General features: G+C 39.9%; 3 protein-coding genes across 3 annotated transcripts; 2 read left to right on the forward strand and 1 right to left on the reverse strand.

The window, feature by feature from the left end:
• Window positions 1-2153: 2153 nt before the first annotated feature.
• On the reverse strand, window positions 2154-12465 carry LOC102787285 (carotenoid-cleaving dioxygenase, mitochondrial-like). The gene is made up of 12 exons (XM_087847219.1): window positions 12164-12465; window positions 10448-10631; window positions 10150-10361; window positions 9680-9795; window positions 9480-9582; window positions 8819-8947; window positions 8557-8717; window positions 6208-6375; window positions 5819-5956; window positions 4973-5155; window positions 4218-4328; window positions 2154-3464 (listed from the first exon to the last, which is right to left on the reverse strand). Exons 1-12 carry the CDS (start codon window positions 12285-12287, stop codon window positions 3348-3350), a joined length of 1746 nt encoding a protein of 581 aa, XP_087703345.1. The 5' UTR covers window positions 12288-12465; the 3' UTR covers window positions 2154-3347.
• Window positions 12466-22700: 10235 nt separating this feature from the next.
• Window positions 22701-36322, forward strand: snx19a (sorting nexin 19a). The gene is made up of 12 exons (XM_087846816.1): window positions 22701-22819; window positions 24176-25669; window positions 25762-25897; window positions 25985-26085; window positions 26184-26303; window positions 26604-26722; window positions 26884-26980; window positions 27087-27228; window positions 27687-27810; window positions 33952-34136; window positions 34232-34319; window positions 34530-36322. Exons 2-12 carry the CDS (start codon window positions 24200-24202, stop codon window positions 34639-34641), a joined length of 2694 nt encoding a protein of 897 aa, XP_087702942.1. The 5' UTR covers window positions 22701-22819; window positions 24176-24199; the 3' UTR covers window positions 34642-36322.
• Window positions 28215-31311, forward strand: LOC148100866 (uncharacterized). Its single transcript, XM_087846815.1, has one exon. The coding sequence runs from the start codon at window positions 28344-28346 to the stop codon at window positions 30663-30665; it is 2322 nt and encodes a 773-aa protein (XP_087702941.1). The 5' UTR covers window positions 28215-28343; the 3' UTR covers window positions 30666-31311.
• Window positions 36323-72089: the final 35767 nt, after the last annotated feature.

The raw sequence follows: 72089 nt of genomic DNA on the forward strand, positions 1-72089 counted from the left end.
TTTGATCAGCCACAGCATTGTTGTTAAAGATTTTTTTGAATCACCATTTCTGTAACAAAGTGCCATCTGCAGCCCTCCTGTAGATATTAAAAATGCATGTTCTGTCCTACAAAAGCATCCAAAACTTTAAAAACTAGTTAGAGAACACCCCCCCCCCTCCCCCCCCCCCCCCAACCTTCTACATTTGGAGGTGTAGTTTTGGGTCCTGTTGCTTTAACCGGCTGTTGGGAACAGTTTTTTTTTTTTTTTCCTTTTCTCCTTTTCCCCTTTGTACGATCTTCTATGAAAATGCGCATCTGTTCTCTGGCCACACACGCAGACTGAAAAGTGCAGCTTGAGTTACTCTGCTTTAATCCACAGTTTCGATAATAGTCTGTTTGAAATCCCTTTTTTCCACTCTTTAAAAAAAAGTTCTACCCATTTTTTTTATCTTATCTTTTTTTTCCCCCTCAAAGAGGCACTCTTTTCCAAGTGTCCTATAAATACAGTTGTTAAGGTCACAGATTTGGAAATAACCCCTGTGAAGTTCAATGCCGGGCTCCTCCACTGTTTGCAGTGTGTTTTTGAAGTGGCAGGGTGGGCTGGCAGTTACAGATTGTCCCACTGTCACAGGGTCACAGGTTTGATCCCTCTTATAGCCCGTGTGGCCATGTTGAGCCCACCTCCTTCAGAGACGTTGCCCCTGCCTCACCCCTTTGTTCAGACTGTTGTATGAGACAGAAAATGGGTCCGTTACGATTCACAATCGCGAAGCTGAAAACAGCCTTGCAGTTCACGAGGTTCACAATACAGAGAGCGAACATGGTTACAAAACACACACGACACAAAGTAGTATACAACTTTTTTCTTAATTTATAAATTAATTTAAATTAATCCTGGTCAGGTACTGAGTCGTTGTTCCAACTCTGCAGATCCAGAACGTGACTGAAGGGAGGTAAATGTCATCACATGCTGACCTCTAGTGGATGATGTGTGGATCTCTTATAAACAGCAAAGAAACCAAAAAAAAAAAACCTCCAAAAAGCCACACCTCAGTTACAACCGTGTAGAGCTTTTTCATTCATGGGTTTTCAAATTCATCTTCTAGTGTAAGTGCAGAGAGTTTAATCGGTTTTTGGAAAATAGCCTCTATCGAGTCATAGTTTAGAGAGGGCCTCTAATAAATTCTCTACACAGTAAAACCTATTACATTTACCCCAGAAATACGTCTGTGAATGATATTCTGTATACTTCTGAAATCTGGGTGAAGCGCACCCAGACTTTAATAAAGCATGCGTTTCAAATTTAGACCACTATAAATGTGTATTATGCATTAGAATAGTGGAGGAAGTACAAATGGCACACACAGTTATCACTTACATGTAAAATACATGTGCTTACATAAGATGTACATAATCAGAGTTGGCACTTAATGCAGAAACCTGTTTTTTAACTGTGACAAAATTATTTTATTAGCACCAATTTTTTTTTTTAGCCTTCTAGTTGAGCCCTTGTAAATAATTTTTAGGTTTATACCATCACTAATGGAATTTAAATTTGTGTTTTATTCATTTATTTAAAGACAATTCTTACTTTTGAGGAGCTGGAGACCTCGATGTGTCTTTTAAATGTTTAAACATGTAGCATGTTTTATTGTAACACAAAAGAGTAATTTGGAAATTAAAAGCAGTCAAATTGTGGATTAAGAGTTATATTTTTCCCTACAGTGGAGCAGAAGTTAACAGAATTAAAAACTGTATGGTAAAGAAATGCCACTTAGTTTTAATACAATTTTCAATTCTCAATTAAAAAGACCCCATTGTTATGTAAAATGGGGTCTGTTTAGTTTAAGTGATTTGTGTGCCACTTAGTCTATTTCTGGGCTTAATGTATACTGTGAAACAAGTAATCTGAACAAAGGTAGTAACAAATTAATGATTAATATCTATATTAATGTCAAGGATGCAAATTTGATTGCTATACAAATTGTTATAAATAGCAACACGTGTTGACTTTATAAAACCTGGGACCTTACATGTACCACTTGCCAGTAAAAGACTGTAAAAGAATATTTGATGTGAGAAATCGTAATTATGTACATTATTCTCAACCATGTGTTTTGACTGATTCAGTGTGTGAAAAGAATCCAGACACTTCACCTCTGAAAAGTGTTAATGTTGAAACTTTAATTAAAAAATTATATTTTAAAAAATAACAGTACAAAAGTCAGATTTGTAAAAAATTTTGGAATATTAAAATTTATTTTAAAAAACATTTTGGCACTTGGGTGACCACAGATTTACTCTCAGCTGTACCCTACAAGTCGTACCAGTCGAAAATCCATCCAACACTGATCACACTTCACTTGACAAAGCTACCTACCTCCTAATTCAGAACAAGCTAACAGCTCAGTCATTAGAGTAAAAAAATGGGACAGCAACCTCTAACGTTTATTTGCAGCAAACTACTAAAGAGAGATAATATAATCTTACTGGATATGATAAATCCGGTTATTGTAATACAATAATATGCTTGTATTGTCAGTGAAATATGGTGATAACATAATGTCTGGTGATCCCCACCTGTAGTGAATATCTGTAGACAGGAGGGGTGGGGGAAAAAATCGATACTGTGTAGTATCGTGATATTTTGTTTGCTAATAATGTATCGATACAGGGACAGCAGAAATCGATATTTTGTTACAAAAAAAGTTTTTGTGGACTGGAACATGCTCTGACGTCAGAGCATGTTGATGAATCCTGACATTCCTTCACTGTCCAAATGTGTTTAACTTTTTTTTGGCAGCAATAAACATGACAGTTTACTTATTTTAATTTAAGACATGTTATATTTTAATTAAGTTTAAAACTTTTTTATTTAATGTAAAATTATATGTTGTTTTAATTTACTTTCAAATTCTTCAGTTGCTGAAGGGGCTGCATAGTTTTCATAAATTGCATAGTTCAGAATAGCTACAATTGTACCAGATGGTTGCATTCAGTTAAGTTGGACTAGACTGTAATACAAACCGTTCAGTTTGTCAACAATACTGACTGAAATGAGAGAAAGACTGAGTGTGAGACTTTGATATTAGATAAAATTAATATTGATAAAGTTTACCTTTATGTACAAAATTTGAATATTGCAAAACATTTTTAAAAATTGCAATAATATCGTATCGTGCGTTAAGTATTGTGATAATATCGTATCGTGAGTTGTATGGTGATTCCCACCTCTAGTAGACAGTATATATGTTAAGCATAAAAAGCAGCAGCAACTCAGTACCATCTGATATATAACTGGCTAATGCTTATTGATGTGTTGTATTCATGGCCCATGAATCATGGGGAGTCTAAAAAACAAGAAGTTTATGCAGAGGCACTGAAGGTACCGTGGAAGCCATAAGCCATGTTAACAGGCACATAGGCTCTTCCTAGCTCTTCAAATGTCTTGGCATCCAAAATCAGGAGGAAGGTCCCTTTATCCTGCAGAGAAATGATTGATGGCGTTAACACACACAAAACAAATCACACTTCTCTACACACCACCACATAGTGAAAGACTTCACTTAGGTTCAATACACCAGGTGGAGGTATGCTTGAGAGGTGCGCATGTCTTTAGAATAGCAAATTTAATTAAATTCAAGGACCAGAATGCATTGTGTGTACAAAAGAATATTAAAAGGGTCCTCATGCAGTGTTTCAGGGGTAATTAAAACTGATTAGAAAATAAACAGACGGGCAATTGAACAATTGATATTTGCTATAGGGGAGATGGACACAATAGTACAATGCTCAGTTCAGATTCAGGCTGCCCAATATGCTGTCAGGAAGACGGACACTGGGATGTAGTAGACCATTTTTGGGAAAGAAAAAAAAAATCTTACATTACTCAGAAAATCTTTTACTGGCACCATTAATGTAGCCAGCAAGTGCACTTTCTGCCATTAATTGTGAAGGCTTTAGAAAGTTCTGTTTTTAATTCCAAAAATTCACTCGCGTAAATTCAGCAATGAATATTTATGACTCTGTTCGTCACCCACATGAATATTTATGATAGATCGTGTCCAGCTGATTAAAGAATTTGAAGCGGAAAGGAATCAAGCTTAGGCGGACTTGCAGACATGCTGGTACCTCAAATTCAGGAAACCATAAACCTCTGATAACGTCATGAGACACAACAATGATCAGCACATTAGGTAGACGTATTTGCTACGTCTGTGCAGCCGAGAGTCTTACCTGTGACGGGGTGAGAACCACCGAGAGGATGACACCACCATCTTCCTCCACAGCATCAGGTGACGGCACAAACACAGGCTCTGAGGGGTAGAAACCCTTCTGGTACCAGACCTGTGGATGATCATTTTCACAAGTGTCAGTGTTTTTCAATTTAACTCCACATTTTAAAGTTGCTCTTGTTCTTATCAAGACATGAGCAGAATGATACTACAAGCAAATAACAGCATCTTAATTTTGCTTCTTCAACTACTGGCTCAGTTCCAGTCTGGTACACACACACACACACACACACACACACACCTGAATGCTCCCAGAGCAGCAAATTGCTCACACTGATAATCACAGTTGCTATGGAAGCAGTCAGGATGTAGTTAATTTTTCCCAGTGCTACTTCTACATTTTTGGCCTAACAAGAGTAATAGTTTAATATTTCACGTGTAGTTCATCTGAGGCATCGTTTTACCTAGTTTTAAATATCTTTAAACTAGGTACATAAAACTTTAACTCTGAAAGATCATGAGCTTTTACTGTGACAGCCCAGATGTGGTTGAATGTATAGATAATTGTCTGCAGCAGTGTAGGAAGACAGTTGATATTAACCAGAAAGAAGCTGCAATAAGCCAATATACCATTTAAATGATGTTAACTAATAATTTACACAGTATAATAGCAGTGAATATGATCCAATTCACTAACGCTCTCTCATCGTCTCTCATGTTTATGAGGTGGAGCCCTTTGCACAGTATCATACACACCTTGATTGTCTTGTCCTTCAGGTCCATCTTGAGCAGAGAGTCTCCCACCAGATGTCTGAAGCCACAGCCGTAGAAATAACGGTACGGATGTGTGTTACATCTGGCGTAGTTGATCTGCGGGAACTCCAGGCCACCGTACTCATGGAGGTCTTCTCCGTGGAGATCCTCGTGCTGGCAGAACACCTATCGAAAAAGAGGATGAACTACCACCTAAGGTCAGTCGAGCGTGCGAGCTCTGTGACCATGAGCTTCACCTTTAACTGGACTCGTGTTTCTGCAACCTAGTTATGTCAACTCTGATTGCAACTGAAATTATGTAAACTTCCATCCACAGAGGTCAAAAACGACACAAACTGCAAAAATGATAAAAATCACTACAGGAACATCTCTTAAGATAACAGAATAGATTTTGTGCTGATGTTACTCATCAGTCTAAATATCCCAAATTCACTAATCACTAGTTTTACAAATGTGGCGGTTACTTTTAAGAAGGCTTTTCTAATTTTATGAAAAGCCTTTTTTATGCGTTCCCCCCCCCCCCCCCTTCGCTCCCCCCCCTCCTCGCTCCCCCCCTAAAAAAAAAAGAAACCTAGTACTCATTTTGTTAACGTAATTTTCTGCATCTGTTCATACCGTAGTGTGGCGTTAGCATTTCTACTCAAGGGAACGCTTTACTTCTGCCACTTAGATTAATTTCAAAATAAGAAGCTTAATATTTTCACTGCCTGCTTGTTGACTTGTACAACATTGTATGAGTTGTCAAGACAACTCATTTCTAGTTACTGCCTCCAGCGTGTGTGCTACAGGTGAACTGTAAATGAAGGCATGAGCAAGAAGTCAACTCACCTTGTCGTCACCGATTTTGACACATGATGCATTGCTGCAGGGTCGAGTGTTCAGGTTCTGGTCTTTTGGGGTTTCACTGGTCACATGCAGTGGCAGAACAAAACGGCGAGGGAAACTCCTGTACAAGGTGTTGTACACCTGAGAGGGACAATATTTGTACATTTTAGATATTTGGTTAATTCAAATCTGAACAGACTGAAATCCATAAAGCTAACACTGAATAGCTTTCTCACTAAATTATTTAATAAATTAGCAAAGCCAATATTGTCTTCCCTGGTTATAAATATTTATTATGCCAAAACTCAAGTACAGTGCAAAAAAATAAAATAAAAATCTGTTTTTCTTGCTACATTTATTTTGTAACCATGTGTTCATGCAATTATACTGACCTCATCCAACGCGTCTCCGGATTCACGCAAGTTCTGGATGAGGTAGTTGTTGATGGCTTGGCCGTCGTCGGAGCAACACATATCGAGCATCAAGAATCCATCCTCCTCAAAGGCGTTGATTTGATGGAAGGTGGAGAAGGCTTTGGTGTGGTACTTCACTGAGCTGACCTGCGGTACAGAATTTCTGTCAAGTACTTCATTTAGCTGTAAACTACAAGGACACTCTCCTTTAAGGACAGTACTCCTCAACATCACCATCACTTATTCAGAAGACAAATTATGTTAAAAACTTAAAAAAATAAAATCAACATAGAGTAATAAAAGCTTAATATATACACACAACATGCTTATTACATCTGTTACATTACATTCTGAATCACCTAGTTTTCTCTGTGTAGCCCTTTAAATGGGGCCACTCTAGGGAGTTTTCCTACTGCAATGTCATTGCAAATTTGTGGCGCTAAGCAGAGATGAACATTTTCAGCCTAGGTGGCCCCCTATTGGCTTGGAGTGGAATTCAACCAATGTTACAAATCCACACCCAATTTAAACGGATTCTGTCTTTGCCCACACTTTGCCTCTTTTTACACTTACATTACATGCAAGCTTGCTAGTTCTTGCATAATCAATCAACAGGAACATCAGTTGTTATTGTATATAAATATAATATTGAAGTGCAGTTTAAAAAAATATAAACAATCGCATCCAGTGGCGGTCCTAGCCTGTTTGGTGCCCTGGGCGAACACTCCCTCTGTAACATAATATATTATTTGGAGCTTAGTCTGTTACTGTTGCTATTTCTACCATTTCTTCTTGGAGCAACTGTAGGGATTAATAAATGGCCTGGTCAAAGGAGCTTGCAAAGAAAAGCGTCTGGACTTCTATAAGACGCTTTTCTTTGCAAGCTCCTTTGACTATAATGACCTAATAACTGAGAACCTTCACAGACATAAATGGCCTGTATTTGTATAGTCCCTAAGGACCCCAAAGCGCTTTACACATCCAGACATTCACACACATTCACACACTGGTGATAGCAAGCTACATTGTAGCCACAGCTGCCCTGGGGCGCACTGACAGAGGTGAGGCTGCCGGACACTGGCGCCACCGGGCCCTCTGACCACCACCAGTAGGCAACAGGTGAAGTGTCTTGCCCAAGGACACAACGACAAGACTGTCCAAGCCGGGGCTCGAACCGGCAACCTTCCGACTACAAGGCGAACTCCAAACTCTTGAGCCATGATTCTCTGTGTAGCCATTCCCACATAATAAAGTATTCTGATTGTTTCAGGATAAATGCCATTATCCAATCACACATCTGCTTACCTGTATCGTTTGCTCATTTCTCTTCCTCTTTTCTCTTTTTTCTAAACTGAGGACCTGATGGCTTTGAACTTTTCTTGTCCATCTTCCATTAGTTTTAATTTTGCACTCCAGTATGAACACCCATCCCTCAACCCGAGGATCACCACAACATGATCTAACACACCTACACCTTAGTTCACAGATTCACTTTGTCTAGGGTGCATTTCTGAGATTTCACACAACCGAGGATTCAAATCATGAATACATAATGGGCTTGGATTTACAACATTATAAATGAAATTTGCTCTACTTGGAAGCAGCCGGCCCCCTCCCCTTTCGACAGGTTGTGTGTGAGACTTTAAATCATCAAACTGTAAATTTTAAATTGTTATTGATCCCTTTACCCCTGGTCCTAAAGTGTATGTTTATTTTCTTACTCTTCTTATATATATTGTTTGTTTACTTGCACTGCTGTAACTGGAGCCTTGTCGTCTCGTCTCTCTATATACTGGACTGTATGTAGCGGAGATGACAATAAAGTTTACTTTGACTTCAGCAGCGAGCAGGCGAGGGCTCTCGCGCTCACTTTTCATGTATAGAATTTCGAAAAAAACATCGGTGCAAATTATAAGTCTGTATTATAATGTCTGGTGTTTTTGTGTTTGTTGGTTTGTTTGAAACGGATAAGGATAAGCGGAAGCGAATGGATGGATGGATGGTTTGTTTTTATTTTGTTTGATTTTGCAAGTTGGTTATTAGATGCTGCTCCAGCTGGTCAGAGAATCCCCCGCCGCCCCGCCCTCTCCACCCTGCACCGCAAGCAGCAGGCGCACCTCGCAAACGAAGGGCGCCCTTACTCCCAGCAAATGGGCGATAGAAAACCGATCGGTGCCTATGCCATTCCTAATATGCGCTGGCTGACGTCGGGGCAGCATGAGTATGAGCATTTTTTTTTTTGCCCGTGATGCCGCCCCCCACCACGATGCCGCCCCGGGCAATCGCCCGTGTCGCCCGTATCTAAAACCGCTACTGATCGCATCTCACCTCGCCTGTGTGCTTGTTCACAAGGTGGAAGACTGTCTCCTGTTTGGGATCCCAGTAGATTCCATCACTCAGAGCCTTCCCTCTTAATTTACATGTGACTATCTTCAGCAGGTCCATCTTGATTGGCTGCTCGATGAACACCACGTAGTTCTCAGACATGGCTGGAAGCAGGAAGAAAAAGATTACCAAGCTTTGCAGATGAGGGCAGCAAATGGAAAAAAAAACCAAGCATAATGAGTGGTACCCTGGTGTGCTGCCTTACCAAAGCTGTGGTAGTAGGAGGGATGGGACTTGTTTGCAGGCACAATAGAACAGAGGATTTTGGCTCCTTGCAGAGTGTCTTCGCTTTCCGTCTTCTCAGGAGGTACTCTGATGATATTGTAGAGGACTCCTGGAAGGAGAAGTGTTTTACAAAACATTGTTCCATCCATTTTCCATCCATCCTCTTCAGCTTATCTAATTCAGAGTTGCTGAGGAAGGGGGAGCTGGAGCCTATCTCAGCTGTCATGTGTGAGAGGCAGGGTACGCCCTGTACCGTTTGCCAGTCTGTTGCAAGGATAACAGAGACAGACAACTAGTGATATCTATGGCCAATTTAGAATCAACCTAATTAACCCAACCCAGTTAATCTAATGTGCATGTCCGTGGACTCTGGGAGGAAGCTGGAATGCCTGGAGAGGCAGAGATGACGCACTTTTCACATAAAGACCTGAGTCGGCCACTGGATTTGAATCCAGACACTTGCTGTGATTTGACACTGCTAACTGCTGCACCTCCTTCCCTCCAACAAAGTACAGTTCATTTCTTTTCTTTTTTTTTTATCAAGATAAAAAAAAATAAAAAAAAATAAATGAATGAATAAATTTTAAAAAGCCATGTAACTGTGTAGACTTTAGTGTGGATACTTGACTCAGGGAACAAACCTCTTCTTCCATAGGAGTTGCCCATGTTGTAGGTGGTACCATCTGGATCATAGTGGGGGTGAGCAGTGGCTCCATTTACTGCAATGAACTTACTCCAGTCCACCTGCAAAACAACAGAATGATAAGGATGTATACTGTGTTTATACCGGACTACACAATGACAAAGAAATGCGTTTACTGCACATAACAAATGACATTACCTTCTCTAAACTTTCTAGGGTCTCTGGGTTCACTCTGTGCATGAAGTTTGTCTCTGTGCTGACATAGTAGTCCCCTTTGTATTTCACAAAGCTCACACTTGCATTGTCTGTGGGTTCTGTAGCAAAGACAAACAAAGGATGACATGTTTTTTTTTAGGACTGAAAACTTTTCTCCTTTTAAAGAAATTGGTCTGCTATACGATTTACAGTTTGTAGTTATACTGGAGGGTCCAGTGGGAATGTAAAACATTTTGTGCTCCCCCTGGTTCCCCACTGTAAAGCCTTGTTATGTAACTTGGGTATATACAGAACACTTAAGAAGCTCCATCCCAGGAGGATTTAGCAAAGCAAAGTTAGTATAAACTTGATTTTATCTCTAGCTGTCGTGGCTTTTTTCTTAACTGCAGCAGAAAACATGCTTTTTGATCCATTATGCACATATACTTCATCCCACTGTCTTATTTACTCACCAAACTTCTCAAAGCGAGAAAGGAATCGCTGGAAGAAGTTTTTGCAGGGGTCGGGCATGGCAAGCGTGCCAAACTCAGACATTACGATCCGGTCCCGCTCGCTGTTCTTTTTGAAGGTATCACTCTGCAGGAACCGACTCATGTACGTCACCTCACCTCTCTCAATCTTGAACTGGTGCAGCATGGCCATCCCATCAAACCAATGGTTGTAGCTGTCATGAAACACAGATGTTAAGGCTTGACTCCATTGTTATAGAAATGTTCATTTTGTGCTTTGCAGCAGGTCTTTATAACTCACTGTGTTTTTCCAAACTCAAACTTCCCAGGGCCATTGCGGAGGAGTTTGCCATTGATCCAGGAGGGAATGGTTCCCTCTAATTTGGTAGCTACTGGCTCAGGGGTCTCTTCAACAGAGCGGACCAGGGCAGCAATTGTCTCCAGCCCCTTCAGTCCCTTGCCATTGTGGGAATTTTTTGCCTGATCTGAACCCAAATGAAAGAATGGACAGAAATTACCTTTCTTTAGTGCAACTTTTGCTTTACACTTCTTACAGTTGGACAATATTTCCCTTTTACTTAGTAACTGCTGTAAACAACAGTTCTGGCAACCCAAGTATAAACTTTACTTTTATGGTGAAACTGTCAGTTCTGCATGCAGCTCAATAAATTAAGAAAAAATAAGGATTGAAAACAAACACTCAGAGTCTGTGCCACATTAGAGCTCTTTAGTTGCCCAAGCTTTGCTTCTGAGCAGAGTTTAATCACATTTGGCCAAGTACGTTTTACGTAACACTGCTGAAATGCAGACAGAAGGACAAACAAACAGCATCTCGGGGATATAAAAAAAATAAATAAAAATGAAATAAACGCCTCCCCAACTATCACCTTGATTAAGAAACATTTAAAACCTGCCATTACTTTTTCAAGTGTTCATTTACTTGTCTTTAAAAGGTCATTCGTTTAAGTGTCACAGCTACTAAAATATAAAGTATAAAATAACCAGTGACACTGAAATCTGCTGTTCTAGTTTAGGGTGGTCCTTTGTTTCAGAAAAGCTACAATAAACAGCTCAGAGCCTGCTGAGATCTTTTAGAGAGAACCCCGTTTAACCACCGCTTCAGATCCTCAGTGAAAAAGTCACCAACTGCTTCTCTGACTCCAGTGTTAAAGAGGCATGACTTAAATTATTCACAACAGTCAGCTGTACTGTTACCATTCACCCCTGCCACCACTGACAGGGAAGGGCTTCATTTTTACAAAAGCAAAAGCACATGATTGTTTAAACAACAGTATATTCTGGAGATCCACTCAGAGAAATTACAACGTACAAAAGTTTAATTTCTGGAGTTTGAGACAATGACAAACATGTCGCTTTAAGCTTGTTTATCCGAATACACCCAGTGCTGTACTACAGGGGGGTGACAAATTAAAGAAAAACCTTGAATAAATCGGCGTTGAAACGATTAGTTTGATGTGGAGGGAAATTTTCTGCTATAAGTTATGGCTAATTATATTTGGCCTACAGCAGACGGGCTGTTACAAAATCCCCATAAACATGGCGGCTGTGCTGTAAACAGCTAAACAGCAGATACCCAAGTCTCTGATTACAGCCTCAGTTCTACTCTGTTTTCTGGTAGTGTAATGCCTGCCGAGTTTTTCATATCCACCGGCCTGTGAAATTAAATCCACTCATACCAACGTGAGGCTGAAAGGGTCCTCTTAATTGTTGTGACACGTGTAAGGAATGCAGAGAGGTGCGCTCGATTTGCCACACGGAGCAGCGCGAGAGTAAAGCACGAGGGAGGGGCTAATAATCGTCTCAGTCATTTTTAATGATCGTTGAAAAAGCCCAGATCGCAATCGTAATTAAAATTCGATTAATTGAGCAGCCCTACTTCAAATGCTCGTGGCTTGTAAAACGTGCAGCTTCCTGTAAGTTATGAAACCAGCAGCGCATCTTCTGTGCAATCTGAACTGTATTACTGTACAGTATTCACAACAAGGAGGAAGCTTACCTGCACGCTCGAGCTTCACAGATGACATGATAGCTGATGGATGCAGTTCCTGATTTCTATATCCGTGTCCTGCTAGACCACAGAAACCCACTAGTGTGCGTGGAGCAATGACTGTATAAAACATGGACGACGCCACAGCTCCCCAAAAATGAAATAGTGATGGGTCGGTCGCGAACGAAATGGCTCTTAGAGCCGACTCTTTGACGTGAACGACGCGAGCCGGCTCCTTATCGCAAGCCTGTTTTTTCCTCTCTCTCTCTTTCTCTCACCCTCTCTCTCACACTTTTTTCTGCTTCACTCCGCACGCGAGCCTTGTGCTTGCGGCTGGGAAGAGGGGGGAGGGGCGGTACAGAGCGAGAGGGAGAGACAGAGAAAGAGAGCCAGGGACAACAACGTCACATTAGAAAGGTAGAATAATCATCCACAACTATTTTCAGTTGCGGATGATAAATGATACAGAAAGTTTATTCATGCAGGCCCATATGACAGAGAATATGCATCTTCTTTTTGTTTTCATATTTTAATTTATATTTAATTGTGTTGTGGTTTGCAGTGTTTTGTGTTGTTTCACTTTAAATTTGTTTAAAAGGAAAAAGCTGAATAGTTAAAAGTTGAAATGTGAATAGTTGGTTTTTTTATTATATGATTTATTTATTACATTTTATGTGGAGTGAATAAATAAAAGTATATTTATGGTGGTGCCTAGAGACGAAGTACATACAAACTTCAAAACACGTAAAAACTCCGAAGCACGTACAAACCCCGAAGCACGTACAAACCCCGAAGCACGCACAAACCCCGAAGCACGTACAAACCCCGAATCACGTACAAACCCCGAAGCACGTACAAACCCCGAAGCATGTACAAACTCCAAAACACGTACAAAAGACAACAGAAGTGCTCCAGGGTGCTAGGCGCAGTGTTGAGCTTTTGTTACCTAGTGGCTACACAAGCCAGCAAGTACCAACGACCGGCTTTGGTGTGTGGTAGTAACAGATAAATGAAATTTTTTTTGAATTATTTGAATATATATGAGTTCTTGTGTATAAATACACATATGCTTTCAATTGTGTAATTTAAGTGATCTAGGTAGCTTTGTTTTGGAAGTTCAGTTAATGCTAGAAATGTGTTTTGGAGTTTGTATGTGCTTTGTCTCTAGGAGCCACCCCACATATTTATATATATATATATATATATATAAAGATATATAAATAAAACCACTTTTTTTACATTAGTAATTCCTTTTGTGCATAATTTTATATTGTTGTTAATAATAAATTAATTAAAGCAAATAGGCAAACCCCGCCTCCTCCATGTTAGCGGATGGGACGGGGGTCAGACTAAAATACATTTATTCTCCTCAGATATTGTTTTCCAAAGATTCTTTCTTTTGTTTTCAATAGTTCTCATCACGCTGATTGATGTCCAAGGGGTCTCCTCTCCCATAAGTTTGATTCTAATTCCTACCGCGGTGATGTTAAATTGGGGTGTAACGTCATCATAGCAGCTTTGACTGGCAGCTGCAGTCACGGAGAAACTTGCGTATCTCTGTTCGGGAATAGCAGATAGAGCGTAGGCTCTGAGAGGAGTTCCAGCGTTTACGCTACGAAAACACGACCGAGTGTTTTAACCTGACTACCCGACTGAAGGACCCGAGGCCCTGCTGCACTTTTTCGGTAAGTTAAACGTGTTTGTAAGCTAATCCGTAACTACCGTCCTTAGCTCGGTCCTGAGAACTAGCTAGCTAAGATGGGGACTCGGCTGTCAGGGTTCGTTTAGCTAACCCGTGCAGGTGAATGAATTTACATCGACTAAAGAAATCAAGAGAAACGCTCCGAATATTAAATATGTGCAAACAACAACATGTTTTCAGTCTCTTGCCACATCTGTAGTAACTTAAAAAAAAGAAGCTTGTACTTTGTAGCTCCTCATTAATCAGGAACTATGGTTTAAAGTACTGTATAGTGAATAGAGATGGCACGATACCACTTTTTAATGTCCGATACCGATATCATAAATTTGGATATCTGCCGATACCGATATGAATCCGATATAGTGTGCTTTTTAATCAATAAAACGTTTTAATATCTTGCTGCATTTTGTATAAGTTTATACCAGGGGCGATTTTAGCCCAGTTTTGGAGGTGCTTCAGCACCCCCAAAATGAATCAAAGCAGGGGCGATTTTAGCCCAGTTTTGGAGGTGCTTCAGCACCCCCAAAATGAATCAAAGCACCCCCAAAGATGTCTTACTTTTTTTGAAAATATTTGCTGTTTGTGGGACACACTACTAAAAGTATAAAAAAACATACAGTACTTAATTGAGATGGAACATTTTAACAACAAAAGTATAGATAACCCCTCCCCCCTCCCAAAATGGTTTGTTCCAGCTCGGCTCTCTCCTACTTGCTTTAGCGCAGTGTTGCCAACTTTGTCCCTATATTTAGCGAGTTTTCAGACCCCTATCTAAAAAAATAGGGGTCTGATATGTGCTTTCACGTCTACTCTCAACAAGCAGCGGGTGCTGTAACGCAGTCAGTTCTTCTTTTACTCGTTTACTCTTATGCTGTTTTGTGGATCACAAGGTTTAAAACTACTTATAAACACACACACACACACAAAGTAACTCCACCAGAGTGCCTATTTCGGGTCACTTTTGCCGGTCCAAGCCCGGGTAAAGGAGCAGGGTTCGAATTGTGACATTAAAAAAACAATAATTGCTAAAATAAATTTAATTTGTAGTTCTAAATAAACTCTAAATGCATTTAGGACGTTTTTTCTCACTTTATGTCTCTTCCACGATGTTATCTCTCTCTCTCAACATAGATTACAATTACATTAGCATGACCAATTATGCAAATTAGGTGATGACGTCATTTAGCGACTTCTAGCGACTTTTAGGACAGCCAATAGCGATTTTCCTTACTGAGGAGTTGGCAACACTGCTTTAGCGCCGTTGCTGCCAGAGCGATGGTGGCTGAGACGCAGCGGAGCAGAGGTGGAAGTGCCTGGCTTAAAACAGGACATGTTAGCTGCATTTAACTTTCAGTTACTCTTTATATAGTTAGGTAGGAGTCAGACCATGTTTCTTTTTAACTGAAAAACATTACACCAGGTAACCTGCTGTGTTGAAAATAGGGCTGCCACGATTAGTCGACTAGTCACGATTACGTCGACTATCAAAATCATCGACGACTGATTTAATAGTCGAGGCGTCGTTTGAAGCTTTGTAAGATCACAAAAGACGCAGGAACAAGTAGTAGAATTTAAGAGTGTAATAACGGACTGAAACAGAAGATGGCAGCACTGCATGTACAAGGATGCCAGCTGCCGTTAAACCCCGAAGAAGAAGAAGGAGCTGTGTCCCAGAATTCATAGCGCAGCCCAGCTCAGTTTCCAACAATGGCGGCAGCTATTTAGTTTTAATATTACTCTTATTATTCTTTCTGGGTCACAAAATAAACGTTTAGCATATTTTCAGGCGAGAATGTAGCTGTGTAAACCTCAAATATCCGCTCAGTTTATCAAGACACCACATATTTTCAAAAGCGCTCCGACGTTTTCGGAGACGTCTGTTACCCACTAGCTTGATAGCTAGCCGGGGGCAAGGCTCTCTAGAGCCCGTGAGAACACCGGACTGCGGCAAATTGTTTTCAAACCCACTGCGGTCTTTTGCTACTCAGGTTAAACACATATAAGTCACTTAGATAACTTAAAAATGTTATTGTTTGGCTTTTTTTAGTACTTAATTTGTTCCTGAGTAAATCGGTTAGGCTGAGATTAAAGTTATAGTTTTTACACAGCTGAATAAACGTCAAGCAGACAACTGATTATCAGAAGTGTGAGATGCTCGAGAATATACTCCGGTGTCCCGTTATATTTTAGATAACAAGGAGTTTATTAAACTTCACCGAAACAATCTGCAAATTTCATTCAAATTTAATAAACTATCATCTTGTCTTTATTTTTAGTTAGCACATACCTTAAACACTTAGAGCTGTAAGCTAATGATAGTTATATGAGAGCAGATGCATGCTGGTGCAATAAGCTGTACGCTGTACATCCAATGGATGCATGATCTGATTAGTCGACTAATTGCAAAAATAATCGGTGACTAGTCGACTATCAAAATAATCGTTTGTGGCAGCCCTAGTTGAAAATGTGTTTTCCGACGATGTTTGCTCTGTAGTAAAATTAGCGATATTTGACTGCCCTGTTGATCTCATTGAAATGTATACAGCCTATTTAAAATCTAAAACTTAACATTGTCCGTAGCCTGCTGTTGTTACCACTGTCCTGTTTGAAATGTAATGAGACAAACTGGTTATTTTGCCATATGTGCATGTGCCGATATTGAACCCAAGGTACTTACTAGCTAACTGACTGGATGCCCATTAACCTTATAACGCCTGGTGTGTGTGTGTGTGTGTGTGTGTGTGTGTGTGTGTGTGTGTGTGTGTGTGTGTGTGTGTGTGTGTGTGTGTGTGTGTGTGTGTGTGTGTGTGTGTGTGTGTGTGTGTGTGTGTACGTACACAGATTGTCAGTCCAAAGAGGGGAACATGAGGACAAAGTACAAGATCAGGGAGTACTAACAGGCAAAACAGGAACTGTTTAACTGGCAAAGAAAGACAAACAACTAATACAAACAACATACAATCTGGAAGTTGTGTTCTCCCTATATTAAAGCTGCTATACAGAATCTGCAAAACAAACTGGGTTGTCAGCCCTGGCACTGCATTACCATATTAGGCTTCAGTCAGAGGAAGTCACAGTTGCCAAAGACTTTATAAAGCTCAAGAGTGAGGCTGGTGCCATTCCAGATATGTTAACATTGTACAATCTTCTGGATAATCAGATCTTCCTCAAACTGAAAACTGTTATTCAGGTTGCCCTAACAAACCCAGTTAGCAGCTGTAGCTGTGAAAGGTCTTTTAGTGTCTTGAGTCAGCTCCATACCTGGCTGAGAAGGACCATGGGTCAAAGCAGACTCCAGCACCTGGCTGTGATGTCAGTTGGGAAAGAGATGCGTGAGAGACTTGACCACCAAAATGTGATAGACAGATTTACCAACCTCAAGGTGAGGCGACATAGGTTAAAAGAAAAGAAAAAATCTGCAGAGCCATAGTAGTATCTGCAGTAAAGATCTTTTCATACATTGTATACATTGTACCAAAGGCCAAGTGTCTCCATTTTCTAATAATATTTTGTATATTTCAAGGACTCTTCTATTTTTGGAGTGTATTTTTTATGTATCTGTATTGTATTATACATACACTTCAGAAGTGAATCTCTGTCCAAAAAATGCACACAGTTTACTTTTTACTCACTATGAGCATCATTTATTATTTTTCCCCAGTAATTAAGGTTAGGATATGTATTTTTTTTTTTTTATTCCAATCCATTCTTCTTTGGCAGCATTTTAATAACCTTGATCAGATTTGATGGTTTTGTTACAGACTTTTCAAAAAAGTGTTTTGCTATTCTTTCAAAAATGTGGGGATTAAATTGTGTTAAAATGTACAAAACAGTGATGTCATGTTTTGTGACGAGGACCCAGGCACAGAGAGACTTGATGAATTTAAGAAACTTATGATTTAATAAAGAAATTTGCAGACTTGTACAGAGAGGGTAAAATTATGATGACTGATAATGGAGATGAAGACAACAGACGATGAGGACAGGGAGGAACAGGGGTTTAAATGCACCAAGGAGGCAGTCAGACAGAACTCGGGACAACTGGAGGCATTTAGGGATGCAGGGACTGACAGAGACGGGGAAGAAGTCTCATTGTGATGAGTAAAGTTTACCTTGCCTGGATGGGCAGCTCTCTGGGTGCTCAGCACCCCCAAAGCTCTGATCCTAGAATCGCCCCTGGTTTATACTCAAGTATAAATAAACAACAACACTAAAGCTATTCTGTTATACCTGTATGTAAAAAATACACTACACCCAAAATATTTCATAGTTCAGCAACACTGATCAATCTAATAAACCACCCCCCAACCTCCACCTCATAATGCTTAATCGACGTAATCAACTTTAATTTGATGCAGTGTGAAAAAAAAATTGCACAGCATCAAATTATTTTTCTACAATATTTAAATAGATTCAACATCTTTCTTCAACAGAATTGCAGACTGCACAGATGGAAAAAGTACTATAGCTTACTAGGGTATATTAGACTTAATAGTTACTATATACAGTAATGTACTTCTATACATTTTACATCAGATTAAAACTTTGGGTGTAAGATTCAGATAATTATTTATTAAAAGCTAGACATTTTAAATTTTGTCTTTGTGCCCCCTTTTCCCTGTTCATGCCCTATCGGCCCCCCTGGCTAAACTTTGCTAGATCCGCCCCTGCACAGTTACCAGCCGTCAGCTGCATAGAAAAGGATCCTGGTGTAGAAAGCAATATTAAATAAATTCTAACAACAGCTTATCAAGCTTAAACGTGCTGCTGTTGTTCAGCCGCTGGTTTCGTCTTTCTGGTGAGAAGTGGGCCAAAAACAAAGAAGAGAGACGGACTCGTGACAGAAAAGCCGATCAGCTGATCATCGATCAGTTTCACATTGAAGTAGCAGCGAGAGAGAGAGGCAGTCGCTCCTTATATCGGTTGTTAAGCTTAACGTGGGAATGCTTTACAAACATTCAGAGATGAACTTACACACTTGCTTTACTTCTCTCTGGGAAAACTTCCTCGGAGATGAAATGCTGGTTTGGTAGCGATGCTACAAATACACACAGTCGCTCTATCACGTGACCACACTGCTCCAACGTGCTACAGTTATGAGCCGAGTTACGCCGTGTTGCAAGTTTTGTGAGGTGCTTTTTTGAAATTTAATGGATCGGATTACATTTTTTATTTCTCTCCGATATCCGATCCAGTAATTTACGTCAGTATCGGACCGATACCAATACGTAATATCGGATCGGTCCATCTCTAATAGTGAACTGTAATACTGAAAAAATGTAAGAGAAGAACTTCAGATCCTGAGTGTGTGAGGACAGAAGAATCAGCTTTATTTCAATTTTGAGGGATAAAATTTATATTTGAGTTTGATGGTTCTGTTCTCTTTGTGACTACAGGAGCTGCCCTCAGATTCAGACCTCAGCACCACCCAGTGACAGCAGACAGATCATCCAACATGTTCACATGTTAACTGCAAAATGAACTGATGGAAACAGTGCAAAGGTTAAAGTACCACATGTGCTGTAGTGAAAGCTGCAGCTGTTTTATTGATAAAGTTAAAGACAAAAAAACAAAAGGATTAATCACCCATGTAACTGTGTCACTATATATCAGCATTACCAGGACCTCAGTTTGGCGTTTCAGAGAGCTGCTGATCTCAGACCTGCACAGCTTCCATTTTAAACACTTGATGTATTCAGCTGCATGAAGAGCACGTTTGAGTTTCTCTAACACAATTAAATAAAACCCAATGAAGGTCAAAGGTCGTCACTTGTATGCTGAACTACAAACTTGTCATCTGGAATTCTTTCACAGTTTTTTGCAGATGGTGTGTTATTTACCATAAAGTGATTCAGAGTTATTCATACCAGAGTAACCAGAGAGGATCATATATTTTTAAATATATAACTTTCTACAGGACTGAATATATTATGTTTATGTAAAAGTCCAGAGCCTCTGGGGAGTATCTGAGTATTTATAACATTACACAAACCAAAGGTCTCCATCACAGTGTTCATGAAATGCTGGGTTTATCCATCTTCTTTGGCGGGCCTACAGAGGAGCTCTGAAGATTTCCCTGTGAGGGAGCTGCTGGTGAAGATCATGAGTCCTGATCTTGATCAATGCCATGAGCTTCAGTGTTCCTGGTGTTTCTTAAATTATGCCTCTTTCAGTGGGTCAACAGAACTTCTGGCACAGGACAGCTGTGATGAAAGAAAGGGAAGAAGTTTCTCCAAACCTCTGGACCCAGGAAATCCAGCTTGGTCCTGATGGTCTCCCTCACTAGTTTCTCTCCAGGGTGAATGTAGCTGTTGATATAATATGGATTGTTATTAAATGAAAAGAACAAATTAGACTACACTACTGAAACCTTCTGCTGCTGTTTTTAAAGTCTCCATGTTACCAGGCTGTAGAGATTTAAACAGTTTTAGATCCATTACACTCACAGTCTTAAATGTTAAAATCTCAAGCAGCATTATATTTTTGATATTAACAGTAACTCTGGGCTTCTGTAGAGTGTGTAGCTGATCTCATCGCTGTCTAAAAATGGATAAAAAAAACATAAGAAGTGCTGAATCCTTCAGAGTAACAGGTGTGTAGCATCGCTAACTAGCTAGCAACAAGCCTCCAACACAGTGTGTATGCTAGCGGCTAATCTAGCAAACGAATTAACAACAGAGTGATTTTAGAACTATAAGAGGATAAACTGTGTGTCTTTTTTTTTATAACAGTGACATGGTTGAATTTACCTTAATTAAACGAGTCATCAGTCGTGGTAAACCAGCAAAAAAACTCGAGCCGCTGGGCTACGTAAAAAGTGTAGAAGGGCGTGTTTGCGGTCGCGTCCAGCGGGTGTGTGGGCGGGAGTGTTACACAGTCGCTCCACCTCAAGTCACTACTGCGCAGACTCTGGCTCCAAATTTGCAAGATGGCAGCCTCCACAAGCGGGATATTTTGGCTTCATTTTTGCACAATGGGAGGAGGCGGTGTCGCATCTTTTATACAGTCATTGGCGTGGAGCTGCGACTGCCGCCTGCAGCGATAAACTGCGTTATGTAAGCTATAAGAGAGAGAGAGTCACTTGTCCCCGCCTGGGCTTGCAGTCACACACGGTGCCAACAAAACAGAGGTTATGAAATAAGATAGGCAGGAAAAAAAAGAATAAACATTTACAACAGCAGCTACATACAGGCCTATACAATCATAAGCTACACCTGCTTTAAACCACGTGGTGTGCTTATAGCTCGATTTTCCAGGTTTCTATGTTGTATGTCTAACATCTTTGCTTAGGGGCCATGTGACACATCAAACTTATTGGTAATGTCACAAGAAAAACAATGGTGTGCTTGGTTTCAATGTAACTTTATTCTTTCATGAGTTATTTACAAGTTTCTGACCACTTATAAAATGTGTTCAATGTGCTGCCCATTGTGTTGGATTGTCAATGCAACCCTCTTCTCCCACTCTTCACACACTGATAGCAACACCGCAGGAGAAATGCCAGCACAGCCATCCAGTAGAACCAGTTTATCAGAAAAGACAAAGGATAAAGTAAAACAGCTATACTGCAGATACTCTGTTTTTGTATAAATGTGTTTCTAAGGCCATAAGGACAGAACCACAGACAGCCCACAAGAAGCAGAACAAAGGCAAGGAAAGTCTGAGAATCAAATACACAGGAAGGTGATTAGGAAAGTGAAGACAGCTGAGGACACAGCGGGGACAAATCAAGAGTAAGAGAGGGGGGAAGCAAAACTGAACATAGTGCACAAAAGACAGGAGCTACTAAAATAAAACAAGAGGCAGAGACAAAGACAAAGCTGACATAAAGAAAAGTAAACAAACAGACATGACTGACTTTACAGGGAGACACTAAAGGACGACACATAGGAAAGAGTTAAAGGAAACAGGAAGGGAAATCACTAAATATTGCACAATCAAGATATGAGTAGAAGAGAGATAAACGTCTTAGTACTTTTTAGGAGCACTTTAGGCAACTTTTTTTTACCTCCAAATGTTTTTAGCAGCAAGCAACTGACAAACTATGGCAGTAGCATCTATGCTAATGCAATTTATCTTAACTGTTCTCCAAGTTAAGGTTTGCCTCTCCTCATTCAAAAACATAGTGTAGGTGTAATAGAATATCGTTGGCTATTGAGGATAATAAACATAAAACAAGACCAATCAGAGTAGTAAATGCAAATCTTTTGTGTCATTGTGATGTGACATAATCTCAAATAGAAAAAATAATGTTTTAAGGAGCTCAGACAAAGAAAGTGTTTACTGCATGACCCCCGCAATGTCTCCCATGACTATTATATTGCTTTAATATACACCAATAAGAACAATATAGAATATATGAATCAGGACTTCAAAACTTTACCTTACAGTTATGGGTTGCCGATCACTTTATTCCTACATTTATGTGTATCCGTATCCATATCATTATATATATATATAGTTAGTTAGTTAGTTTTTGGTCAACTTGTAAAACAGATCAAAAGCACTGGTGGTAAAGTCACTCTCATTACTCTGCAGAAAACACTGGTGAAAACACAGAAGTACACAATTAAATCAAGAAGAAATGTAGAGATAATAAATTTTAAATATTTAAATGTGCAGAACTGTAAAAATGGAGTAACAGAATTTAACTTATGCTGATTTAGCTACTAGCGCTTAAATGTGTATCATTTGTATGCCTGTTTTGTGTCTGTTCATTTATTTATGGTCACATAGTTTTATTCTCTAAAACCTGCATACTTATTGCTAGCATTTGTTTTCAGATGCACATAGATGACTGTATTGCTCTTTAACTGTCTCAAGTAGACAACCAGCAGCCAGAGAGCTGTCCATATGGGCTCTGTGTGTCTATCCAGATAATCTTTGTTGGAGGATTAAGACCGGAGCAGGAAGACATTCAACACGACCTGCATTTGTCCAAAGAGGGTCCTTTAACCTTTCAGGTAATGTGTGTTTTTCTGCTTCATAGCCTAAACTAATAGAAATCCACTGTCAGTAGGCTACGGGCTAGCTGCATATAATAGGTGAGCCTCACTGACCTCTGCTCTGACCTCAGTTGCTGCTAGCCCACAGTACTTTTGTAAACACGCTCTGGATTTCTCTCGAGGTTTGACTGTTATGCGAAATATAGAAAGCAGAAAAAAGTCAAACAACAGGCAATACTCGCTGTCCATTAAAGTTTATATCAATTTACTGTTGACATGGAAGAAAGTCCTCTGACATGATACTGTAACAGATGGTGCATTCAAGCGTAATTATATTGTCACGGGGCAGTTAATGGAGTAGAACATTATACTCCATACAAACAACATAATAGGTTTATAGCTGTCATATGGACCTTTTGCTTCCAAATGACTTTGGACATTATCTGATCATTTTTTTATTATTCTCATGAAGGCAGTAAATATAAAACAGTCTCTCAGTAGAAGTGATTTTACTGGAACTGTAATTTTGTTCGGTCAGTGTTTTGAATCCAGTACAGCACTGCAACCCATCTAAATTTTAACATGTATAATGGTCAGTTGAATTAAATCACACATCCTTCAACTTTTGTGGGCCATTTACAGCAAACAACTTCTGCCTATGTCATATCAGGTGTGGTGTTTTATTAATTTTCTATAAAAACACAAAGAAAAACATCACCTTAACAAAATGCTAAATTATTGTTCTAATTCCCTGCATATTCCGGTCTTACTGTTTTAATTATGAGGATTTAGATGCTTATCTCTGTGGAGGCTTCCTAGTTCTTTTCTTTTTTCTCTTTTTAGATTTTAATTTACAAAAAAATCTCAAATGAAAAGGGGAAATTTGTAAAATAAAACTTGAAGGAAATAGATTACATTATAATGCATATATTTGTTAATGGAAGGCCTATAAAGTGATATGGAAAAGCCCCATCATAGACACAAACACTGTGTAAACATAGATCTGAGTGAGAGTTGTAGCTGGCTGGCTTTATAATGTGAGAATTGAAGCCATTAAACCAGGGATGGGGAACTCCAGGCCTTAAATGCTGGTGTCCTTCAGGTTTTAGATCTCACCCTGGGTCAACACAGCTGAATCAAATGATTAGTTCATTGGCAAGCCTCTGGAGAATTTAAAGACATGTTGAGGAGGTCATTTAGCCATTTAAATCAGCTGTGTTGGATCGAGGACTCATCTAAAACCTGCAGGACACTGGCCCTTAAGGCCTGGAGTTCCCCCGCCCCTGCATTAAACAGTTATACTGAAATTTAGTCATTACTATAATATTCTTATTGCTTGTTATTTAACAGTATATGCATTTTTTTTTTCAACAGGACAAATCTCCACTGCCGATCATAATGTCTTTATTGGATTTTCTTGGGCAGGGGAAGCTTTTGGGGGTCGGAGCTCTGCTGGTGTGGCTCGTCCTCTTCCACCTTCTTGTTAATGTTTGGCTCCTCTGCGTCTTCACCAGTCTCCTGGTAGTTCTCGGAGGTTGGCTTGGGTCACGGGCTCTGCTGGATGCCAACAGCGTTCTCCACCTGGAGCACTTCTTGCCTCTTGGCAACATTAACCCACCTCAGTATTCACCTGAGCACGAGTGGAGATTGAACCATGAGATCCACAGCGCTGTCCACAAAGCAGTGCGTGACTTTGTGTCCTCGTGGTATCGCACTCTGCTGCCCGAGGTGGAGGGCGAGTTTGAGCGTGCGGTGTGTAATTCGATGCTGGAGTCAGTGATGGAACTGAAGGAGCGTGCCCGGCGAGTGGACAGAAAAGCCATGGTTCAGCGGTTGTTGGAGGTGTACGGGGGTCACCTGCAGAACTACATGACAGTAAGACAGATACAGTCAACACAAAAGAGAAGCATGAGCCTCTGGCAGCTCTACAGTGAAGTAGACACCCCTCATCCAGCTGTGAGCAGCAAAGCTGCTGAGCTCAGCTACTCCAGAGCTCTAGTTCACCTTGTACTACACGTGCTGGTTCCATACCCACAGATGGAAACCAGGACAGGAGGTTACATGGTTACAGAACTTATTACCTGCAACGTGCTGCTACCGCTCATAAGCAGGATATCCGATCCTGACTGGCTCAACCAGACCATTGTAGACATACTTACCAGATGCAGAGAACCACACCAGGAAATCAACGTGGATGACCTCCCAGTAGATCCCCTATACAAATGTCAGATCGACCAGGAGTCCTGGGCCACCTGCATGTCACTGTCTTCTTCCGATCAAGCTGGTCTCGCCAGCAAAAGCTCCTCTGACCTTGATGACCTGAATGAGAGCCAGAGCACGATCCATGAGACGGAGTCCTCACTGAGCAGCATGGTTAGCTTGGCGTCAGCTGGGAAATGTCAAAGCTGCCGCCCAGGCCTGCTCACACCATACAAAGTGAACTGCTGTCCGCTCACATCTGTCCACCACTCCAACTCGTCAGAGTCCAAAATAATTTCACTGGACTCGCTAACTCAGTCTGACTCTGATGATGATCTGAAAGGAGGCTTTTGCGAGTGTGGTCCTTCAAACAACTTCTGCAGCATGCTCACTTCAAAAGATGATGAAGCCTATGGATGCTTCGGTCCTCTGAGAAATCTAGGACAGAAGGTGGTGGTGCCAGTGGACTCCCAGTGGCCTGCAGGCATAGCTGAAGAGAAATCTCCAGGTTGCCCTAGAAGAAAGCTTTGTTTACCCTCTTATAGCTTGGATTCCCCCAGCAATGCAGTGGCACCTGTGAACATCCAGAATGTCAGAATTGGTGGCACCGTCACCGCAAAAGAGCAGCGTGGCACCGGCACACATCCCTATATTCTTTACACTGTAAAGGTACAGTCATGCCACAGCCTGGTACAATGAAGCTGTCTTATCAAATTGGATTATTGATGATTGCATACTGCACCCCTCTTTCTGTTTAACAGTTTCAGACAGCGACCAGTGATGGCAGCGCCACTCCACAGCATGCGGCCTGTCACGCTGTCAATCGCAGATACAGCGAGTTCCTCAACTTGCAGACACGATTAGAGGAGAAGCCCGAAATGAAGAAATTAATCAAGAGTAAGACATCGTCCTCTGCTTTAAGACATCACCAAACCCTAGTAGTCCAAGAAGAGATGCCACGTTTATTTATTTATTGCATTTCAGATGTCAAGGGCCCAAAGAGGATTTTCCCTGATCTCTCATTCAGCAGTCCAGACGGTGAGAAGGTTGAAGTGCGTAAAAGCCAGCTGGATGCCTTCCTAAAAGTAAGCATTGGGATTATAACTTTTGCATTTGCAGGATTCTGACGTTTGGGTTTTTTGGTTTTTTTTGTTCTTGTGGTATAATTTTTATTGTTTTCTAGCAATTAAGCAGCATTCCTGAGATAGCCAACAACGAAGACATGCAGGAGTTCCTAGCTCTCAATTCAGGTGTCTGTACGTATTTTGGAAGAAAACCTTTTGCCAAGTCAAGAATTGATAAGGTAGGAACAAGCTAACAGAAAATTAAACTAATAAGTAGTTGCATTTTGTGAAATTTACTCCATTACTCCCCTGCAAGAGTTAAGTAAGTTTTATGCCTTGTTCTTGAGCATGGAGTTGGACCTTTTGTGAAAATGTGTAAAAAAATTCCACATTGTAATACTCAAGAACGCACAAAATAGAGAAGAATAAATACTCAAGAAGCTAATCATGTTCAGAATGAGACAAAAACTGGATGCTTTTTCTTTCTTTTTTCTACAACTTGAATTTAATTATCTCACATATATTTGATTGATTGAAAGATGATGGAAAATGCTTTGGACACTTTGAAGACAGCTTTCCCACATCCAGAACCCCTCAGCCCAACAGAGGACATTGATGGAGATCCTGATGGAAGAACAATGGACAACAGAAAATACAGGTAAGAGCTCTATCTGCCTGATACCAATCTTCACACACATTCAAATCTACTTTGCTTCCTTATTATCAATTCAGTGAGTTAATTCTCAGCTTCTTTTATGTTGGATTTAATTCACTTATTTTTGTAACCTGAGGTTTCCTGTCTTGTGTTCTGTGCTTCAGGAGGCTTTTCCCAAGCAAAATCTCTCCAGCCTTCAATATACCCAACATTCCTGATCTACATCCTAAAGTGACATACTGCTTCAGTGAAGGCAGCACTGTAAGTCATTATTCTTCATGAACTATCAACGCAAACGTGTTTCAGACTAATGTAGGAGAGCGTTGACATTTTCTTCAGAAATCATTTGCTTATTCTGATTTTCTAGGTCCTCAATGGCATGTCACTGTCCCACCTCGAGAATTTTGTTGGTGAGCAGGAAACACTGTTATGTGGACTGAATGGGAAAGAGAACAAGCAGAGGTGTGAGCAAGATGTGAAGAAGACTTCAGGGAAAACTCACGGCACAGGTTGAGTTTGTCTGAAGTAGATTTATCCACATTGGCAAGATGCACTGACACAGTTTTACCACATGGGTGCAGCAAAACCCAATGTCTGTGGTGGCTGTAGCTGAGCAGTAGACGATTTGCAGCAATAGGGCACAAACACATTTTGGAGACTTTTTGAATCCACATTTAGTAAGAATGTTTTTTTTTGACTTGCAGTGAAAAATCTTGACCTCAGCATCTATTAATAGATATTTCTGATTAAAAACATTTTTTGGTTGATTGTTTATTAACAACACAAAGGTAACTCCATGTTTTTGCCCACTACCACTAATGGTGTGTTCTGCCTTTACAAGTAGTCAAATATTTTTTTAATTCATTTGTGAAGATTCCATTCCTTGTGCTCAAATAAATGTATAATTAATGGGGGTTTGTGTGTGTGTGTGTGTGTGTGTGTGTGTGTGTTTGTGTGCGTTCTGCAGACACAGCTGTGGCAGATGTCGCTTTGAACATCTTGTGTCTGCTGATGAAGGATCAGTGGAGTTGGCTGTGCACTGAGAACATCCAGAAGGCCATCAGACTGCTCTTCGGGACTTTCATCGAGAGGTAAGAGTTCCTCCGCATCTGCAGCTGTTTGTGAACTGTTGTTCCTGATTTACTTACAGTGTAAGTAAATCAGGAGTGAAGACAAAATCAACAATGACTTATGCCATAAGTCATTGTTGATTTTGTCTTCACTCTCCATCCCCTGCCAAGCTGCACCTGTGATTCTGCGGCTGCTCGCTGATGAGCTGACAGATAAGATCTTTTCTTATCCTCTGCATCCTTACCCTATCACCTCTGCCTCCCACAGGGCGCCAGCCTGCCCTGTTGAAACACTATTTTTTTTCAGTGTTTCAACTGAAAAAATAGAATGCCATTGATGAAAAATAGAATGCCTTTGATCCAAAGTAGAATGCCTTTGATCCCTTGTGATGTCATCATCTTGCTGACAGAAAAAACCCTTAAATAGGAGCTTTGCTCTGTTAAACTTTGCTGCTCAACGGACCTTGACCTGACAGTAAGCAAACCCTTTTGGAGAGTTTTGAGAGAATTTCGCGTTACTTAGCAATTCACTGACCAAGCCGACACATTTCACCATGTCAGCTAACCCATCCTTCTGCTCAAATGAGCTTGGAATAGTTAAAGGGAGCATTTTGGGAAACCACTACAAGGTAGAGGCTTTCCTTGGAGAAGGGGGCTTTGGTATTGTAGCCAAATGTCGTGATACCATGACCAACCGAGCTGTGGCTATTAAAGTCAACAAGAGCGACCCTGATATTCTGCAACAGGCAAAACTGGAAATTTTCATCTTGGAGCAGCTGAGAAGGTTGGATCCAGATGCCGCCAACATTGTTAAATGGAACGGCTTTTTCCACGACGGAGAGCAGGTTTGCTTAAAGTTCGAACTCCTTGATCAATGCCTGTGGGACTACATACGGGACCGGAAAAACCAGGGTCTCCCCATTAGTGAAGTAAGGCCAATTTTAGGTCAGCTCACAAATGCTCTGTCCCACCTGGGTTCTTTGGAAATAGTGCACGCTGACCTCAAACCTGGAAACATCATGGTTGTAAACCGCCATGAGTCTCCCATCAAAGTCAAACTTATAGACTTTGGCCTTGCATGTCCTGCGTCTGCAGTGATGCCTGGTGACCGTGTGGGGACGGTTGGTTATAGTGCACCTGAAGTTATGCTTGGCCTTCCTTACAATGAAGCAAGTGACATGTGGTCTCTGGGGCTGGTAGCTGTGGAGCTTGGTACAGGGGTGCCACTCTACCCTGGAAATGAAGACTATGATGTCTTGAAATTCATCATAGACACTCAGGGTCAGCCACCAGATCATGTTCTAGACTCTGGCGTGTACACTGAAGACTATTTCAATGAAGACAACAACAACCAACAGCGCTGGACATTTAAGACTGACCAACAATTTCAGTACGAGAAAGGATATGAGTCCCTGGAGACAAGATACATAAAACTGACGCGTCTCGATGACCTCGAACAAGTAATGATGTTTAGAAGAGGACCTGAAAATGGCCAACGTTTGTTTGTAAGCTTAATTAAACAGATGTTGGCCTTGGATGCAACCCAGCGCATAACACCGTCGGAGGTTCTCCGGCATCCCTTTTTCAACCCTAAGAGTTCCCCTTGCATTGACATGAGTGCTGAAAGACCACAAAACCCTGTGGTCTTTCAGCACCCTTCAAACTTGAAATGCAAGAGATCAGAGAAAATCAACTGCAGTTTTCAAAACTCGGTTGAATTTTCTCTGCAAGTATTCGTCCACACGTCAGCCAGCCCATCCTTCAGCTCAGATGAGCTTGAAATAGTTGAAGGGAGCATTTTGGGAAACCACTACAAGGTAGAGGCTTTCCTCGGAGAAGGGGGCTTTGGTATTGTAGCCAAATGCCGTGATACCAAAACCAACCAAGCTGTGGCTATTAAGGTGAACAAGAACCGCACGGATATTCTGCAACAGGCAAAAAAGGAAATTTTCATCCTGGAGCAGCTGCGAAGGTTGGATCCAGATGCCGCCAACATTGTTCAATGGAACGGCTTTTTCCTTGACAGAGAGCGGGTTTGCCTGAAATTTGAACTCCTAGACCAATGCCTGTGGGACTACATACGGGACCCGAATAACCGGCGACTCCCCATAAGCGAAGTCAGGCCAATTTTAGGTCAACTCACAAATGCTCTGTCCCACCTGGGTTCTTTGGGAATAGTGCACGCTGACCTCAAACCTGGAAACATCATGGTTGTAAATCGCTATGAGTCTCCAGTCAAAGTCAGACTTATAGACTTTGGCCTCGCATGTCCTGCGTCTGCAGTGATGCCTGGTGACCGTGTGGGGACAGTTGGTTATAGTGCACCTGAGGTTATGCTTGGCCTTCCTTATAACGAAGCATGTGACATGTGGTCTCTGGGGCTGGTGGCTGTTGAGCTTGTTACAGGGGTGCCACTCTACCCTGGAAAAAAATATTATGATGTTTTGAAATTCATCATAGAGACTCAGGGTCAGCCACCAGATCATGTTCTCGATCCTGGCGTGTACACTGAAGACTATTTCACAAAAGACAACTACAACTACAACCAACAGCGCTGGACATTTAAGACCACCCAACAATTTAAATACGAGACAGGATATGAATCTTTGGAGACAAGATACATAAAACTGACACGTCTGGATGACCTCGAACAAATAATGATGTTTAGACGAGGACCAGAAGATGGCCAACGCTTATTTGTCAGCCTAATTAAAGAGATGTTGGCCTTGGATGCACACGAGCGGATAACACCCTCTCAGGTTCTCCGGCATCCTTTTTTCAACCCTGGCCTCTCCAACAGGTTCCCAAGTATCAACATTGAAAAACCATACAGAGTCAATCTCCAGCATGGCATCTTCCACCCTGGACAAAAGTGATAAAAACACAAACTGGGGTTGGAAAAGGATATTAACAGCAAATTACACTGGAAATATTAATTAAGCTGCTCCAATAATTATCACTTTGCCTTTTTTTTTTTTAAATTTTCACTCCCCCCCACCCCAACCAGTCGCGGCAGATGACTGTCCCTTCCTGAGCCTGGTTCTGTCGAAGGTTTCTTCCTTTTTAAAGGGAGTTTTTCCTTCCCACTGTCGCTAAATGCTTGCTCATAGGGAATCTTCTGATTGCTGGGGTGGCCAAAACTCTAGGGGAAGTAGCAATTCTTGTGAAAATTTAAAAAAAAAGAAGCCTACCAATATTCAAAGCAGAGCAGCGCACACCTTACCATCACATCAGTCCTTTAATCCGACCTAAAACACCATGTTTACAGAAATAAATTCCATACAAATTGGAAATAAATTGTTGTTTTTGATTGTTTATAAATATATAGTGCTACCCTTCAGCCTCCTAGTAGACATACCTGTGTTATAAATGTGAAACTCCTCTGAGTTTTAGAAAAGTTGACCTCTGACCTTGAAGTCAAGGTCACTGAGATTTAAGCTTCACAGAGATTTTCAGTAGATGCAACCATGGTATTGATTTGAAAAATCTACACAATCACAAACTTGGATGTCCACAGCGCCTCGCCATATACCAAAGATTAAGAGGTGTTTTTTTCTAGGTTTCTATAAAGATTACAAAACACAAATAACAAAAATGTCAACACTATTTTGATGTTGTCTAATGTAGTGCAAAAAAACAAAACAAACCCAAAATTTAATAAATAAAGTAAATAAGGTATATACTACATAGTATACAAAATTTTAGTGGTCCACAATGGGCTCAATGAACAGAATGAAGGAAGTAAGTCTTTTATATGACAATGGTGTGAAAAGGTATTTTCCTATTTATTTGTATGTTTGTCACACTTAAACATTTCAGATTATCAAACTTTTTTTTTCTTTTTTATGTAAAAAGAAAAATCCTTTAACTGTCCAGTTTTCTTGATGTTATGATGCTTCTACCACTGGTTTGTCATTAATAAATCAGACTTTGGCTGCTGCAGCAGAAAAAGACAAAGAGAAAATGTAATCACACAAGTCAGAGGTGCAGATTTACACTTTACCTGAAACAGAGCAAAAGTGCTTTTTAAATAGGTTAATGAATATTAAGTAATATAGGCTAGATGTCTGGACATTACTAGTTTCATTTGGGCCTTCTGGGCCATTAGTCCTCTGGCTTATTGCCAGTTACCAGCCAAATAGCTTGTGTATTTTATTATCTTAGTGTGTTAAAGATTCTAGTTCTTATTCTGGTCAAACTGTGCTTCATTATTTGTTTACAGCACAGCTACAGTTCCAGGTGACTTCAAGTCAAAAGGATACTACATGTCAATGGCCAGCAGCCTGTATTCAGTTTGAATATTGCAGTAAATGTACCTGGATCTGTTTCTATTGGGTTGTGAAATTGGTCTCACTGTTACATCCAACTTATAGAGTGGGATAAAGACAAAAAGAAACAAGAGAGAATTGATTTGTAGTTAGAAATCCAAAGTTGCTTCTGTTTTGCCCACACACATTGATGATGATTTCACATCACTAAGCAGGTTATCAAATGTGGACAGAATGTTAGCAGAATCTTATAATTCTCATAAGATTGTGTTTTTGTGTCATTCAATACAATGTGTTTATGTGTGACATACTGATATGAATCATAGTATCTTATGGAATTCCAAAAATGGCTGCCAGGACAGCTGCCACCACACTGATGTGACACACTACAAATCAACTCTTTGATGCTCTGTGCCGAGTCTGCACAATAACCTGCACTTAAACATTCATTTAATATCACGTACATATATACACATACTGTCCCTCAAGAAGACACTGAGAAAAAATAAAGAATAACATTGAGACTGTAACTTTGACATACGTGGGCGAATAACTTCTGCTACCTTTGGACGCCCTGTGATAATAAGCCAGATGACTCATAGCAATTAGTAAAACTACAGGCAAGTCTTAAAGTACCGGATGCCCTGTCATTTTCTACTTCTAAACCCAGACAAAACTGAAACGATTGTGTTATTTCTCTCTAAAATATCAGATACATGGCGTATAATCAAATACTTAACCTTGACTGCATTACCTTGGCCTCAAGTAACACTGTGACGAATCTTGGAGCCATTTCTGAACAGGATATGTCACTCAACTCACACATTAAACAAATCTCTAGGACTGTTTCACTTCATCTGAGCAATATTGTCAAATTTAGAAACATCCTGTGAGAGTGAGACAGAAAAATGACTTTGAGATTGTTACTTCTAGAGTGGGTTACTGTAAACAGGTAAAATCTCCCTGAAAAACCTTCAGTTCAAAGCCCACAGTGAGAGTGCTAACATATCAGCTTCTCTTGATTTGCTGCCTGTTAAAACCACAACTTAATTCAAAATTCTTCTCTTTGAATAGAAAGTCCTGAATGATCATCATATTGTATGGGTAGAGTTTCTTAAAGTAGAATGGGAGGCTGAGCCTTCGACTGTCAGGCTCTTCTCCTGTGGAACCAGCTCCCAGTTAGGGATCAGGAGACTGACACTCTCTCTACCTGGAACACGAAACTTAGACTTGATAAAACTTATACCTCAGGTGACTCTGCTAGAGGACTTTTCTGGTGTTTGTCTACTCTCTGCCATAGTTTGTGTGATGTCCTTTTGGTTGTTCGCAGTCTTTGTACTGTCATTCTGTTATTTACATTGCAGGAAAATTTTTTATTCATTACAATAAATCACAGCAAGGCATCAACAGTTGGCTATGGGGTCTATTTCGTGAGCAGGTGACATATTTACAGTCATTTATTTTTCCTTCATTCAGCCAGATCTAGAGAGCACATTGACAGGTTAGTGGTGGTTAGTTGGATTTTAATGGTGCACGATCTTCTCTCTGATTGTCTTTCAGGAGTTTTTTAACACACACACATAAATGTTATGGGTTTTTGTGCTTTACTTGCTAAACTAAATAACTGCTGGACCCACTTTACCACATGGTGTGTGGAAAATGGGCTTTTCCGACCCCTAATGTTATGCTATCATTAAATAGTCATAAAGGCTTGATATCTGCCTCTGGGACCTCACTTCTGGCTTAAGGTTCATGCTTTGCATTCTCCTTTAATTGGTTAAAGCACGCTTTTTCATGAGCTTGCATTTAATTCCCCTTCTGTCTGTTTGACACACTGGCACATGTCCTGAACATGGACGCACTCACTAAAGTATTGAACTGGTTTCTGTATCAGATGGTTGGATGTAGGTGTCGCCCACCTTACCAGTGCTCCTTGCTGGGTGATTTACCTACAAGTGCTGCAGGAAGCTGTATGGCCCGGTGGCACTCTGCCTGCTCAACCACAGCCTGAGCGAAGTGCTGCACAAAAGGAGAAAACAAAGGAGCAATGTTTGGACTGCCTGATGCAGCTGCTCCCAGGTGAATAACAGCTGTTCAAATCAGATTACTGCTGTTAAATGCTGCCCTGATTCTCAAGCTTCTGACAGTATGTTTCACTGTTTGTGTCTGAGCAGAGCTCATCACTGACATGCTGGGTAATGAGAAGTACAGACTGAGTTTGGAGACTATGCTGGAGTCTTTGCAGGACCACCAGATAAACAAGTGAGTCAGCAACCAAAACCACTAAGCAAACAAGAAACAGAAACTGTATCAGTGCTGGTCTCTGATTATCACTAAACAGTACAACCACAATGTTAATGTTTCAGATAGAACTGCAAACTCCTCTTACCTTTCATATTTATACTATTATATCATCAATCTAAGAATGTCAGTTTCCTGATCTCTTTTTCCTACATCTGTGTTTTTCTGCAGGCATCTGCTTTATTGCATCTGTGACCTGCTGCTGGAATTTTTGATCCCCGAGTCGTGTGATGAGAACTTCCAGCATTCTCTGCTACAGAGCTTGACCAAAGACACATATTGAGACAACAATGATCGTCATTAGTTTACAAAAATCTGCCTGCTGAAGCCCAGAACTGATCACCAGACAGACTCGGGTCTGAATGACAGTCACTACTCTCAGCAGCTTGTCTGATAGATAAATGGAATACACAGGTAAACAAATATCTGTCATTCAGTTGTGGCGAGCACAGTGTACTTTGCTGTGGTCTGTGTGGGAGCAGGATCAGAGCTGGGAACAACAACAGACTGAAGAAACTGATTAGGAAGGCTGGCTCTGTGAGCCAGCTATCACCCTCTACAACACTGATTGTCTGCCAGATAATATTTATATAATTCTTATTATTATTTCACGATCATTTCAACTTCCCATATGTGTGATAGACTTATCACTTATCTGATTATTATAAAACAAGCTTTAGCTTCCATTTCAGCTTATAAAAAGTTTGCATCCACGTAAATAAATAGGATATAAAATATCCCAAACATACCTACTCTTTTGCCCCATTTTTAGTCTTTTGGGGAGTGATAAGATGATTAGGTGATGCATCGTCGGTGGAAGCAGTTCATGGAGATGCAGCTTGCCATATACTTGTGCAGGATGTGACATATTCATAAAAACCTGTAGTCAATGGAGTCCACAGGGTGATGGCACAACAAAGCGGCATCAATCACGCAGATTAATGAGAAAAAGGACTGATCCTGGCTTCATATTTATATCATCACGCAAACTGACGTCTGGTTAACATGTCACCCAGTTAAACTAACTTTTTTTTGGCTCTTGGGCTCCATTGCAGACAACATATGACGTTGTTTAATATGCTTAACACAGTTATTCGCTGTTAGAAAAACACATGCACTGTTACTGTTGTCTTTTATCTTGATGCATTCATTTATTCTGATGTGGTTGTAAATCGTGCACATTCCTACTTTGGAGCCTGGTAAGTTCACAGCTGGCATGAGTGCATATGTTCATGATATCTACCTGAAGTATGATGATTCTTCAGATGTAGAACTCGACAGATCGCCGGGGCACGAAAGGAAATGCAGGAGGCTCTTCCAGGATTTTATGTCAAGTTTTATTCTGTCTTTTGTCGCCCTTTATCTAATGATTGCTAGAGGTCTCACTGTGCTTCTCAGTGCAATTGGCACCTTCAGCTCAGCCCTCTGACATCTGTGAGTGAAATCAGCAGTGTGAAGGATTTGCTCAGATGAAAGCTGGGGCTGAACTTCAGACAGGTGTACTGACTGAGTCAATAAATGTTTGAAGTTGAGAGCACTGTTGGGGAATCCCCCTGTCTTCAACACAAAGGGTGAACTTTAGCCGTCACAAAGATGATTTTGTGCTAGTTTTCTTTGATTACTCCTCTGTGTCAGGTAACTTATTTATATAATCCAGCTCTTCTCACACATTCTTTCACTGTACAAACACTATTTGTGTGAAAGGAGTTAAAAATCGACTGATATTTCATAAATAAGTGTGTATAAGTATTGTGTTTTAGTCTTCCCATGATCTTTTGATCCGGAGAGCAGTTAAAAAAATACCAATTTCTTCACAGCCAAATTCCATGATGAGGGATAAATTAACTGCATGCTTTACAAAACCACTTTGTTTTGCTTGAATGGTAAATTGAAAAAAAGTAAGGAAAAAAAAAGTCACCACTTTTTATAAAGTGCTTCCATATGGCAACATAATTTTATTAAATATGGATGGCTGATATAGTGTGTGTTTGTGAGTATCTTTATTTCATTGAGGGGGGAAAAAAATCTGCATCACTTGATATCTGCATGCACTCTGTACTTGAGCTGAAAGATTTATTATCCGTGTTAAGCACGACAGGGTAACAGGGTCACTGGTGGCTGGTACTCAGACAACTGTCAAGCATCCTTAAATATTCAGTATGGCAGCCTATTGCAAAGAATCTCTGAAACACTGAAATAATTACAATCAGTTCAAAGAGGGTGTTCGTCTGTAAAAAGAAAAAAAAATCTGGCAGTTCTGTCATGGTGATTGACAAGGTCTCAAAAATGCGCGCTCTTCCCTGCTCTGCAATTATCTCTTCCAATGTAAAACACTTTTCTATCAATTTAGTGTGTTTCCAGCAGAATAATCCTGTAACACACACAAGGTTTATAAAGCTTTAAGACCACAGTGTGAGCAAAAGTTGTATATTGGATGCGCACAGATCCAACAACAGGGGAGTTGTTCACATATGCTCACATGTAAACTGTCAGTCGTCAGGGTGTAAATCCACTCCTATTGTTTCCACTTGCTGGTCAGCAAGACTTCATAAAGTTAATGTTAGGAACATTTAGCACATCTCACTTCCTTTCTTATGAGATCATGGTCTGATACTGGTGGGGCCCCACCTCCTGTCTCATGCTTTGGGACTTGTTTGTGACTGGAAACCAGGGGGGATTAAATGCTTAAACTGCACTGCTGGTGGCCACATATGAGTGGGAACAGCTGTATTTTAACCACAAATTGCTTAGTGCAACAAATACACACGGAAGTTCACAACTTAGATCCATTACAGGAATTGCTGAATCATTCCAAATAAGCATTATTATTCATTTAAAGTATATTGTAAAATATTGTGATTTATCTGATAAAAATCATCCCTCCACCCTTAGAGTTTTTTAATTTTTAGTGAAAACAGTGAAATTTGTTGTGCACAGTTGTAGGCTTCCTTGGGGTGACTGGCAAAATCTTCATTAGATGTGTCCAATGCTTTGGTTTATGAAACTGTGAGGAACATGGCGAGTGAAGGCCAGTATGCTCTGATCCAACAGATGAGCTACTGTTACACAAATTTCTGAAAAAGTTCATGCTGGTTGTGGTAGACATTATCAGAATACACATTGCACTTTTCATTGCAGTTTGTTGGGTATGAGGCTGCATAGGGATCTGGACCACAGAGAAATGGAAGTTGTCCTACTGGAAAAGCTTGGGTCCTGCCATTCACGTGGATGTTACTTTAACACATACCATCTACCTAAACGTTGTTAGAGACCATGTGCATCCTTTCATGGAAGCTGAATTCCCTGACAGCTGTGGCCTCTTCCAGCAGGATGAATATGCCCTGTCACAAAGATACAAGAAGCACAACAAATTTGAAGTGTTGACCAAATTCCACAGCTCTCAATCCAATCATATATCTGGGCAATGTGGTGATCAAGCAAGTCCAATTCATGGAGGCCTCACAACTTACAGGACTTACAGGATCTGTTGCTAACTTCTTAGTGCCAGATACCACAGCACAAGTTCAGGGTCTAGTGAAGTCCATGCCTCAATGTTTTAGGCTTGTTTTGATAGCAAAAGAGGGACTGCCACAATATTAGGCACGTGGTCATAATGTTATGATCAGTGTTTGATCGTAAATGTTGTGTAGGATGTCTGTTTTGGCACAATTTAGGCTCATTAGAACCAACTGAGTACAACTTGAATACCACAGCCTACCTGAGTATTGTTGCTGACCATGTCCATCCCTATAAACCACCGTGGTCAATGTCACAAATTTCAAATAATCTCAAAATAGTTTCTTGAACATGACACTGAGTTCACTGTACTCGAGTTGCGTCCACAGTCTCCATGCACGTGCAGCAGTGTGATAGTATCTTATCAATATGGACCAAAAGGAATGTTTCAAGGACCTTGTTGAATCTATGCCATGAAAAATTAACAGTTCTGAAGGCAAAAGGAGGTAGAAGCTGGTACCAGCAAGGTGTACCTAAGACAGAAGCCATGAGTTTTGATATCAGTAACATGATGATAATGACAATAGTATTAAACTAGTTTCATTATAATTCACCATGGTCCCAAACAACAGATGTTCTTTATGAGTTTGCAATAGTTGTGACATGAGGCATGACCAACCACAGCTAAGAAAGTGTCAGAAAAGCCCAGCAGCTGCTGAAGCATCATGAACTGTCTCAGTTTTACAGTGGAATTTCAGTGTTGTAATGATTAATGTACAGTCTCATGGACATTTGTGCAAACATTCCACATGTAGTGATTATTCACAGCAGGTGAATACGACCAGCTAACAAATGTGTTTCCTGACCTTTAAGCTAATTCTTTGTTTTCAAACTCAATCTGTGATTAAAATCAGCATTCTTGTAAAATCTTTGTACACCACTCCTTTTGCCATTTTCCCGTACATCCAATGACGTAAGAATACGTCTTGTATGACACATAATCTTTTGGCGTGAGCAAGCCTAACTGCTGATTGTAGTACGTGACCTTGCAATGAAGCCAATCTGGTTCCTGTTAGTGGTGTGTCCTCTGCTGCACAGTGCAGATGTGCAGTGCAGCCTTTAAGGAACTCTTGCACCCCACACCCTGCCCTACTTCCATCTACTTAGAAAAAAACCCCTGTTTTCTCAAAAAGAATTGCATTTGCTATATGACTCTATCCAGTAGCAATTCTACTGCCTGTACTCCACCCCTTTTCTAGTTTATTTGATTATTTGACCAGTAGAAGGAAAGAGGTTGCATGGAAGTGGGCATAGTGGTAGGCAACAATGCTGTGAATGCATTTCTGAGACTATAAACTTAAAAAAGGCTAAAAAGGAGAAATATGATACAATGGATAAGGGAAAAGTGAAAAGGGTGATGTCGACCTCATAGTGACCCCAACTTGAAACAACTGTGTGAGTCAAAGCATTTATCACTGAGTTCTGGAAACTCTAACAACTGTTGACCTTAACTGTGGTTTATCTGGAAGTTCATCAGGAGCAGGTTTATATTTGCCAAAAAGATTATACACCAACCCCATCCATCCATCCATCCATCCATCCATCCATGGCTAGGTTAAAGCTTTTGAGAGCTGCTTTTATATCCATGATTCCTTCTGTCCAGCCTGTATAGGAATAGTGGTTCAGCCCATTTTAAAATAATTACTACCCCTTATATTCAGTCAGTGTCAGCCTGCCCCCCTGTTAAAGTTAACATTTTCTAATGAGCTGCATGCTTTTCTGCTACTTCCCTTTGCTTCCTATATTGACTTTTTCTTTCTTTGAGTCCTGAATCCAAGCTCTTTTACTCCAAGATCAATCATCTTTATTTGAAAGAGATTTGAAATTATGGGTATGGAGCACATGCCAAACAGGGGTCTTTATGCCATTCTTTGTTTGTGCTAATCAGTTGAATACTGTAGCTCTTCTTAAGAGGTCATTGCTCTCCCCAGTCGAAATGGAAATGCTTATCATTTTTCAAGTCGAAAAGGTAATGATCACTAGAGCCATTTCTCTGAATCTCAGTGAAAGAATGTGCTGTTTTTGGTATTCCAGTATTTTGGTGCATAACATCAGTCGCCCATATAAGGTCGCATCTGCTCTTTTGTGCTTGATACACAGATAGATGTGTAGTTTTCATAGCTAAACATCTATAGCCATAAAATTATACATCTGTACATTATGGTTTTAACTGCCGATAAGAGATTAAAGAGAAAAACTGCAGCTTTCATGTGGAGATTACATTGCAGATTCAAGACTGCAATGGTCTCATGGCGATGAAACGAAACATGTGAGTGTGAATTCTCTTTTTCATCTGTAAATGGTTGACGGGGGGAAAAGGTGCCCCCTGAAAACGGAACATTATGAAACATGCTCGTAAAGTTTTTTTCTTTTTACCATACCACAGTACACTTTCTTTACCTTAGAGTATACAGCCTGTAGCTCAAAGGAAGTGTAAAACCTGTCATTTTAATAAGTAGCTTTTTTAAGCCCTGGGCGAAAACCAGGCTTATAGTTGTGGTCTTCTCTGTTTAAACAGATATAACACAGTGGGAAGGGTGTCACTGAGGTCTGAGTTTGAGTTCTTCATGCCTCATTAGACCATATAAAAGAAAAGATAGAAGTTTAATAAGATAATATTTTCAAATATTACTGAAAATTCTCAGTAGGTGAGCTATGTTAAAATGCTCTATAATTTTATGCATGCTTGCAGTTGCCACTTCAGAAAATACTCTGCACTTTATCAGAATTCACATGTACTGCACAGAGAAGAAATCCTGTTATTTTTCTGCCATGTATGAGGTCAATGAGGAGTGTTGAAACGGCAGACACTATATCAGCCCCAGGAAAGGCAGTCATATTTGACCTGCATCCAGGAATCACAGCAAGTCATTATTCTGATCTCTGTGCAGACAGAGAGCAGACCGAGCTGTGTGGACAGTGTGTAAATCAGTGTATGGGGGATTAGGGCTAACATTATGGGAGATTGGAGTCTTGCACTCAGCTAGTTTAGAAGAACAAAAATGTGGTGCAGAGTAAGATGTCCTGAGAAAGTGTCACAAGGGGCTAGAAGAGGTTTAGATAAGTTGACCACAAAATATTCTCTTGTTCAGCTGCAGCACAGAAACTCCAAAACTTTTGTGCATTACTCTCCTTCTTATGTGGTGAAAATATATCTGCAATAGTACATCTAGGAGTTTCATTTAATGTCATCAGTCAGATAAGACAGCTACAAAACAGACACCCCCCCACCCCCCTCCTTTGGGCTTGGATTTGGCGCTTGACTGCATTGCTCCCCAGGTACTTCCTTGGAGTTGTTACCTGAGCCTTCCCCAGGCAGCTCAGCACGACACTGCACAGCAGAAATGAGGTAATCTTGGTAAATGGTGACAAACAGTCAGTTTCATATCAATCAAGAAAAAAAAGACAAAAGCCTTACAAATTCTGTATGGTTGTCATTAAAACTCATTTACATTTCAAAAATTTCACTGTGATCTGAAAAGTGGCTGTAGATGCCTGTTTAATCTGTTTAAACATTAATTAAAGGACTATTCCTGACGCCCACCCCTTCACCCATCTGCAGCAACCCCAAGAAATGGCCGAGATCATATTGTTATCAACACCTAAGTGGAAGTCAAGCAGTCGGCTCCTGACACTTCTGTTTGTTAAGTGACCTGGGTCAAATGAGGTCTGATGGCTTAATGGGGGCTTTGAGACTTCTGGAAAATGGTTATAATTGGATTTAGGCTGTGACTGCTCTCCTGAGGTGTGAGGAAAACACTAAGAAATACCTGGAACAAGGCTGCAAACAATTATGTTCAGATCCTGCTTTTTCTTAACTTTCCTGCAAATATGATTGACTCACACAGTCTGTATATTTAATTGAATTTTATTTCATTTTATTTATTAATTTTTTGGCCAAGTTTTCTGTCTTGAAATGAATGGCATTTATCACTCTTATTTGTATATCTGATCACTAGTTTTTCACGTGTACTTTTGCTATGGCTGTATAGCATTTCTTAGGATATATGGAGAAGCCATTAAGCTAAGCATTGTATTTAAGAGGCCATTGTACATTCAGTCGGGTCACATTCAGTCAGTTGTTTCTCTCTGACCGACCTGCCTGAGGTCAATGTATCCGGTCGTTAAGTGATGACGTGAGGAATCCTACTTCCGGGCCTAAAGTAGTCTGCGTTTAATATGGCTTTTGTGTTGTTAACAGGTTTAATGTTTTCTATTTTCTTCTATTTAATCTCAAAAAGCTCCTAAAACAGTCAGTGATCACTGTTGACCTCCCTCGGCTTTTATTACCACTAATCATTTATTTAAGCTCAGTTTTTAAAACCTTAGGATGTAACTACAGCCCAGCCCATGCAGCAGTATATGAATGACTAACCTCGTATTGTGGATGGATTATCTCAGTTGTTCTCCTGGCTGAAGTTTGGTCCTTTTACAGCATCCTGCCATGCGTTTACATTTGTTCCTGACCACCGAGAACACTCACGTTAACTTTTATCGAGTGGAAAAAAAGTTAGCTTGTTTATATTATGCTAACATAGCTGTGTCGCTAGCGGTCACGTAGCACATCATTATATACCAGCTAGCCAAACTTCAGTAAGCCTACAAACGTCACTGCTGTTTAGTTTTCTGTCTTCATTTATGTTGGAAGTGATAACAGAGCTGTAGGTTTTAATTTGTTTCCAAAACCCCGCAGTCAGGAAATGCTATATTGTATTTAGATAGAAGCTAGCGAGCTAACTTCCTGCTAACTTCTAACTTCATTGTCATAAATTCCGTTTTCATGGATGCCTGGATGTTAAACTCAATTGTTACACCTGGTAGAGCAGAACGCTGATCATTTTATTAAAGATGAAAGACTTTAGACAGTTTTTCAACTCTCAGTAATGCCATAGTGATCGTTTGATATATGGACCTGCAGCGGAGTTTAGGCCCAGACACGGCTAGTGACGTCAGACTTAACGACCGGATAATTAGGATATAAATATAAATGGATAGTAATATTATAGATCATGTTTGTCCCATTTCAACCACAGAACACTCTTTGATAATCTCCCCAACAGAGAATGACTTCCTGTTTTTTTTTCTCAATTTGTCGTAAATCACAATACTACTTTGTTTCTTTTATTTTTAAGATGACTGCTGTTTTTTTGTTGTTGCTTTTTTAAATTTATGGATGTAGATGTGTGCAAGTGAACACAGTTTTACCATGAATGTTTTGGGTCTGATGTTTGTGATGTCAGTGCCAACACATTTATGGGAGATGCGAGTTTGCTAACGCTACAATTCACACACATGCAATAAATAAATAAATAATAAAAAGCCTGAGTATGTAGAGTTTTTAATGAAACATGGACTTCGCAGTATTTATGTGGTGAAGTCAGAGCTAAAGCCATGACCTTAGTTTGTGGAGAGCAGATTGCTGTGTTTAGAGATTACAGCTTGAATTGCCTTTATGAACCTAAACATGCAGAGAAACACAACAACGTGACTGTTGCACAATGGAGATTGACATCTGAAACTTGCTAAAAAAAAGAAAGAAAGAAAGAAATCCGCAAAAGCAACTAGGAGTTTTTACCAAGCTGTGGCGGTGCAGTCAAGACCAACTTCATGATTTCCCACAAAAAGCCACTTTTTTCGTGAGGAGTTTATCATAAAGTGTTTGGTGGACTCTGTTGTGCTAATATACACTGAAAAAAGAAACATTTGGAAATGTGCCCTTCTCCAGAAACTCCAGTAAGTCTGTAACAAAATGGATCGAGGACATTGCAGGAAATCTGGAGCTTCAATCGAGAAATGAAGTGGGCAATTTTGACTTTTTCTCCTTGGCTCTGGACCAGAGTTGTGATGTATGCACCAGAGCCCAGTTACTCAGCTAGAGTTTTGATTACAGAGGAGCTGGCAGCAATACACTCAATGAAAGGGACTTTGCGAAGAAACAATTTCAATTATGAAGTTTAACACAATCAAACTTCTACTGGTCAGTGATGATCACATGTCTGCTGTTGCATTTCCACTTCAGATATTGAACCTGTTCTAAGACAAAACAGAGTAGATTTTCCCCACTGAACAAGAAATAAACTCCCGAAAAGCTGCAGATGACATAATGAACTACAAACAAAATGGCAACTGCAGTTTGAATAAATTTAAAAGTCTTGTCTAATTTTGCAAAAAGTCTTTGTGGGACACTACAATGATTCAAATCTGTTCTTTTGCAATGATAAACAGAGTGATGTGTGTGTTTAATAAAGTGGCAAAATCTATTACTGAAAATGACAGTGCATGTGATCTTTCTGGCTTTATGTGCAGCAGCCAAGAGCTGTTGAATGCAAAACATTAAGCTGACATGAAAAAGAACAACCACACTAGTGGAGGGGAGTGGGAGTGGGTGGGTTGTTACAGCGCTGAAGACCCCCTTTTCTCTGTAAGTCTTCAATTCACAGATATGGTCTATACTGACATGACCAAACTAAGAAAGCTTTTTGTGGGTGCTACCAGCATTTTGACTGGAAAACTCTGGCAGCAGATGAAACTCCAAAGTTGTCCAAATTGTTTGGAATAACCTTTAGCTCTTCTGTTACAATAGAAAATATATTTAAAATCTACCTTTTCTTGGTTAGGGTGAAACTTCTGCTAATTTCTTTACACTTTAGGCTTGAGTATATAAACAGCTTCTTCTAAAAGAGTAACTTTTGATATTATGTGTTGTGCTCTGACTTAATGCAAAGTAGATATTCAATCTCTGTGAATATAGGGTGAGATCACATGCAAGCTGGACTAATGAAGAGAGAAGTGATATCATTCGCCTGTGCTGCTCATCAGTTTGGGTTGGTTTCACCTCCTCCTCCTCACTGCCTCCTGTAGAGTCAAAGGGTTTGCATTAACACTTGGCTCCAAACAGAGGGACTTTCTGAAATGTTTCTCCTGTTTTTTGGAAGGTTGCTCCATGCCACGATTCAGAACACTCTGAGCTGAAGGGATGGGGTCTACAAAAACAAAGCAAAAACAGCCAGAAACATGAGTGCAGTGGATGCAGTGTTCCCCCTCATGTTATCGTGCAGGCTTTAGCTGGTCTTCACTCCTTAAGTGTCTTTGACCCACTCCCATGGTACTGATTGGACTGTGATTGCTGAGATAAAACTTCATGATCTCATATCACCCTCAAGTTTGGTCTGATTTATTTAAGTGTTCACATAACTTTTTTTCTGGATGCTTTCTACTGTCTGTATGGAAAGAAGAACTGGTGTACCTCCACTCTGTGCAATCAGAATCAAACTCACAGGTTTCTTTTTCTGTCACTTCCATTTGGCCAGAAACAGCATCTTTTATTAAGAAACTACAACAATACGGTGTTTTTCTTTCTAAACTAACCTTTATCAGCAAATTAAATGGATATAGCCATTGTGACACCACCTTTTGCTCAGTGGAGACAGTCCACAAAGTGAAAAACAGCCTAAGAGCAAAGTCATGACAAACACCACCGACCTTTAATTTCAAGTGACCACACCCCTAGTCATGCAATACTTTTTTCTTAATACATCCTTAATAATGGGTGAATTATCAAAACATTCCCATACGGTGCTGTTATCATGAAGTCATCATTTCTACAGTAAAGTTTGACATTTTAACATGTTTTGGGTTCCTGCAACTGGTCCGTCGGGTTATTGTCTCCCCAGAAAAACTTCCCTTGTTATTTTGGAAATCTGTTTTTTCCTATTTCTGTTTTCGTTTTTACCTATTTCTGTTGTGTTTTGTGTGCTTTTGCAGCATTTATCTTATTGCTGGTGTTTTCTTAAGTTGCAGTCCGTCTGGCCTCTCAGGGCCACCGTATACAAAGCTACAGAGATATAATTTAAAATGATCTTTGGTCTGTAACTGAGTTGATATAGTTTGCAAACCTTCCAGGCAATTCTGTCTGCTTCATATCTTGAAGCAGGAATCTTTCATGTGTTAGACAAATGTGTAAACCACTACACTACGGAGACACTACAAACTGGTTTAAAATAACAACAAAGCAAATTAGCTCAGCTAGTGAAATAGAAGAAACCAAATATGTTTGTAAAGAGGTCAGGTGGTAATTATTTACAGCTTTTAGGTTCAGTCTGTTGAATGAAGTTTTGAAGGTTCAGTAACAATGAAACAGGCTTCAGTGGAGTATTTTAAGACTGGAGCCAAAAAAAGTTCTGCGAAGGTCGTGTCACAAATGGTGTCTGGTGTAAAAATATGTGCTAAATCAAATATGTGGATCTATTTGCTGTGGTTAACCATTGTAAATACTAACTATGACAGGGGTAATCATTTATGAACGTAAAGGCAAAATTATCCTTTTTTTAAATAAACACTATCAGCATGATTTTAAACTTACTTTAAAACATTATTTTGGAAAGGGGGAAATGTTATTATACCATAGGTTTATTTGAGCAGAAGCAATAAACCTGACAAAGACATATTATTGATGTGGAGTTCCACAAAGTTTAGTCTTTGATCCCTAATTATTTCTCTTCTACGTCATTACTTTAGCCTGTGTCATTCAATCGTTTTCCGGCATTTCTTATAATTTCTTTGCCGATGATATTCTCCTATATGTTTTTTAAGTCTCACCAGCTGGATAGCCTTTCCACCATAGCTGACTGTTTATCCTGGATTAGTGACTAGCTCTCCAATAATTGCCTTTAAAAAAAAGAAAAGAAAAGAAAAAGCACTGCACATGCATATCATTTATCACATACTTAGTGTAATACCTTATTTACTAGCTCAGCGGTCCCCAACCCCCAGGCCTCGGGTCCGTGAGTCGTTTGGTACCGGGCCGCGAGAGTTGAGGCTCGGGTGTGAAATGTATGGTTTTCAGGGTTTTTTATTGTTTTTTAGCGTTATTTTGTTATCGTTTTTATCGTTAACTCAGTTTTCCTGGGTCTTTTCCCGTGTGTTATGAATAAATCTTATTTTTTTCGGTACCGGTACTAGTTTTATTTTGTTGTATTTATCCGCGACACCTTAAAGGCCGGTTCGTGAAAATATTGTTGGTCATAAACCGGTCCGTGACGCAAAAAAGGTTGAGGACCGCTGTACTAGCTAATATAAATCATCCCTTTCGCACCAAATGCTAGAGCAACTGTAGCAAGCAGGCTCACACCACTCCATTTTAAATTGGCTCCCATTTGATATTAGAATTTGTTTTAAATTTTTTATATTAACATACAGAGCACTAAATTGGCAAGCTCGAAAATATATACTTTAACCTCTTATTAAACAGACTGCTGCTATATAAATAAACTTACTTTACTTACTTAAAATGAGAGTAAGTAGCGATGGTTCGGGTATCTCCCTAGGATGCCTCTTCAACTGCTTATAGGTGAGCTTCTTCAGGCATGACCTACTGGGAAGAAGCCCTGGGCCAGATGCAGGACATGTTGGAGACATTATGTCTCTTGTTTAGCTAGTTTGGCGAATTCCTTGGTCTTCCCCTAGATGAGCTGAGGAAGTTGCCAAGAAGAGGGTTCAGGGCCCTTTGTCTCGAGCCTATATAGACGACAGACAATGGATGGATGTTTTCCTTACCTGAGAAGCACAATCTATGACAAGCATGTGAGTCAACTCCTGCCACCCATGTCAGGCCCTCCACCATGGGTAATTCTGTGGATGTCAGTAAAGTCCTGCTGGGTTATGTGATACCTACACGATTAAGTTAGTGATTTATTGTACAGGTGTTGAGCTTGTGGTGCTCCAGTAATAAAACAATACTAGGAGCATGTTCACTGACAGTCGGGGTCAAGGTGCCCATGTGTACACATGAAAATGCACGTCAGCCTTCCTTCTCATACAGATGTTCATATACACGTTCAAACATTTTTTTTGACAATTGTGCTCTTTCTGGTTCTTGCCTTAAACTTTTTATTAAAGCCAGGTGTTGTGCTGGTATACAGAAATGTCTTCTGTGTCTGTGGGTTTGTATTTAATGAAAGATTATGTTTGAATGATCTATAGTCGATTCAGACTTTTGGAAGCTGGGAGGTAAGAAAAATGTGTGTTTGAGTTAAAGCACAGTTACCATATGACGTATTCACAGTTGAGAGGATCTGTTCAGATCTAGTGAATACTACACCATTAGCAGGTAAAGTTTAAAAGTACCCTAGTATGCTCCAACTCTGTATTTTTTTTTTCTTTTTTTAATTCTTGGGCTCAACTTGAGTATCTTTATCTTTAACAGCCTTTTTTGCAGCCCCTCGGTTTCTTCTCTCCCTCTAGCTTGTGTTTACCCCACCCCAAACGCCTGTTTTATTCTCATTTGCTGGCCCATGGCTTGTTCCAGCAAAAAGGAATTTGATAATACCATATAAGTTCATCTGTGGCGGCCTGATGTTAACTTGTCTCAAGAGTAGAAAAAAACAATGGAAGTCAAGCTTTTAGGGCAGTGTGAAGCCTGAGGTTTTCCCTCACAGTGATCTTTCACACACTTTCACCATGTTTAACATGAACACTGTAACTGTTTACAGTTACAGCTTTATTTTGCTTTCTTTGCTGGTTGATTTACTTGTGGTTATTGGTGACAACAGCAAGCATCTTAATGAAACAGCAAACTTTCCAAATTGTATTATTAACTAGCTTCGTTGTCAGGAATAGAGTGTGCATGTGTCCGTGAGCTTGCTCTTTTCCTCTGAATAGTATCCGATAAATGAATGCATCAGGCCCTGTGATTCTCTTGTACACAGATACACGCCATACACCATTTGCATCTAGTGTGGAAAAAAAACAGACTGGCAAGTAGTTTTAAGACATCTAACTGATGGATCTAAATATTAATTAATGATTATTACAGAATAAATATTAGATGAGGTCCCTAATTAAAATGTAGTTGGTGTTAAAGAAGATAAATACTCCAGTTTAGTCATAAAGTTAGAGAACAAAGTTCAGCTTAACTTCAAATGAGAAAACTCTGAACTATGTTGAGCCAACACCCCTGATGTCTCTCTGCTCTGTATTTTCCAAGGCTTTTATTAAAGTTAACAAACTGCTCTGATCGCTCAGTGAGGGATGTCAAGCTGAAGCTCTTTGCATATATTGAAGTGAACATATGCCTTCTAGAGTAGCATGTGTTTGTGATATATCTGACTATCAAGTCTTAACACTGATCAAATGCAGATCGTCTTTCATTAGAAATATGTAAAGTGTTTTCTTGTGCGGAGCCACATTTGTCACGCATTTTGTTTTACTCTGTGCTACTTCTTTCAAATTTCTCCTTAAATGGAGCCAAAGTAGGAACCGCAAATATTGGTGGACTTCTCCATCAATGTTACAAGCTCACAAATCGCTCCTGAGTGCACTCAGTTTATTTTCACAGATAATTTAAAGAACACATTTTCTCAATTTGTGCATGCACCATTTTGCAAAATATTGTGCAACTGGGCAAAGACTCTATGTTTTAGCCCCAACTAGATTTGAATTGGAAAATCTTTGGATTGAAAGTGCGTGAAAGGGATATGAGAGGCAATATTAGGGAGATTTCAGACTTGTATTAATATGATTTCCATCAGACTGTTGTTCTGAACTTACCATTTATATAAGAACAGATGGTACACTGTCAAAAGTTCACACTATACTATTTTATGTCCGTCAAACTTTTGCAGATGCAGTTAAAGAAATGTTAGCAGTATGTCTTTATGGAACAGGCTAACAAAGTACCTAAAAAAAGTTGATGCAATACTGCTCGAGTTAAATGCCTTTCATTCATAGGTCAGTTTTAAGTTACTTAACAAACAATGTTCTTCTGAAAATGATCAGGTACATGGGCTGGGCTAAAAATTTGTGATATGTGATTATGTGATTTGAATTTGAATTTGAATTAAAGCAACCAATGTCCAAAAAACCCCCCAACAAACACTGAAAGATCTGGAGACTATCTCTCAAGACCACTTTAAAACTTTGGCATAATACTGTAAAATTAAAAAAGTCTTCAACAGGGGTTTGCATTTGTGTTACGATTTTTTTTTCCTCACCGAAAGTCTGGAAAGCATAACTTCGTGAATCTGAATTTGTGGTCCTTGATCTATAGACACGGCAATGAATCATTTCACTTTTTCAAAGACGTGTGAGTGTTGAGGCAAGAACGTTCGCAGTTACTTCACTTTTATCATGAGTGTTTCATTAGTTGCGACCACAACTCGATATAATCACCTACGAAAATATACCACAAAGCTGGAATCAGTGACAGAGAAACCCGATGAGAAAAGCGTAGCTTAGCACGATAATGTGCCACTTTTACACTTTCATGAGTTTAACAAAGAAGAATTATAAGAGTCAGAGGAAAGGCTCACTGGATTTTCTGACATTTCCATTGGTGTAAACTGTCAATAACCACACATAGTAAGAGTGACATTATTGCTAATTGCGCAACAATATCAGTAAATACTCATAATGTCCATAACTGCACTCTAGTTACTCAGCAAAACTTCAACGAAGGTACTTTTCAACAACAACAGTTTCTGAATCAAACTAAAGGTAAGACCCAGACTGTCCGCTGAAAGCAGATAAACCCAGGTGACATCAACTCTCCATTCCCAACAGGACAAAAAAGCTGTTTTTCATTAACAAGCTAAAATGTTACATGGGGTACAGCTATCTGGATTACTGTTGCCCCAACAAACCAAATTTAAAAAAAACCCCCAAAAATACAAAAAAAACCCCAAAACAGATGGCTGTCCTAGCACTGATACCTTACCTCCAGTATCTTCTTTATTTTCTGCTTCCAGTAACAACCCAGCCTTTTTTCCCACTCTTCAGACAGTCTCTCTCTCTCTCGCTAGCTTGAAAGGGAAGCCCGAGAAAGATAATGTGGTTTTTCTGCTTTGATGGCTGGTTTTCTGCCATCAAAGACATGGTGGGCTCCAGTAGGGTGGGGCTGGACTGGATTGCTGACTCCTTTACAATCTGAGTAGACCTCCAGAAAGGCTGTTGTTGAAGCGTTGGGCCAGTCAGTCCATGACAACAGCACGCTGATGGCTGAGTAACACAACAGCTTTTCTCCTGGGAGATAGCAGTGGAAATGTTGAGTGATGCGAGTCTACACATACTGGAATAAGTTAACAGCAATATGGAACATGGATGTCGTCATTGCTTTCCTTTGTCTCTACACGTCAGCTTGGTTTTTTATAATATTTTTTCTTAGTCATATGATGGTGTTAAAGGAATCAGGACTTACATATTAAATGGGGGGGAAAACTAACTGTACTAATCATACTACAACATAAAGATTGTGTGTTCACAGTAAATGAATTAAAACATGTTCTTCAGGTGTTTATGGAACCAGGTCATCCAACTGACAAACACTAGTAAGTGCCTGTTTGTGGTCTAATGAAGACTTTTAAAGGGCTGCATATCAGGGTCATTGTAGTTTAAAAGAATTTCTATAGAGCCCTGAAGGATGGAGCAAAAACCTGAGAAAAACACATAGCTTAAAATGAGAAATTTACAAAGAAAAAAACCCTCCTATCACTCATTTGCTATCTGAGAAGTCATACATTTGTGAGAAAGGAATGAAAGATTAAGTTAACATGGACATGCTGAAAACTGTTTCTTCAAAGGGCACTTCAGGCTGTCTCCCAAAGCAAGCAATAAAAAAAAATAGATCTGTGTGAAACAACGGTTTTCTTTTTATTACCACTGGTAAAAACCTAATCTATAACCTGTCATTTAAAAAGACACATTTAAAGGCCTAATAAAAGTACATTTAAGCAATATGTCTGTGATACTTAAAGCCTTAATTTTTAATTTTTTCATTTTCTATTTAGTGGTGATTCGAACAAAAGTCTATCGCGGATAAAAAAAAAAGTAAGTTATGTACAGGCGGTGCATGATGAAAGTGAGACGTGAAACAAACACATAGGCAGGGGTACGATGATATATACAAAAATGTTTTTTTAAACATATAGGTTAATGATGTGTCACAATGTTCTTGCAGTTTCCTTCAGATCAGCCTACCCGTTGAGGAGGAGAGGGCACACACACATATATATATATATATATGCCTACACTACAAATATTACAGTAACACTGATCATCTAGTCAGTGTCAAACCTAAAAGTAAAGGTTGCAGCAACTTTGACGAGTCTTGATGCATGTGCTATCATCCAGATAAAGAAATCCCAAAACTTCTCTACATCTGAACATAGCGTTTTAAGTCTCTGAGAGTTCTTCAGCTCTTCTATGAGTGATGAAACGTTTCCCCCACTGAAAACGCCACATCCAGATGAACTGAATCAACTTTTTGAGATTTGATTGACAAGGGTGTGGTCACTCGTAGGCCCAACATACACATACAGCTGTCTGCTGGGCCTCACCTCTACTGGAGTCTCTTGACTGTAGAGGTGACAGTGAAGTGAGTGAAATTGTAGTGTTTTGTTTATATGTTATATAGCACAATTGCGCATGTATCTGTGTGTATTGCTGCCATACTGTCTATGCATGAGCTTAACCGAGCAATAGCAACATGGCTAAGGACAAATTCAGAAAGACTGGCTTGAAAACAGGAATTCAAAAGGCAACAGGTGAGGATACTGTTGCTACCTTTTATATTCATTCAGTGATGAAAATACACAGAGGCTTTTTTGCTTTTAAATAATTTACAGCCTTACTTTGGAAATGAAGGAGTTTTTCTCTCAGAATATACAGTGGTCCCAATATACCGTCAAACCATTTCAATGATGGATTACGCTGAAAGGGTTCACATGAAGTATTTTAAACAAAGCTGACCTTTTTGATGTGCTCGCAGAGTCGTCGTGGGGCATTAATCAGCATATGCAGTCAGGCAGCTCTGCTTTATGAAGTAAACCAGCAGAGCAGTCTGAGTAACACACTGCAGGGTGCTGTGGTTTTATGAGTCCTCTGCTAGTTCGTTGACAAAACACTTCATCTCCTGCTTTGAAGTGCAGGCTCTCTGGTCATCTTGCCTGTGCTGTCTTCCAGGAATCAGCACCTTAAAGCACGCACACACACACACTTAGTGTCTTGTGATTTGCAGATGATTGCTTCCTGATTTTATTCACATTTTCTACAACGTCCTACCATTTTTATGCAGTTGTATCAGCTTTTGTTTCAGGTTTCATTCATTAGACAAATTGCTTATGAAATAATACTGATGATAAACTTTATACTGTAAAAGTTTTTAAAAGTTCACCTCTCAGTGTCAGCAAGCAATCCTACAGTTGGTGTTATTATTGCCAGTTTGCCATGATGTTAAGCATGTAAACTTAAGGTAGGATGGTTAAAACGCTCATTACAATTTGATCTAAATGCTTTGATTCTCCAGACAGTAAAACAACTTGAATGCAGTTTTCATTGTTGTAAACAATAATCATATATGCATGTGTTTTTAAAAGCAGTAGGCAGGCAATTTCTATCCAGTTTAAAGATTTGTATTAAATGTTAAAGACCCATTCATCCAGTCCGGGAGACCTGCTGGCAACCGCTGGTATCTAAGAAATGTTGCATAATCTGCAACTAGTTGGAGAATGGTTGCTGGAATCATTATCTTGAAATTGGTTGCAAAGAGGTATACAGTGCTACACCGAAAACCTCCTTGCAACTGCTTCGGTTGCTCAATCGTAAATTGTTGTAATCCCTGGCAGTTTGCATAGAAGACACCGACTTGACTGCAAACTGTGTGAAATTGTGAAAAGTAGGGCACAAACCAAAAACACAGACTGTTAAAAGTTGTTATCGTTAAGGGAAAAACTTTTATTTTGAAGGCAAACATTCTCTGTTTCCAGTTTGTGTTGCACTTTTTCAAGTTCTGCTGCAACTCGGAGAGCAAATGGCGAGTGTTGAATGTTCACGAGTACATCTCTCACTCATTATCTACAACCAGTTAAACCTCTCAGGTCATCAGGCGCAGATCTTTTAAATGTTCCCAGAAATAGATCTAAGTGTTGTGAGTCTGCTTTCAGTTATTGTGGTCCTGTTCTGCTAACCAGTGCTGTTCACTGCCATAAAGCAGTAAGGTAACCTACACAGGTTGTTATGTTTTTATCATCTGTGGTAAGCACATTGAGTTTACATGTAATGAAATGTGCTATATAAATTTCATTGCAGTTGATTGTAGCACCGTAATTATTGCTGATTTCACCGAGTGATAGCGAGCAACCACTCGCCAGTCGGTTGGGAAATACATGTTGTTCTCTAATGACTGGGGGCCTCCTTTCTCTGGGCCTGTGTGACTGGGCTTTGTCCAGAGACATTAGAAATGAGACCCAAGCTGGAGCTCCTATACTTTCATTGAATAACCCACACATGTTGCATTTATTCAGAAAAGGCATGTCCATCCAAGAGAACAGAACAGTCTGACAACCTGCCTGTCTGATACACTTACCACCAGGTGCTTCCAATCAGTTCCTCTCAGACTGAAATATCCTTACATGGTTCTCTGCAGAGCTTAAAGGCTGCCATCAAACTCATTATTTTCTGCCAGAATAGCAAAGTAAAATGGATTTTTCATCAGCAGTATTCAGAATTTATAGGTCCTGGCTTATTTGTTTAATTGGCAAATCAAACTTTATCTTAGAGCCTACTCAGATAAATATTTTTTCTCAGTGCCTGCCTCACAGTCTGAGCTGAAAGAGGAAAAAATAATGAAACACTACCCGACCGCAGACTTTATAAGATTGGCATTAGAAATTTGGTTTACTTCTCTCATAAACAAATGAAAACAAATCCTTTCTAAGACAAAACCATCACGTTTATGTGACTGAGATTTATAGATGCTTGCTCCTTAAAAGCCCATCTGTCGAACAGGTTTAGAAGTTGCCGATTACAGCTAATAAACAGTTTAATCACTTGTAATTACTGTAACTGCTTGAAATAAAAAAAGTAGATTAGGGAATGATTCAGTGACTCAAACGATGACTAAACAAAACATTCTCATTACATGGACATAAATATCTCTGTAATTTTCCACAGATTGAAAAACCTCAACATCGAGATTCGTTTTTGTGGGTTTTTTTTTAAAAAATATACCTGTTTGATGTGAGTACACATAGCGCTCTGAATACAAACGCTTCAATCACCATGAGTCCTAAAAAATGTGAAACTCCAAATGGCTTTTTTCTCAGTCGACTGCGTGATTGCACTGATGCGTCTACAAAACAAGTGCTGAATTAGAAAGCCAGTGCACACTGTGGATCAGCTGCCAAACGTGCTGCACCTCAGAAACATGACGGGGCATTTTGCTTCAGCTTTATGTCAGGGCTAAGCGGAGCCCCTGAAGCACTTCAACTTGGCCTGGCACATCAGTGCTATAATGTAAGAGCCAATAAGCTCCAACAGTTTATGATTTTACATAAAATACTTTAAGAATCTGTTGTTAGCCAAGACAGCCAGAGGAAAGCCACATGTCAAACTGAAGATGATGTACTCCTGCCGCAAACTAATAACAAACAGGTCACAGCTGCCGCCTTTGTTTATTCTTTACCTCACTGTGGCAATAGTAGTTACAGCGGATTATGTGAATGTGATTCTGACTTCACACACAGCAGTAAACTTCTTAAGTGTACACCAGAGATTGCAGATGTGGCCCAAAGGGCGACATCATCGGCAAATAGCACAGAGGCAAACAGATGTTTCCATTAGCCTTGTGTGAGAACTCTGCAGGGAAATGAATCGCACACAAAAATGTTTTTAAATTGGAGTTTTTGTGTCAGTGGTGGTACTTTCATGAGGAGATGAGCAGTACCCAAAATGAATCATTACAAAGTGATGTTTCTAAAATTCCTCTGTGAAGTGACCTGTTGCCTTTGCATTTGTGGGGCAGTTTCATTCAGAATGACTTTCAACCCACTGTGATTCTCTGTGATAGAAACATGGAGAGAAAGGCTTAACATGAAGCGTGAGAGTGAGCAAACTGAGGGGAAAACTCAGATATATTACATGAAACATGAAATCCTCCAATAAAATCATGTCAAGCTTCCAGGTACAAGAACAGAACATACTGCACCCAGACAAGGAATCCCAAGGGTAGCTGATTAGGTCAGAGTCAAGTGCAGTTGTGCAGAAATAGTCTTACACAATCATGTAAAAAGTAAAAAAAGGATAGTAGATTCTCTTTTAATTAATTAATGGTTGCCATATCAAAACATAATAAACAATCATCTTGTCCTTAGCTGGTGTTAAAATAAGATAAAAACAACAAGACGTGACATATTACAGCATGTTTTATAGCGTCGTTATTTATTTAAAACTGGGTCATGCAATAGTAAAATTATCCCAAGCAAAGCAGAAAATCTGCAACAGAAAATGTTGCAATGACTCAAAGTCCAGAACGCAACTGGCTGAAACGCTGTGGTGGGACCTCAGGAGTGGACTGAAGCAATGCTGTGAAGAAGAGTGGGCCAAAATTCCTCCACAATGATGTGAAACACTAATAAAGTCATACAGAAAACTATTGCTTCAAGTTATTGCTGCTAAAGGTGGTTCTACAAGTTATTGGATCACAGGCTGTTATTAGTTTTTCACACAATGCTTCTTCATTTTGGTTTAGTTTTGGTTATATAAATAATGACACGTGTTCTTATTTGAATTTTATATATACGCATCACCCCTGACACTGTGATACCTCTGACATACCACTAAAGGTGAGAAAACACATCTCAAAGCCGATTGCACGCTGTTTCACGCCACTTGGAGGAAACATGTTGCGTGACCCATGAACTACAGTGAAACACTGGATGTTATTTTCAGATTGAATTTCTTCTTTGTTCTCAAAGCCTATTTGTTCAATATAAGTTACTTTTTTCAATCGCACTGTGACCATCAGACAAAAGTCATCCACTCGTTACATTGCGTGAGCCACTATAGGAGCTTGATATGTTTGTTAGATGTTGTTTGACAAACAAAAGGGGAAAATGTAGGTTTGAAGTGTAGCGTGAAACTAAAGGGCAGTAACCAGACAAATGTGGTGACATTAAATGATTGTTTGAATTCATATATAATCATGTGTTGTGAAATCAATATGCTTCAGTGGGTGCTGCAGCTGGAGTAACAGGGGCTGGGGGCCATTTGAAAGCATGGCGAAATGTGTGTTATAAATTGACTTGTCATTCTTAAGAGGTCCAAACCAAAATCTTTCAGTGGACCAGAGACGTACACTTCATGTACAGATCGACTGCCTCTCTCCACAGCAGGAAAAAAAGCCCTTGTTTAACTTAAGGAAAGCAGTAAAATGGAAGAAATCCTTTAAAAATAAAACAGAAAACTAACTAGAAAAAGAAGCACACTGAAAAACACCCAGGGAGTCAGGGAAGTATTTAAACGCTATGAAAAGGATCAACAGATATCTGCATATAATTATAGATAAATCCGCTGGAAAAGAACACGGAATTATGGTTTACGGTCCATTTATAATCCATTTATACTCCAGCGTCTGTTGAACAATCATGTCTGAGCAGGCTTTAGTTTGTGTACAGGCAAAACACTGCAGTGGAAAACTACAAACTCTAAGCTATCAGCCCACAACAATTTTAAAGGTTTTTATTCGCTTTTTAAAATGTATCTACATTCGTAACAATGAGTGGGAGATGTAAGAGGAAGTCTTAAACAGGATATCCTTTATCTGGGATGTGGACATCCTGTATACAAGGGTGTGATAGTCATTGATTTAAAATTGATGGACTTTTATAGGCATTTCCTTACAGAGAATAATGGTGAGGGGGTTCTTTTGTCCTTTGTAATTCTCTCCCAATGCCATTTATGTTGTTTAGACACTGAAAACTGAGTTAGAGTAGGATTGGGAGCCACTATTTTGGCCTACACCCTGAGCCTAAGGAGGATGTCCATTGAGGATTCTAGTATTATGCTCACACCTTCCATCCTCTTTATCATTTTTACCCTCATCTTTTGTTAGGCCTCCCATTTTCTGCTCTTGTAGTTTCTGGGCTCAGTAACCTCCACAACACCCTTGACGCCAATAACGAAATAACACTCCTCTCATCCTTGGCTATCTCGTCACAAATACGAAACCTTAAAAGTTAGATCCTCTTAGCATCACGTAAATACGAGAGCTCAAGCACTGTTTACTCTTCTTTCATGAACTAAAACACAGCTAACTTTGCAATGTAGAGGATTTGAAGTAAGGAGTGCTTTGTTTTTTCTGTCTCATATTATCCCCACATAAAGTTCTGTCAACACCTGTGAGAGTATACACTTTCCTCCCGCAGCTGAGTCCGGCTGCTCACTCTCCTTTTCTCACAGGACGTGTAGGAGGAAAAGGATGTGGGTCATGCAGGCATGTATGTTTTCCATTGCTCAAGTTATACCTGTAAATGAATGAACTGCAGCAAAAAAGACATGAGCTGTATTCATTCCCAGTGGCTGATGGCTGTTAAGAGGAATTCTAAACTGTGTCATGAAGTGACCTAGATGTTGATGTGAAGTAGTGGCAGTGCTGGTTTCTGAGCATGTAAGGCCTTGCAGATGACTTGCAGGGTTTTGCTTCTTGCTGACTGTAAGAGATCAGTAAGTGCCTGAGTTTGGCAATAGATTTTACACACTCAACACAGTTACCACGGTATTTCAGGAAATGGCCTGCAGGGTGGTGGCTGTCTTTGGGATTAAAACTGGCAGCAGTACTACTGTGCAGGGTTTGGGCTTTTTCCTGGTGCTCTACACTTACGTATTACTGTTAGATGTCAGAGTGCAGCTTTGTTGTTTGTTTGGAAACATACTTGGGATTTAAGCATTTATCACTTCTCACTGTGGCAAGATTCACATAAAACATACAGTTGTGGTGACAAATTTATATGCACCCATCATGGCATGAATGTCATGGTAATTTGGGGCTTTGTATGATTTATTTTTAACTGGGTCTTTTTTCCAGGGTGGAATGATTCTACGTCTACATCTTTTATGACTTTAAAGAACAAGAATTGGATGCATAGGTTTGAATTTATTTTGGATTTTCTCTAATCCACACAATGTAAGAAGTATATATACAGTGGAAGCTCAAATATATTGGTTTCCAATATCTTGTAACTTGACAAGGCCAAGGCGTTGTTAGGTCCTCTTGTTAGTAATTGACTACAGCTGGTAGTTTCTTTATGCCATCGTGAAAAGGACTTCTTGACAGCACCCAATGGATTGACCAATACTCGGAACAAGAGGAGCGTACATTGAACTCGTTGAAGATCTAAGAAGAAGAACTGAGAAGAAGCTCTGTTGGAGCCATTTCTAAACAACTGCAGATTGTTTAAACCTGTGATCAGTTCAAACAAGAGTACAGAAGAAGACGGTTTTCTGATGTGTCACCACTTTGCCAAGGTCTAGAGGAAGTCATTGTCAGATGTGAGGAAAATGGTTCGGATGTTCAGGAACAACCCAGGAACCACCAAGGCTGCAACTGGAAACTGCGGGAACAGCATTGTCACCGTCCACAGTGAAGTGAATTTTATTCATGGACTGAGACCGTGCCGACCAAGAAAGAAACTGCTGCTCAAAAAAAGGAAACGGTCAAGCTTGCCTATAATCTGCAGCTGCTCGCATGGACAAGCTGAATGTTTTCCGGAGAAACGTTTTATGGTGAGAAGACACGCAAATTGAGCTATTTGGACAGAATGACAGGAGGTATGTTTGGAGAAGTAAAGGTGAGGCTTTAAAACCTCAGAGCACTGTACCGGCTGTCAAACGTGGTGACGGTAACATCTTGCATGCACTTTATTGCAACAAAGTGGACAGAATAATGACAAATAAAGACTAACTGCAAGGTCTTCAACTTCCCTTCAAATTAAAAACAAGTGAACAATCAACACACTTCAAAACTGGGTTTGGCATGGATAAAGGAAGCTAACATTAAGCTGACTGAATGGCCTTCCCAAAGCCCTGACCTCAACCCATTGAACAACTGTGTACTACACTTAAAAGTGGAGTCTGTGCCAGGAAACCAACCAATTTAAATGAACCCTACCAATATTGCAAAGAAAAGCAGTCAAATATTCACCCACAATTATACCAGAAAGTTCTTGATGACTACCAAAAGTGTCCTGGTCAAGGTGCAATTTGCTAATGGACATATAAACAAATATAACTGAGTACATGTATATATTTGAGCCTGTATTTATGCTTTTGACCCTATGTAGATTAGATAAAATCAAAAAACATGTAAAATTTTCCAGTCAATTCCACGCTCCGCCCTGGAAAAACAACATAAATCACAAAAAGCTCAAAGTTACCATCAAATTCATGGCACAATGTGTACATGTAAACTTCTGACCACTGGTGTAAATTATAATATTTTCATAGATAAATGTACATTTTCATACAATTGTTGGTTTTATTATATTATAAAATTCAGTGGGTCAGATCACATGCGTTCATAGTTATACCAAGAGTGATATTAAAGCTGAGTGTTTAGCCCAGCCTAGCAGTCAGAGTCTCATCTTCAGCAGGTAAAAAAAAAAAAAAAAAAAATCCGTATAGCATTGTAGCCGTCATTTCTACTTTGTGAACTGCTGTGAAGTGCTTTTTGTGCTGATTTTTGCTTTGTCTTTGTTCTTTAACCCTAAAAGAAAGCCTTACACTATTTTAATAGAATAATAATCATGCCCTGTAAAAACAGGGCAATACATAGTGTACAACATGAAAATAACGTTAGTTCAGGTTTAACATCTCTCAACTTTTAAGTTAAGTCCCTTGTTAAATAACATAAATATCATAAAGCATAAGAGCGTAACAGCATATAACACACAATCTGTGTTACAGATATCGGTTCATTTGAATATAAGATTACTGTGACAACAACATTTTATAACCAAAACTTTAATTTATTCGTAGAATCACGCTGTATAATTTGTCCTTTTCTTTTGTCTTTTTTTGTCTTTAACTAACTCGAAGATTAGTTACAAGAAGCATAGCCTGTTTTTGTATTTCTCTGTAGTTCCAGTGACAAATAAGACTCTTTTTAAGAGTAAAGAATCCTGCTTAGCATATCCATCATTAATTTAAAAAAAACAAACAAACAGGGCAAACAGTCAGCAACAAGTCTGCACATCAACACAGAGCTGTAAATTTCCACTGGCTTCTTCAGGTCACCCACAGAGCATCACCTGAAGGGTTTTCTGTCAAATAATAAGTAAATAGTAAACCCGACTCAGACATGTGTGGGGCTGCCCTTTACAGAGCAAGAAGCAGCACACAGGTCGGGGGGTCAGCGCCTGCAGAACATACTGAAGATTGCATAGATGCACGTTTCTCAGGTCGACCTCTTATACATCATGTGGAATATTTTGCATGTCTATCAGGGTTTACAACAACAAATGAAGTTCAGAGCAGCACTCGTGCATCTGTCTAAAGTTCTGAAATAACCTGCTAGTTTCATAATTTATTCAGGAAGAAGTCCCCTGTGAAAACATGGTTATTTGCCAATAAAGACATGTTAATGCCTGTGTTCTGTCTGTATTGTATCATAACCTTCATTCTGCTGTTGATTTTATTTGATTTACACACTATCATCCAGATCAGCGTGAGGAGCTTGTTTGTTAGTGTGAATATGAATACATTCATTTGTCAGGTTTTGGAATATAAGTAATCAGCAACCATATAAGGCATTTGTTTTACTCGCTCGCTGCTATAAACCCTTACAAGTCCCATGGCTCTTGCGCATGCAGTTCTTTGATCAGTTTCCTCATCATTTTGTGTTTAACATGCTATTGCTGCTAAGGGCACGGTCCTCGTGCATTTGCATTATGTCCAGAAAAAAGATCTGTGCTTCATTTGCTAGATTAATTGCATGCTTTTTACTCCAATTAATGTACTTTGTAGCTCGGTTTAATCATTACAGCAACATATTTGATGCTTTCAAGAACAGCCTTTTCTTGCTAGCCAACTTCTAGATGTTATTCATGCGACATGCCTGAACTAATGTTTTTCATTTCGCTCTGATGGCGCACATGAAATACAAATTGCAGGCTGTACTGAGCTGACAGGCGCCATGGTTTGGCAAGCCAGAGCTTTACAACACTGGCAGCTTTCAAGCCTTTTGGCTCTAATTAAAGCCACACTCTCCCCTCAGGACGGACATTTATGTCAAAGCTTCTTTGGACTTTTGAAATCACTGACGGCTTAATATCTTTATATGCTTTAGATGAAAAGGTTATAGGTTTACAGTAGCATGAATAATCGCTCTGGAATAAATCAAAAGCATTGACAGGAAAACAATAGATGTTTGCACACTGTCTTTTCATATTTACAGGCTACGGCTGGTATATGACTAAGCGTTGCCACACTCCATCACACAGGGTTATTGCGCAAATATGCGGTGACCTAAGACACTTAGGTGATAGTGTCTGTTTGTTTACACCTCTACATCGCTTCCTCTTTAAACAATCCCCCATCCCTCTTTTTAATCTGAGCAAATAACATCAGGTGTTTCCACTTACGGCATGCCGGTGGTCGCTTTTCCTGGGCAAGCTTCTCAGTTTGTCACAGAGGTGAATGGAATTTCACTCCTTAGATTGGCAGAGTTTTATCTCTTCCCCATCCATACATCAACACATAATTAAGATAAAATAATCTCTCTCCCTCAAAGGCCTATTACCCAATTTTCCAAAAACAAGCCATAAATTGTTCCTCTGCTTCACCAAAGTGCTCCATGAGACAAAGCGTTCTAATCTCTGTTCCACGTTGTTTTGAAACGACATCTTGATACCAGACCGTATTTCTCAGAATTGGAAAAGAACACATTCTCCTTTTTTTTTTTTTTTTGCCTGTCCCATTTGGTTCTTTAGCCGTCAGAATTGTTGTCTGAAGACCAACAAGGATACCCAATGGATTTATTTTGCCAAATGCATCATCATGGTATTGCCGTATTGGTCCATTTGATCGACCTTTGTTTTTATTATTTATTTTATTTTATTTTCAGTTGTTACAGACGGGACAGACATGAGTGAGGGATAGGAAAGGGAGAAAGAAAGAGGAAGGAAAAGAAAAACAGAAGGGGAGAGGGACAGTGAGAAAGGGGAAAAAAATATCTCCTGGATCACCTGTTGAGAGAAAAAGAAGAGAAAACAAGCAAAAAAAAAACCCCCAAAGCAACATACTAAACACAACACCATCGCATTAATCTAGCTAAGTGTAAACAGCAGTAAATACTAAATATTGAATGTTGTTGTGCAGCACGCAGGACAGACAGCGTACAATGTGCTTTGAAGTAGCAGCCAAGAAAGGTGTGATTTAAGTCTACAAACAGTGAACACCTGTGTGCACACCTGTGTGGATCGGCGCACTTGTATTCAAATGGTTTCCCCATGTAATGGTCTGCAAGAGGATGTAGAGAGCCATAGCCCCGTCCCCCAGGGCATGAAGCAGGCATGGAGGAGATCCAGGCCCCAGACATCCAGAGGCCCCAGAGTGCAAGATCCCAAGGAGGACCACCGGAGGGGCATCCGTGCCACCTTCATGGGAAGGGCTGAGGATCCCCAGACGAGGGGTCACCCAGTAGCCACCGGACAGAAGCTAGAGGGGGCTGCACCGGCGTGCCCACCGGCTCTGCCAGCAGCCAGCTGTGCCAGGGTGAACCGAGCCGCAGGCACACAGGCCCGAGGGCCCCCCGCGCCCCGGAAGAGGCCTGACCGAGCAACAGGCGCCAGGCCCCGCCAAGTAGCCACCGGGAGTGAGCTGGTACATACCAGAGCGCCCAGCCCCGGACACCAAGAACCACCAATGCACCGACCCCTGAGGGCATCAGTCACCGGCAGGGAGTGTGGTGAGGGGAGATAGGCCTCCACACTTTGGAGGGCCTGGGAGTTCCCAGAGAGGTGGAGTCTAAGACCCGACCTGACATATAGACACAGACAAACAGGCACACACAGACACAGACATGCATTCCCACCCTCATGCACACATATACAAACACTCAGCACTCACCCAACGTAGGGATAAATGGACATGTACACACAATCACACTCCCCAAACATACTCTATACCCCGGGTCCAGGTATCCTCGCCCCCAGAGGGGGAAACGGCACCCAGACCCAAGAGATGTTACCCTTTCCTCCGTGGTGGAGGCAAGCAGACCGTTCCAGGCTCCGCAGCAGCAGGGAGGCCAATCGGACAGCCAGCATCTCCTCCCAGCGCCCCTGCCCCGATGGCTAGTAGAGAACGGGACAGAACACATTCTCCTTTAAAGGATCTAATAAAAAAAAAAAAAGAAGCATGTTTCAAACAACAAGGTTGCTTCTTCTGTCTTTGCGGTACTGAGTTTATCAGCAGACACAAACCATGATGAACAAATAATCAAATACTGCTAAGCATGTCCATCACGTTAACCTTCAGCTTGTGATGCAAAGCGGGAAGTAGCCCTGTGTCTCTAATCCCCTACTTTTTGTTGTCTGTCACACTATTGCTGTTGATTATTATTCCTAATCCCTTGTGTCAGAAGTATGCAGAGGAGAGCGAAGATTCATGGTCCTGTCAGGGGTGCTGCTGCCAAATCTAATCCTCTATAAATATGAGGGATATGTGATTCATTGCATTGTGTTTATGAGCCAAGATGAAGAATCTTGTGTTTTTGTACAAACGTTCTATAAAAACAAAAACAAAAAATGTCTTGCCAAAACTCTACAGAAGCAGACACGACTTGTCTTTTTATCAGTTTTTTTAAAGCGTAGAATGAGATAAATTTAATATGAGTTAAATTACTAACATTAATCGTGATATGTGCAGTTTTATTGACACCTAGAGCACATGAAGTCAGCTTTATGGCCTCATGACTTAATATTCCAGAGAAAATTACAACTGAAAAAAAAAAAACGAGTCCCTCAGAAGTGAGACGAAGACCTCAAGAAGGTCTTTGGGAAGTCTTGGCAGGAATCATTTGACGTGACTTAACTCCAGGCTTATTCTGAAAAGTAACCTCAGATATTTCTGTGCTTTTTGTCCAAGCATATTTTTATTTCCACAGCTTAAGGACGTTTTATTGTTCCAGAGCTCAGGGGTAGTTTTAGTGCTCTCTGTTGGCTCAGATGTGCTTTCCATGATGCTAGTAATCAGACTTCTCTGTGTCAGGTTTCATTAGCCTGATTGGGGCAGTCCATCTCTTTTGGAGCTATTTATAAAAAAATAAATAAATAAATAAAAACAACTCTTTATAAGGAAACTTTTACAGCAGTGTTTGTATCTGTGAGTATCTGGAGCATACCATAAAGAGCCCAAATAGTTCAAGCACCAAATGCTGCTCCTTACAGATGTTGTTGAGCTAAGCAGCACTCATGTCCATCAGTTTTATCTTTGTTTGTATGCCTACAAAAGTTTCAGCTTCATTATCTCTACTGTAACTTGGCTATTTTATGCATCGTGGAGCCACTGACCTCGAGGCATGCAGTCTGTTGTTTGTCTTTGTGTGAATATTTACCCTAAAACCAGCTGTTTTTGACACAAAGACTTCCGATCTGTAAATCCTCCCACTTCTTTGGTACCACGGGGTCATACGGAAACCACATCTGCCAAGGAAATATATATATACAAATTTACCATAATTGTTATTGTGATTTAATTACAAAGCCAGTTTTCTGTAAACATAACCATAAAAGTATCCCCAGACAAAATCACAACATAGTTTAGATGCAGAGCGACACTCTGAGCAACCAAATTAAAGAAGGAGCGGCCAGAACAGATGTGATTGTGCTTTGTAAAAATATGTCTTGTGTTTTGTATTCATAGATGTGGTAAATAAGCAGGAAGCAAATGTGGTTAACTAAGAGATTAAAATGCCAAAAAATGTTGCTTTTATACCATACTCGTTACAACAATAAAAGACTAACAGAGTTTTTTTTCTCATTTTATTATTAATTCTTTAACTTCTTGTTAAATCATAAAACTGTGATTAACCACAGTTTTTGGAAAGCTGAGTTTAGTTTCACTAAACGCACTCAGGCCTGATTACTGTCAGACCTGTTACATCAAGAAATCACTTAGATAAAAACCTGTCTGTCAAGGTGAAACAGGCTAAAAGATCTCAAAAAGCAACATCGTACCACAATCTAAAGAAACACCAAGCAACATCAAAGTCATTGACGTCTTTCTGGAAAGGCTCACAAAGCCATTTCTAAGGCTTCTAAGAGACTCCCGTGAACCGCGGTGAGAGCCATTATACACAGATGGAGAAAACTTGGAACAGTGGTGAAACTTCCAAGGAGTGAGCAGCCTACCAAAATTAGCATATCGACGATCCATTCAGGAGGCCACAAAAGATCCCAGAACAACATTAAAGAACCGCAGGCTTCGCATGTGTCAGTTAAGGTCAGAATTCGTGATTCAACAATAACACAGAGATTGGGCAACAATGGCATCCATGAGAGAAAACCACTGCTGACCAAAAAGATCACAAAGTCTCATATTTGCCAAAAAACATCTTGATGATTCCTCAGACATCTGGAAAAATATTCTGTAGACTGAAGGGACAAATGCGGAACTTTTGAAACATTTGAATTCAATTCAATTTTATTTATATAGTACGATATCACAACAAAAGTTGCCTCAAGGCGCTTTATATTGTAAGGTAAAACCTACAATAATATATGCAGAGAAAAACCCGACACTTATATGACCCCCTATGAATAAGCACTTTGGAGATAGTGGGAAGGAAAAACTCCCTATTTACAGGAAGAAGCCTCCAGCAGAACCAGGCTGAGGGAGGGGCGGGGCCATCTGCTGCGACCAGTTGGGGTGAGAGAAGGAAGACAAGACAAAAGACATGCTGTGGAAGAGAGGCAGAGATTAATAACAAGTATGATTCAATGCAGGGAGGTGTATTAACACATAGAGAGTGAGAAAGGTGACTGAAGAGGAAGAACTCAATGCATCATGGGAATCCCCCAGCAGCCTACACCTATAACTAAGGGAATATATATACTAGCTTCCTACACATAATTCGGAAATGACAAAGTATGTGAAGGTTATGAGCCGGAGGGGAACAATGTGGATAGAATATGATGTGCAACTATAATTACTACATTTTACATATTACATTTAGAGGTTTTTTTTTTGCTATATATAGCCCTACATAAGCACAAACACGGTACATGCTTATTAGTAAGTTGATGGATTTACGTTAAGCTCATCAAAATGTTGTTTGTAATAAATGTATGAAAGCAGCATAAGTCTATCCCAGCACCAGTATATCTTACATTGACTGTTTCCTGCCTCACTTCATGGTCTTGGATTTACCATATATTGTTGCCTCCTTCATCGTGCCTTGCAGCTATGCTTCATATTGTAAAACCCGCTCCCTGGTTTAACCATTACTCTGGGATATATCAGAGCAGAAATTCTTGGAAGAGCTCCACATCCATTATTTTCTGCCAGCTCTCCAGATTGTGCTGCTTGCAGGGAGTGTAAGACTGCATTATGGACTGATAAAGCAAGAAAAAGTGCTCAAAGAAATCTGCTGAACTGCAGAGCAGCAGAATAGAAACCCTGGACGTTTTGTGTACATTTGCACATCATAAGGTTTTAATCATACATTATGGCAGAAGAAGTCGCCATCTGTAGTTCCACACATCTCTGAATGCTGTTTTCCAGCAAAGCAACCAGAAGACCATCCCCCTTTAACGCTGACTGATTACCGATGACGGCGATGATTTCAGGCCTCCTTTGCATCTGACATTACCATGTTTCTCATATCCAGAGCATCCATATGGTTTTACTTCGGTGAAAGAATTTCTGTGAGAAAGAGGTCTGTTCGGCACAGCTGTTCTCATTACAGCTGTGGTCAGTGTCACCACCATCTAGAGTCGCATTCAGATGTGGAAGTTGAGAGCAATGGGAAGGAGTTCAATTATCATCTCAGCTCTGATGTGTATGGAACCACAAAGTAAGAGAAATGAAGACGTCTCCTTCAAGGGAGAAGCACCGGCTGCCAGCTAACTGTCAACTCTTTTTTTCTTAATGTAGTTATTAATGGATTGATGGAAATGAGAGTGCCATGTGTATGTTTACTACAGCTTTTTTATACTGCAGTATCTGGCAGGAAAAAAGTAGATCCTACGTGTTCTGAGTGCAGCATTGTGGGACAAAGCCAAAATGAATTAAATTAGGGATGGTAATATTTAAAGATCAAATGCTTTCCGTTTACGGAAACCTTGCAGCAAAATAAAAATGTTAACTTCCAACATTAACAGATTTCAAGAGGTGTAGAATGGGCATTTTCCACCAAACTCACTGTAATTTAAATTTTTTAAAGCCCCACTGTGTTACATTTAGTAGAGTCTTCCCTGCTGCTAACAGTCATTTCCATAAAATTTAAACTTACTGCCCAAACAAACTTACATAATACAGTGTGAGTCAGGAGACATAACGTATCTTCTCACTAAAAGATCATCAAAAAATCCACAAAAGCAACCAAAACTTTATTTATAAGCCACATTTTCACAGGTTATTTACAGTAATTGCACAGCTACCACTGAAGTCGTAGCCATAAAATGCAGATTATGTAGATTAAGTACAATTAAAACAGTAGACATGACTAAACACGATTAACATAAGCAAATGTGAATAATTCAGGTAGAACAGCAGTGCAGTGGTTAGCCCTAGAGCCTCAGCGAAAAGCTCCTGGGTTAAACTTCAGTGGCTAGCTGGGCCCTGTCTGTGTGGAGTCTTGCATGTTCTCCCTGTGCTGTCCAGGTACCCCAGCATCCTCCCACAGTCCAAAGACAAGCATGTTAGGTTGATTTGTGATCCTATGTTGGCCATAGGTGTGAATGTAAGCACGAATGGTTCTGTTCCTGAGTTTTGATGCTTAATAACAACCAGAAAACCATTTTTCAAGAGCATGATGTAATAGTGAACTTGACCTTTGACCTTCTGGATATAAAACTGGACCTCTTCATTTCATCTAATCGACCAATAGTGTGAAACTGTGGAGTTAGGTGTGAGAGTTATCACTGAAAATGCATTTCGAACAGCTGACCCCAGTCACTGAATAAAAACTTTCCGCTATGGCATATTTGTTGACCTATGACCTTGACAGTTGAATTTGTAAGGTCACGTTCAAGAGGCTTCAAGAGACACTTTGGACATCTCAAATACATAATGCTTGCTTGCACATCTGATGCAAATGGAGGTGAAAAAACTGCAATTTCCTCAAATTTTACAAGAACATGAAATAAACACATCAAAAACACATCATGATCTGCTCATATTTTTATTAATCTGTTTTATTAATCTGAGTCATTTGAACTGTTCATCCTTGCATAAAGTGGGGAATCCACTGCAGCTGTTGGAATAAAGTTTTCTTTCCGACCCAAAAATATTTCGTTATTTATCTGTGCTGATGTGTCACATCCTGACTAAGAGCAGTTACCATAGACGGTACCGTAATCTTACTAACGTCAACTGTGGAGGCAGAGTTCTGCCAAACGTTCATTAGTTGGAGAGTAAATATTGCTGCATGTCAACAGTTACTGTGGGCTGAACAAGTGTCAGGGTGGAAAATAATACATTATGTCCTAACTAAGAGGAGGAGAGGAACATGACTCAATACTTGCGCTGCAGAAGAAGAACACAAAGCACACCTCAAAGCACACTGTGCTGTCGATCTTACGTGCTTCACAATAATGTTTAATATTTAGTATTTACCGTCATATTCCCATATATCATTGTGATGTTGTTTATTCTATTACTCTCGTTTTCTTCTGCTTGTTTTCTTTTTTCTTTCTCAACAGGTGATCCAGGTGATCGATATATGTATTTTTTTTTCTGCTTATTCTGTTGGTTTTTGTTTTTTGCCCTTCTCCCCCGTCCCTCTTCTCCTGTTTTTCTTTCCCTCTTTCTTTCTCCCTTTTCTTTCCCCCAGTCAAGTCTGTCCCGTATTCAGCAAGTGAAAATAAAATAAAGAATAAAAGGTGAATCAAATGGACCATTACGGCAAAGCTGGGATGGTCAATTTGGTAAAGAAAATCCGTTGGGCATCTTTCTTCGCCTTTAGACAATAATTCTGATGGCAAAAGAGCCAAACGGGACAGGTTAAAAAAAAAAAAAAAAAAAGAAGAACACAAACTTAGGATAGTTTAGTGTGGAACTGTGATTTTACTCACCAACATCTGATTGTTTGTAGCAGACTTCTGCTGCTCGCTCCAGCTGCAGCTTGAGGCTACGCTTGCTGATAACTCAAATGTGGGGCATTATTTTAAATGCAGGATTTGTAGGACCTGATGGCAGTTTCACAGCTGCAGATAAAAAGATAGTGGAGGTGAAACTTTCCCTAGATCCAGAGTCTGTCAGCAGCTTGGAAGCGTGTCACTATAATGAAGGCTTTGATCTTGAATAAGATAAACCTCCCGCATAGAGCAAAGATGAAAGGTTTAAGAAAGGCCTATAGAATTTCTTTGGTGGCTTAATTGAGGGTTTCTCTAAAAAAAAAAAAAAAAAAAAATTAGAGGACAGCTGCTTTAAGTATAACACACTGTAGCTTGTGCACCTGCACTGTGTGCAAAAAAAAGGGAGAAACATTAAGCTGTTTTTTACTGTCTGCAGATTGTTTATCCACTGATGTTGATGATATGAATAAAATTTAGTGCAGAGGACTGGTGTAGATTATGTTACCCTGTTTTCTATCACTTTCAGGAAATCTTCTTAGAGAAGGAACAAAATCCAAGCTCGCTTCTTTCACGAGCTGCTGTCCAACTGTGTTTCTCACACAGTTTGTAGATGGTTTTTTTTCCTTTACGTGATTTCATGCCAAGATTTCCATTTTATGTGACACACCATTTGTGGGAGTGCATCTCTACATGTGGAACCAATTTGCTGCTAGCTAATGAGTTTCACAGGTGGCTGGAGTTGTTGCGTGCTACACTGTAGTTGGAAACAGAGAGCAGATACTGCAGTTTGGCAAGGCTAGGTTACTGTTGCCTACATTGTTACTGAGGGCACAAATCTATTAGGTTACATGTTTACCTTTGATTATGGTTTTTATTATCGAGTGATCTCTAAATTGAAGCAGCAATTGAAGCGTAACTTAAATGTGTGGTGTGATGTTTTCATTTCAATCCAAACTGAATTACTTTTCACTGAATTCTGTTAGAAATATGAAGGAGACAAAGCTGAATACAGTGGAAATATAATGTACAGTGTGTTACATGCTGTATTTTCAGAACTGCTGATGTAATTTTTCTGCAGAATAGAAATGGGTTACACCACAGCTGTTTGAAAGCAATTGCAAAAAAAAAGAAAAATAAGGACTAGCTTCAGCCTTGGGGAGAGAAAAAAGAAATAAGAAGAGGAAAATGGAATATTCTGTGAGTGAGTCACTGGGTGAAGGGTGGGGTGATGTCCGCCTAGTCTTCATAGCTGAGAGAGAGCAAGAGCATGCAAGAGAAAAAGAGAGAGAGTGTGTATGTCTGTTTGTTGGGGGTGGAGGGTGGGGATACCGGGGCACCAGGAGGATCAGTAGGGCCTTCTGGACCTATGCTGTTGTTCTGAGCATAAATACACAATAACACGTGCATGCGGGGATACTTAATACACACTCTCAAAGAATTCAAATAAACTTTCCTTTGCTTATTTCTTGTGTTTGCTGAGTGGACTGTTGTCCTCAGTCCAGGGCCACGCCTCACTGTGAGCTCAGACTTTTGCAAATGTGGATGTAAGAGTTTGCTTTTTCATCTTGGTGCATCAAGCAACTGACACGTGTTGAGTAAAAATGTGAGTAAAAGTCCAATAAAAGTGGTAAGCTTAGCAAATTCTCGGTACACTTATGTCCTTCTTTTCATATAATCTGTATCTGACTTTTTGTGCTTATTTCTGGTCCATATATTTAGTCTTGGACGCTACTTAACTAGCGCTGCATAGTTTATATTTTACAGTAATCCTTATTTATCTCATAATGAGCCTTTATGTATCCACTCTTTTCATCTACTGTTACCAAGACTGAGACCCCCTTTGTTTTAAGACATGTTTCTTTTGATTGGTTCCTCCTCATGAACGAAAGGTTTGAACAACAGGTGGGTGGGGCTTCTGAGCTCACTGCTAGAACTGTCTGCTTGATAATAGCATACTGTGGATTAGTGGCATGTGGTAATAGAAATATAACTGAGAGACAATGCCCATTTTTAGGTTTACTGCGCAAGCACCATTAGCCATGCCTCCGCTCTCTCTTTGACATGCAGAGATAAGAAGAAAACGTTTTTTTTTTTAAGCTAAGTGCTTAAAACAGTCTTAAGCCTGAGCTCTTGCACCCAAGTATTACTATTC

This window comes from Neolamprologus brichardi, chromosome 10, assembly GCF_056152115.1.
Source record: "Neolamprologus brichardi isolate AB-2024 chromosome 10, ASM5615211v1, whole genome shotgun sequence".
Taxonomy (NCBI): domain Eukaryota; kingdom Metazoa; phylum Chordata; class Actinopteri; order Cichliformes; family Cichlidae; genus Neolamprologus; species Neolamprologus brichardi.

Bases quoted from the DNA above. Each gene is read 5' to 3' on its own strand.
- LOC102787285 (XM_087847219.1), bottom strand. From the start codon at position 12,287: ATGTTTTATACAGTCATTGCTCCACGCACACTAGTGGGTTTCTGTGGT. The intron at 10,632-12,163 runs GTAAGCTTCCTC...ATTTGGGTTCAG, and splicing joins TGTGAAGCTCGAGCGTGCAG to ATCAGGCAAAAAATTCCCAC. The intron at 9,796-10,149 runs GTGAGTAAATAA...TCTTTGCTACAG, and splicing joins TTCTCGCTTTGAGAAGTTTG to AACCCACAGACAATGCAAGT.
- snx19a (XM_087846816.1), top strand. From the start codon at position 24,200: ATGTCTTTATTGGATTTTCTTGGGCAGGGGAAGCTTTTGGGGGTCGGA. The intron at 26,723-26,883 runs GTAAGAGCTCTA...TCTGTGCTTCAG, and splicing joins ATGGACAACAGAAAATACAG to GAGGCTTTTCCCAAGCAAAA. The intron at 26,981-27,086 runs GTAAGTCATTAT...CTGATTTTCTAG, and splicing joins GCTTCAGTGAAGGCAGCACT to GTCCTCAATGGCATGTCACT.
- LOC148100866 (XM_087846815.1), top strand. From the start codon at position 28,344: ATGTCAGCTAACCCATCCTTCTGCTCAAATGAGCTTGGAATAGTTAAA.